The sequence below is a fragment of the Abrus precatorius genome, unplaced genomic scaffold (genome assembly GCF_003935025.1).
Source record: "Abrus precatorius isolate BTA unplaced genomic scaffold, Abrus_2018 Scaffold6, whole genome shotgun sequence".
Taxonomy (NCBI): domain Eukaryota; kingdom Viridiplantae; phylum Streptophyta; class Magnoliopsida; order Fabales; family Fabaceae; genus Abrus; species Abrus precatorius.
In genome coordinates, this window is record NW_020874406.1 from 11,926,634 (window position 1) to 11,995,850 (window position 69,217).

The following is a 69,217-nucleotide window of genomic DNA, read 5'->3' on the forward strand; positions in this document are numbered from 1 at the left end:
TTTTCTTAAACTTGTTAGTATGGGGCAAATTTTATAGCATATGATAATAAAAGTAATATATATAAGTGACATTTACATATTTAATTTTTAAACTTGTAAGTTGCAAGCACTGCTACAAAGTAATAACTTCTCAAAATTTCTTACGTGGGTCTCTTAATTTTTATATTAGACTTTGGGACGAAGCCCGAATTGATTGACATGGTCCTGAACTCAAGAGGATATTTTCAACTATTTCCTTCGTTCGTTAAAAGAGATAAATATTAATTAAATTTTAAGACTACTTTAATAATAAATAAATACAATTTATTATTAATATTTATATAATAATTTTTAATAAAAATTTTATCATTAATTCTTCAATTAATATTTTGAAGACACAAGATTAAAAAATAATATTCAACGCGTATATTTATGTAAGAAGGGGAAATATTTAACCTAAATATAATGTTATTAGCCAAATCATATATTATTGGAATTTAATTTTTTGATATTGTATTAATTATTAGATATTTATTTATCAAACATATTTCATATTTAAAATATTTATAATAAAAATAAAATTTAATCAATATTAAATAGCTCTAATTTTAGAGGATTTTAATATAAAATATTTTTAAAAAATAAAGAAAATATAAATAACATCAATGTTATAAATATAATTAAATTTAGACTCATGCAACAATGTATCTGTATATAATTTGTATTATTATGATACTAATTATTTGAAACTTATCAAATATAGCATTAGTTATGATGACATTATTTAAACTACTATTGCATGTTTTAAGGTTTGTTATTAACGACGTAAAGGTAAAAAAAATAACTTTTGTACATTTCTGATATATTAAGTATTTTTTACCTTAACAGAAAAATTACTTTTACTAAACTCCTTTTTTAACGAAGAAAGAGTTATGTCAGTTTTGCTCTTGTTCGTGCTTCTCTTAGAGCAGACTTTGGTTTGTACCTGGAGGGGAGATTTTCTCTCTTACAGCAGACATTTTTGTTTAGTATAATATTATGATGTTGGCTTAAAAAAATGGAGAACATGGGATGAAACATGCAAGCTATTTAATAATATTATTACAATTTTACCCTTTAGCTTTTTTGAGCTAGAGAAATCTATTTTCTTCTCAAACACAGCACCTGCTGGTAGGCTAGATATGAACTATGGTTTGTGCCTTTGAATAATTTTCGTTGTACTAAGCACGGGTTTTGTGCCACATATCAAACAAATGAATCTTTAACTAAATAGAAAATCTTACAAAAGCAAATAGAAAAGGGTAGGGATTCAGAATTGAAGCACAGGGACATGACATGAGTGAGGCATTGATATGGGACTCACCACCCACATTGGCAGCAGACATGAGAAGGAAAAGCGATTGGATGGATGGACAGGTCAGCCAAAAAGGAAAAAAGCTGTGATTGGACAAATTGAAATGAAATGGCGACAATAACTTGGAATTGCAAATGGCAACAGTCATCAGAATATATAAAGCTATGCATCCCTCCTCCTCCTTTGGTTAGCACTCTTTATTGGGTTTATATTATTATGTTGCAACATGAAAAATAGCAATAACATTACTTTTATTTAGATTGATAATCAATTGTGACTTGATCTGTTGGCACAGCAAGGGAAACACGATTGTATATGATATATATTACAATTAATATGAGTTTACATTTGTAATAAATAATTTTATTTTATTTTTACAAAAATCAAACAAGAACTTAGATGTTGACTGATTAATTCAACTAAAAAGTTAAGACTACCAGCAGTGCATATGGCATACGATTTATCTTAATATTATTTATTTTATTTTATTTTTACATGTAGTTTATATATAATTATCTGTTTTATAAGCGTTTGAGTACCCATTTGGCAAGCTAGCTGAATTAATTTCTCATATTGCGTCTCAAGTGTTAATATAAAATCTGTAGTTAAAATTAAGTTAAATATGCATTTTAATTATATTTAATAGTTTAAAATTAAAGAGCCAGAATTGATCAAATCAGGTTTAAATTAATCCATCTGATTAAGTGGACGGTTCTTTGCAAGAGATGTCGTAAAAAAGACTTGGCTGTGTTTTAAACATGAGAATAATTAAAAAATAAAGTGAAGAAAAAGAAGTCAATTTTCTCTATCATTATCTAGATGAAGATAAAATAAAAAAAGAAAACAATATTTTTTTCCTCCCTTATTCAGTTTGAAACTTGCATAACATTAAAATATTTTTACATTATTATTTTATATTATTTGATCAAAGAATAAAAAATATATAATTATATAAAATGAAACATGTATCTTTTTATTCTCACATTTTTAAATCATAAAAAATAACAAGTTTTATGAAAAAGTGTGAACTACTATAGACTTTTTTTGTCTTTTTCTTTTTCGAAGAGACGTGAAAGTTTTTATGAAATGTGGTATATATATATATATATATATATATATATATATATAACCAATCTGATAATTGAAAAACGATTATTCTCTCTCTCAATTTTCTTATCATTATTTGTGTCTACATTTGAAAAATATGGCAAAGGGGTATATAAGAATTTTTTAAAATGTTGTGTCCACGTTTTTGAGAAAAAATAAAATTAAATTATACATTTAATTCTTTAATGCTCTTATAAAATAATTTTTATATTTAATAAAATTATATTTTAATTCTTATATAAAAATTATATTTGAAGTTAATGATATTATAATTACTGTAACTAAAATATAACAATTCTTAATTCTTAAACATAGAAACTAATTTGTAAATAAATATTAATTATAAAAATTAAATATATAATTTAACAAAAAAAATTAATGAATTTGTTTTAAAAAAATAAAAAATAAGTTATTAAATAAAAGATTTATAAATTTTAAAAATGTTTGAAATTTATATATTTAAGTTAAACATTATTAATAGTTTAAAATTATATATTTACTAAAAAAATTATTGATTTAGTAAATACATAAATTAATAAAAATAATTTGTAAATAGCTAATAAAATACTAAAAATAATTTACATAAGACTCTAAAACTTATGTTCTAGTTTTTATATTTAAAAAAAATTACATATTAATTCCTATGTTTAAAACATATGATAATTTAGTTTTTATACAAATATTTTACTATGATTTAGTTTCTCCTATTATTAATATTATTATAACATCAAAGATAAAAAAGATAAAAATTAAATTATAATTTTTTTAAATATAAAAAATTAATTTATAAATGTGTGTGAAATATATGAATTAAATATATACTTTAATTAAAATAAAAATTTAAATAATATTAATATTATTTAAATATTTATGAACAATGCTTCAAAGAATTTTTTGCCAAGGGCTCACCCTATATAATGTCCCACAAGATTTGAATGTTCCATTTAACTTTTCAATTTTATAGTTAGATGGCAGACATAGAAAGGCTATAATTGGCACTAGGTTTATACCCAGCTAAAGAATTGTCTTTCACTTGGTAAACCCTATATAGATTAGCTTTTACATTGGAATCTCTAGCGTTTCATTTGTCTTGTCATTCATTTTTTAATTAATAAGATGAAAATATATACTCTAGTACATACGGAAGAATGCATAATGCCTTCTAGTTTAAAGCCAAATAAACGATAAATATTCGCAATAGAAAAGTTAGGCAGCAGAAAATAAATGCTTAACTTAAGTATATCTCCACCACCAGCTAAAGCCCACAGCATAACATATTTTATTAATATAATCAACCCAAGTTAAGTTAAAATTTTCTTCTATTTAAAATTAAGAAGCATGGCATGGCATGCATCCGGATCACTGGTTATGTATTCCTTTCTTTTCTGTTTTTGCTGAGCACTTCCCATCTTTTATTTCCTTTTTTTTTTATGCATATTATATGTTAATTTTAAGTGTTAATATAAACATTTACATCATTTAATATTTTTTATAAAATAAAAAATTAATTAATTTAATGATTGTTTGAAAGTTATTGTTAACCGTGTTAATTTTATAAAATTTTATACAAAATTAAAATAATAGTTACATAATCTCATTCTTGCTTTAATATATAACATTTTTTTAAATATAAATAAATAATAAATTTAGATAAAGTAGTCTTGTATTGTATAAAAATTATTAAATAATATAAGGATATAAATTTAACTCTGAATGTCAGATTAATGCTCGGGCAAGGAGAATATGAATAACTTCCTTTCCATTAATAAAGAGGTAAAAAAAAAAAGTTATTTTGATCCCTGATTCATATTCAAAGAAGCAATTTATTTATTTTAATAATTATAAAAAAAAAAAAAAAACATAAAACCGAGTGCTTCTACATGTTCCTCTTATTGTGAGCTTATAAAAGGCCCTTTGTTCCCTCAATGCTTCTGTGAGCAGCTTGGTCGAATAAGATAAAGGTTCTCATGTGATATGGTCTGGTTCATTGTCTTCAAGTGCATTACTATGTAAGAACATTTTTTCAATATATGGATTATGGATTGTGCTTGGTGAATCTGAAACAGATGTATTTGAGTGGCATGCCCACATGATAAAGATGATGAGCATTTCATGCATGTTGATGTTGGATTAATGAGGTAAGAGAGCTTTCTTCGGTCCACTCATGGGTGGTAAAGGATTTAATTAGCTGCCGACTCATTCATCCAAATGCTGAGTGGGAATGGAAGACATATATACTCAGTAAATGAGTGAATGATGCGGGAGACAAATTGAATCTTATGCTTCCTGTACTTGGACTGAAGGGAGCTCCCTTTTTCTCCTTTTATTCATCTTGTTCCTTCTTTTCACATTTGCTTTTACATTCTCCTGCTTGTTATTAGTTATTAATACGTTTAAGTATTTATACTTATCTTAAAATGCTATTAATTATAAATTCTCTACTAGATTTACCTTTATATATTTACTAATGTGTTTTCAAATATACACCACCTGCACCTCATTTTAATCATTTGCTTCTAATCTCTATAACGACAAGGCATATTAACCTAGAACTGTACTTTATACAATAGGTTTGATTCAACTTACCTGTGCTTACAAGTTGAGTCTTTTAAATATTTTATACCACTAGCAATAAATGAAATTTAATGTAACAATATTATTTATTAGTTTTATATTTAAACTGTTATAATTTTCTAAATGAATTTTATTCCTTATAGTCCTGTTAGTTTACATTTACAGGAATTGTGAAACGCATTTGTTGAAGAAGTATTTAGCAGTTCGAAGTTCGAAATAGTAAAGCAAAACGAAAATTAGTAAATTATATTAGATTAAGTTCCTAAAGAAAAGTTCTCATCAACAAGTACCTCATCTGATGGTTAACATGTCAGAAATGATATTTGAACAATAGATATTCATATATTTTACAAATTAGAGAGATATAAGAGAAAAAAAAGTGATAAAATGTGTGATATGATTAAAAAAATTGTTATTAAATTTCATTGTAAAAACAATATAATTTTTCTGCTTTCCAAGTGGAATAAGGTTCAGCTGCTAGTTGCAGCGATATTCCCAGAAATGCATGACAAGGAGAGTTTGGACAAGATAACAGGCAGCGCGTGACCCACGCTCTATTCGACAAGAAGCTCCCATACTTGAGTGCAAGATATAACGATGATCAACGAAACATATACTGCTGCTGTTGTTTTTTTCTTTTCCTTAATGTTTTATTTTGATGTTTGTAGCTTCGATATTATTATGTAAAGCGTTCAACTTGAAAGAAGAATGGAGAAGAAAGAGGCTGCCAGCACTCTCGGAATCGGTTAATTACTGGGAAAAGTTCGTTGCACTCTCCGACTCAAATCAACTGTCGTTGAAGAATGTTCAAGCAAAAGAAAATTGGTCGAAGTGTTACAGAACTCATGCTTCCTTAGTTTCAAATAAAAGAAATGAAAAATAAAAGAAAAAAAATTGGATGATAAATGTATTTCTTTTGGTTAAAAGAAGAATACAAAAATAGAGTTATAAAAACATTTTTTTTTAATTTTCTTACTTTTCATCCGTCCTAAACAGAGAGTTAGAGAGAAGTAATAAATGATGTAACATAATTTAAAATATTGATTATAATTCTTAAAATTATATTAAAATAAAAAAGTTAATTTGTAAATAAAAGTATAAATAATAATTATAAATAATATTTTTATTAAAATTTATAATGTTTAATAGTAAGTTAATACGAATTCAGTCTTATGTAAAGTCACAAAATTTAAATTTAGAGTTCATATATATATATATATATATATATATATATATATTTATATATATTTTAAATTAGATCTTCAGAGTTGCAAAACTTTTCAAAGTAATATCTCATACTTTTTTACATTTAATTTTTTAATTTGGTCTCTCTCATGTTTGTAAAAAAATATATATTATGGACTATTCTAAAAAAGCTATATAATTGAAAATTAGATTAATTTTTTTTATAATATGAACTAAATTGAAAACACATAACACATATAAGGATTCATATATATTTTGATAAATAAAATATATAACTGTTATACTAGTGAAGAAAAAATTGCTCGTATAAGAATTAAATTTTTAAAAATGACTTAAAAATCATATTAAAAATATATAAAATGTAAAAGGATTAAATATATATTTTAACTTAAATATGATTAGTGTATTTACTTTATTATAAATATTTTTTTATTGTGTGCAAAATTATTTCACCATAATATATCATTTTTAAAAATAAAATTCAAAAATTTTTTATCTTCAAAAATAAATTTTACACGTTACTAAATCCTTTAATTCTGAAAGAGAAAATTAAAGTTTTCTCTCAACTTAATTTCCTTACTAAAAGGAGTGAGTTGGGAGTTCGACTCTGATACACAATCTGGAACAAGGCCAATCCCACCATGGAAGGGAAGGTATTGGGTATTGGGTGCCTGTGTCCTCCATTTTCACCTCCATAAATTCACAACACTCAATTGCTAAATTTGGATAAATACAACTACAGTTAGGAGTAGTAGTCTCTCTGCCACTTGTACAGAATCTGACAGCACTTTTTACATGCTATGATTATATTGAGCATTGCTCTATCTTTAACAAACACAAGAATTAAAGTTGTTTGTCATTAATTGCCAATCAGTAATTATTATTAGTAATATACACACAAGCTACATGGTGTTCGAGATTTGACAACGGAATTTTGCATTGCGTTTCTGTGCAAATACACTTAATTTAGGTAAAGTTTGATTTCCCTTTATTCTCCTGGGCCTAGATGTTTCCAACCCATCTGGAATAGTATCAAGAATTAAAGTGGATTTATTTGTTATATCATAGTCCATTATAATCTGAAGATATGGAAATAAATAAATCATCAGAGCCTACATGCGAATCTGTGTGCTCATCCTATATACTATGCAAACAATATGTCAGGAGCTAGTCAATACAAGTGTGGCTCTTGCTGTTTTCCCCTATAGGAATTAAGTTACAAACTGAGGAAGGGAAATTGCATGTTTATATAACGTAATGCTAAAAGGAGTTTATCTGAATTGATGTGACAATAATAATATTATCATTGTTTTCTTCTCTTTACTAGTGGAGAACATATGGAAACGATACATAATATATGATCTCCTTATTTGGTATTTAATTGCTAAACTTTCGCTTTAATTTTAATGAATGGCATTGGTTATCTTGCAAATTGAATCAATCAAGATGCTTCCATCAAGGAATGATCCATATGCAACTACTTATTTTAAAAAAGAAAAATAGCATTCTATTCAATTCGGATTTATCACAAACGTAATATATATCATGTTGTTCGGTCCTTCTTGGTCAAGTTTTTATTTGATAAAGATGGAGAAATAAGAAAAGAACAGACCGTCTGGACCATGTTTCAATGAGGGTATGAAACGTGCTTAAAGCTCGTTTCCACAAGTCACTGTTGGAGTGTTTGCTTGAAAGAAAAGATGGGGAGAAAATGTAAAATTTCCCCAAAGGGAAGACAAAAAAGTTAGAGGAAAATGATTTAGACCCCTTTATTTATTTTCTTTTCTCTCTAAACTTTTGAATTGAACAGTAGAGAATTTTTATTAAGACCTCTTTCCCTTGTCTTCTTCTATTCATTTCTTAGTGGAAGTAAATGTAACTGCAAGATAATATATTTTGTGCAATTATTTCTGATCCACTTCTACCAGGAAGCAGATTTTTGCATTTATTCCGAATGAGGCAGAAAGTTTCAATGCGGATACTGCAGATGACTGCTAAAATGGTGTTACTCTCGACGAATCTATTGCCATTGAAGAGTAGAATGTTGCCCTAGTTCTCCACAGGTTAGTTTATCATTCAATATTCATTCATATCTTGTCATGACTTCATTGTAATCCGAATGCAGTGGCTTTCACTTTACACGTGGACTTAAAATATAATTAGGAAGCTATTTAATTAAAGTAATCGTGGCATGTGGACTGTTTTCTTGGTAGCTTATACATATGCTGTAATAAAAGTTCCTCATTCACAAAAAATCTCATTAGACGACAAGAATTTTAATTCATTCATCCATACATATATGCCAAATTAGTTCTATCAAGAAATAAGATACTTTAGTGAAGGGGCTTGTGTAACAACTTTGACACATTAATATCCTTTAAAAATTTAGCAAGAACGTGATTAAAAGGTGTATCTAAATTAAATAATATCAGTGATTTTGTTGTATCTTATGTAATGGGTTATAATACTCTTTGTATTCTGTTTAATAAAACTTCTTGTTGCTGATAAAAATAATAATAATATTAGTCTCACATTTTACATTGGATCGTATGCGGCAATATGAAAAATTGAATTTGATCCGAAACCAAACGAGCTTTAGTTGTTGTTCAAACCAAGAAGTCGCATGCAAGAATGTCAGCAACATTACATATTGAACTTTTGCTTTCTCGTCTTTACAAGCAAATGGCAAATTAATGTTCTCATTTACAGAATTAGGATTCTCAGTAATGAACAATTAACTGCAAGAGATACCATTATCAACCATAGTAATATATAGGTAAAAACCGGAATTTCAAACGTTATAATACTTGCACAGTAATATTCTTTGCATATCTCCAAAAAAATTACCACCTTGGCATCTTCCTTCCTGCCTTTTCTTTCTCCGTCTTTCTTTTTTCCTTATGCCATGAGTAGCTCAATTTCTGGGATCGAAGACCAAAAAGAATTATTGGTGAGACAATTAAGAACTTAAAGGCTAATAATTTTGTCGATAAATATGATTTATGTTAGAATATTATGGCTCCATTTGATCCATGTAACCGATCTACTCAATGGGAGAATACTTAATTGCGTTTCTTTTTTTCCTTTACCATCAAAGGCTTTCCATGTGTCCTCACAATGTCCGTGATTCTTCCCCCTTTTCCAATCTGGAGCCACATTTAGGACGTGGCTTTATATATACATACTTAGAAATATGTTAAAGAATTTGAAAACAGAATTTTAATATACAAATTATAACTAATAATATTGAAGTAAACGTAAATTTATAATAATTTAATCGTGAATTCAAAGACACTCGCAAATACTGATCCTTCATACACATATATCTTCACCTAAATATTCATGCAATTGATACAAAAATCATGTTTTGCAGCAGTTAAGGCCATACTGCATCTTCATATATCACATGACATGAAATATTTACATATGAATCTATTCGCTTGCAGAGAAATTAGATGACAAATTACAGCAGACGCCAAATCTTGTATTAGCACACGAGAAATATACCCATCGATTTTGGAAATCAAGTACTTCAATTGTTGAGTAATTGCATGGGCGAAGGCTACAATGGTATAATTGAACATGTCAAATTTCAGTGTTTGACCCAAACAAAACAATCCTGGTATAAAAGAGGCACGCGACAAAAATTCAACGGGGAGGAAAGAGAAGCTGTTCTTAAAGGAAACAGAAAATCAAAAGGTGATTTTCTGTCAATACTAGGAGATACGGATGGCGCAAAAAAGCCCATCTACAAGACAGGTAATTTGGTGATATCCAAATAGCTTTTCAACCTTCCAATCATTTTGCTGTTCTCAGGTCTTTTACTGCACACGCTACATACGGCTGTTATAGCACTTAGAAGAAATCAATTATTGCAGGAATCCATAATAAAAAAAAAAAAAGATAAAGAAAAATAGTTGATTAACACCTCTTGTAAATTGAAGGGTGTTAAATACTGTATAGTATCTAAAAACCAAAGCTGTTAAAAAATACAAAAGGCATATCACATGTTTATCCCATCTTGCCCCAAGAACAGAACGGGCTAAAACAGTGAGCATTGATAAGAGAAGATACTGTTGGAACCAAATCTGCAATCTTAGGCAGGTTCATAGAGGCCTAACACATGCCCATCAATACATCGCATAGCTGCAACCTGATCACAAGTAAATCACATCAGACCTTATCTCTTCACTCCTCCTCAGTATAAAGTATCAAAGGTGTGAATGAATCACATTGACACTACCTTTCCATGGACCTCATATTTAATGGGTCCATCTAGTTCAGCTCCTAGTGCCATTAATTTACTCACTGTACTGTTCATGTCAGTCACCGTGAATGACAGAAGCGAGGAGTATCCTTTCTGCATTACTTCCTCACTGTCAAATTGCAATTCAAACTGAATCATATTTTCACAAACGTTTCTTTTAAAATATAAATATTTTGGGAGAAAATTTAAAAAATAAAATAAAATTGAATGTCACATAAGTAAAATCTATTAAAAATCGTCCTAATTCCAGGGAGGCACTAATGAGTACAATATGGAATGGACAAATTATCGAACAGATAGAGGGCGTTAGAATAGAGAAAGGTACTGGGGAGAATGCATGAGAGCGAGCTTGAGAGAACCAGATTGAAGTTCAGCCCAGCGAAGAGTGCAGACATTGATACTGAAATCCAAGCCTTCGGAGTAGAAGCGAGCAGCTTTTGGAACGTCCCTATGTAGTTGCAATATCCACCTCAACGACGCTGCCATCAGTGACGCGCTTTGCGTTTCACACTTCTTCGCCCACACACGTGCGTTGCATTTGATCTCACCCACTTCGGGGGGCCCTATTTGGATTCACCCAAAACTCCTACAAGTTGTCTACAGAGGTTTTCTCATGATATATGAGAAATTCACAATTAGCTTTCAAATTTTCTCTATTATTATTCTTATAGATATTTAATATATTTATCATATTTCCCGTTATGTCTCAAATAATACTATAATGTGTATTTAATTTGAATCTAACTAAGAGTACATTTCTCCGAGATTATTACAGTTCTGAGCCAATCGCTTATTTCGAAATCCCCCACAAAAAAATAGCATAGTTAATTGCTCCTCCAAGATATTTAAATGCTCATTCACATTATCACTCGCTCTTTTGCAAGTTATTCATATTCATGTTGTTATATCAACTCAACCACAATTTTGACTACATGTATAAAAAGATTTTTATATTTGACTTTGAAGTAAGTAGTCTCAAATTGTTAGCACAGAAAAAAAAAACGGAAGAAAAGAAAAACACTCAACTACGGTGATGTCTAAGCCCCATATACAGTTATGGTGGTTATATCCCTCTGAGGATTGTAATTCTCCTTGTTTTGTGTAAATGTTGTTGGACTGTTTATAAATGAATAATCTTTTTATTTTTGACAAAAAAAGAAGTGCTACCAGAAAATAAATTTCGTCTTATGGAAGCCGAAAAAGTAATAAGAATTGGGAGAAAGAACAATGGACAGTGTTTTATGCGCGGAAAAGAGTATAAAATCAATTTGCATTGTCAACCAAACAGACCCTAATCTGTGGCTGTATTTTTTAAGTAACGTATCACAATGTTAGACAGAAACAAGAGATGAACGAACAAATTATCCAAAATTGTATATTTGTTTCACTTCTCAAAAGTTGATCAACATCTACAGTAGTATAGAGAATAAACCCCAAAGGAGAAATATGTTACAGATACAAAGTAAAAATTATGAACAAAGCAAAAATTCCACGTGAAAGGAAGAGACAAGAGAGGCGAGTGCGGGACCGAAATGAACACCCATCAACAAGGTGGAAATTCCCCCCACCCTTATTACCATCAACATCTTCATCCTAAACAACCTCTAAAAGGACCCCTTCAAGGCTTTTAAACGAGATCGCTGCCCCTTGGACCTAGCTTCCAGAAGCTTTGCTTTCAAAGTGTTATTCTCCTTCGATCCTGAAGGCACTTTGGAAGCCTCTGATATGTCATCATCTTGGGATGTAAGTCTTGCCATCCACTGTTTCACAGGGCTTGCCTGATTCCTCCATCCAGCATTGCTGCAGGAGGCCTCGCCATAATTATTATCAGCATGTATTTTTACACCTTCTGATGCCAAAAGTTGACCAATGACGAGATTATCCATAATGTGATTTTTATTGGAGCTGTGCAATTCGGTGGGGTTATTTTTTCTTTCAGAACCATCATTTTCATTAACCTCAAAGTGTTCAGATTTTTCAGATATAGTTCCTTCAACTGGTCTAGTATCTGTGGTCTTCCCCTGCTCTGCATCTATTATTGACTGAGACTTCTTGTTTGAATCAGATGACAAGGCCCAAGCCATCTGTTCCTCAAACTTCACTTGCAGGCTAGATGGGCTACGATGTTTTAACCCTTCACGTGGTGTTGGTTTCTTCTTTGTGTGGTTAGTTTTTAATGGCTCTTCAAAATTTTTTTCCACAGGCTCTTCTTCATGCACTTTAGATCCTTTATTGCTTGGCTTGCTCAGCTCAAAACAATTTGAATCACTGCCCACAGAATCATCATCATCATCACCCACCTCTTGCGGTGCGCTGACAGCATCATTCAATGGTACAGATTCCAGGGAATTCCGGCGTTCCCTTATTGCTATATTTTCTGTACTCCTACTATTTAGTTTAGCTTTAAGGAAAGTCTCTATTTCAAGGCTTAGTTTATCGACTATGGACTTCTTATCCACAAAACCATTTTGAGCAGCTTCCAGCCGCATTTGCATACGTTCATCCAGCCATGATTCAGATATGTGGAGAATCAAACGATCATGATCAGCCCTTTGAATCCAGTCCTTATCAGACTTGTGTTTCAGAGCATGCACTTCTTGCTCGTATTCATTTATTCCCCTAGCAAATTCATCACATAGGTCCTCCAACATTTTTCTTCTTGTTCTCTCTTGCTCCAATTCTTTTAGAGCACTAGTCAGAGAGGATTTCACCTCAGAAAGATCCCGAGCTAATTTCCTGTGTATGCTCTCGGATCGTTTTCTTAATTTCCTCTCATCCTCAAGTTCATCCCTCACAGATTGAACAGCCGCATGGAGTCGATCCTGCTCCTTACTCTTCCTAACCAATTTATCCTCTGCAATTTGTTTCATCAGGTCATCAATCTCATGTCGATCTGCCTGTCGGTCTCGAAGCAACTCTTTGACCCTGATACGTGCATGATCTAGCTCTGATTTTAATGCTTTTATCAGTGAAAGGTTAGAGGCGTGCTGTTCTTCCAAGCTCCATATTCTGTTTAGCACTTTTAGAAGTTCTGTAGATGTTTTGAGACTATAATGTGGTTCACCAATCCTTCCCTTAAATTCCAAGGAACTAGAAGGAGTAGCTGCAGGATTATAAGGTGTCATCTGCAACCCAAGAAAGGACAAGCACAAAATGCAATAAATCGTTGAATATTTGTCAAACAATAAACAAACCACTATAGTAGAGTTGGGATAAATATTATCTATCCTTTGTACATAACAGACAAACTTCATGATTTACTACAAATGTCTATTTTTAGTCATCATTCTGAAAAATGATTTTGGCAGCAAACTACAATGCAACTTAGCCATTATTGGTATGTTGTTTCATTATCTTCAATAAAATTAATTACGGACCAAAAATTTCATAGTATGAGGTAAATTGCTTACTGTACCCATGATAAGTTTTGTTTCTCCCATAATACACTATTAGATCATAATTCAGAGAACTCCGAGACCTGATTGATCTTTTACATTATGATTGCAACTAACAGAGATCCACGTTCTATAAGATGCCAAAATCTTACGCCCAAAAAACAAAAGGATGTTTATTAGAAGGTAGTTGCCATGTGCCTTTTATACTAAAGTTCAGTAGGTGTTAGCCAGTAAAAAAGAAAAAGGTGGTGGGGTACAAGGTTGATGCCTACCTCCATGGAACTACAATAACTTGCAGGAGATAAAGGTTGAAGTGCATGGTTATTTCTCTCAATTGCCCGATGATGCTGCATCAGTGATGCTGCAACATGCCTCCTCAAACTGCTCGCGCTAGCTGGCTGATGAAAGAATAGAGAAATATCAATTAAAATAAACATTAGATTTGCCTCTACGGAAAGATTGAAAATGTCGATTAGAGACAGTGCATGAGTTCACATTACCATCTAAACATGTCTCAATCCTCATAGACCCCATACTAAATAAAAATTTTCATTTATAATCACCAAGGTAATTATTACTATTATATCTTCAAGAAAAATAGCAAAATCATAAAATAAAATAAAAAAGAATTTAATCAAACATCGATACAGATTACACAAGATGGAAAAGGGAAAATTCATGGGGACATTGTCCAACCATAGGCATCCTAAACATAAAAAGGGCAAAAGAATCAAGTATATCAAAATTCACCCAAGCTAGATTCTGTGTCCTTGAAAACAGACAACGAGGAAATTCTGGAATAAAGAATAAATTGCTGATGCTGAAGCAACATTTAATAACTAACAAACAACACAGAAGACAAGTCAACCTATAAAAAAAAAATACTATTTCTTACTTAACCTAGAATACACAAATCTCCAAAGCCCTTCATTCCAGCACACTGTGACATAATAATAAATGGAAAGACGATCTAAGAGGGGACCTGATCAGGAGAAGCATCAGCGAAAAAGGCAGAGATGTCTGGCGCCTTGTCCTTGTGAAGGAAGTTGTAATGGCGGCGATGTCTGGAATCAGAAGCGTTATTAACAGAACGATGCATTTGAAAGAGTGGGAGATAGTGGTTGAATTCCCAGAGAGCCGCGGCGAGCTTTCTAGCAGAGACAGTGTGAGTATGAGTATTGTGAAAACTCAAAAGCCAAGAAGGGAGTGGAGTAGAAGGGCCCCTACTTTTCCCTACCAAAACCCCTCTCTTCAACTTTTCTCCCAAATTTTCCTCCTTTTCCGCTTCCCTTTTCATCTCTCTCTAGACTTTCTAAACGTTTATTTATGGCCTCTGCAACCTTTTCCTTCTCTCTCATCAAACCCCTTTTATCTTTTCTTTTATTATATTTTCTTTCCCTTTATGTTGCCTGTTTATGTTTACACGTGGGCGCGTGCGGTGCTATGTCTGGCGTCCAATTTTGTTCAGTGCAGTGTGCGTATGGCATGCCATGATCAGGTGTTGTTTTGTACCATTTCACTGTTTCCTATTCTCATAACATGTGGTTGGTGAATTCTTTCCCTTCCTTGCCTCACCGCCACTGAATCACCGCTCTCCGCCGCATAACCATTCAACAACAAATAATGTTAACCCAAAGTGGGCATTTCAATAGGAACACCTTTTTTTTTTACTTCTTTTCTTGCTAGTGTGTGTTCCAAGAATATTCTTAAAGAAGATAAATAGATAAATAATAAATTGTTTTTTTTTTCTTTAACTAATGTGTTAACAATATTATCTTGAGAAAAGTACTGAGGGTATTATTAGTTGTTGTTTGTCCTTTTCTTTTCGACCTCGATCGTTCTAAGTTTTTGAGATCAATTAAACTCCTGTTTGTTTTGTTGAAAGAAAAACTCATGTTGTCGTTTATACTCGGCACTGTTTTTATAAAATTTAAATTAAGTTTTTATAATAATTCAGTATGATTTTACTATTAATCTAACACCTCTTATGAAAGGGAACGTGGCATGTGTTTCTGTACAATGCCATTGAAACAAGCTAAGTTTAAGATAAGTATGAAAATTAATAAAATTTATTTTCAAAAGTTAAAAATAGTTTATCTTTTTAAGTTCTAAAGAAGTTCAGAGTAACTTGTAAAAAATAGATAATATAAATTATTTCAATTTTTAATTTTTAATTAATTTTTATACTATTTTTCTTTTATTACAAAGATTTGTCTACGTAAATGACTTTTCATTAAAAAAAGTTTCAGATAATGGTTTTTTAGTTATTTTATTTTTAAAGTATATAAGCAAAACTCGTTTAAAAAAAAGGAAAAAAATTATGTTTGATGATGGCCTGTTTCTTTTTTTCTTAGCAACTTTTATTTTTAACAAAATGATAAAATGATTTAAATAATAAAAAATAAGTAAATAATAATATTTGAAAAAAAATATTAATTTTTAATACTTCAAATCGATATTAATAAAATCGTTAAAAAAATTGCGTCAGAGTGGTTTTGGAATTCGTAAAACCAAGTTTTGGTTCTTAGAACAGTCGTGGTTCACCCTTCCTATTCCTGTCATGTGTGGCTGCACGGGTCATGCATGATGACATCTTGGGCCTTATCAAGGCAACGGCTGAAATCAGCCCAACAACAAAAGCCCAATGACCATAATATGAAGCCGAAACGGAGAGGGTACTATTGACCGAAAAAAAGAAAAGGGAAGGGTACTACTGTAGAGGTTTACTCCAAGGTGTATTTCTTGATACGTATTGATTTGAGATGTAAAAGTTGAAGTAATTTTTTAATTAAACATTTATAAATATAAAGAATTTTAAAATTGATCGCTCTTCCAAACTTCAAATAACAAGTTCCACTTGGTGGATACGTGAAGTTAATTAATATTTAGTTGCTTAATTCATTTTTAAAAAGTTTGAAATTCAAAGAAAGAAAGTTTGAAATAGTAAGCGTTGGTTGAAATATTAAATTGCTTTTAAAATAGTAAGCTCTAATCTCAAGGTAACAGAAGATGACTAGTCAAATTGATCCTTTGTGGATTAAATAAATTAACGATTTTATTAATAATTTATATAATTGAGTTTCAATATTTAAATTTTTTATTTTATAAATCTGTACTAATTTTAATTATTTTTTAAATTTAAATATTAAAATTAATATTTTTGCAAATAAATATATTAATTTATATGAAATAATATTTACTTGTATTGTTATTACATATCTCATAATAAATATAAATATAAAAAATTAACAATTAATATATTTAAAAATAATCTTATTTTTTATAATATTTTTATAAACAAAATTTAGGTGTAATATCACATGTACTTTTTAAGTGATATTTTCTAATTGATATTAAAATTTAACTTTAATAATGTACAACAACTTTTATTATGCAAATTAATAAGATAAAATTTAAACTTTTATTGAAGAATAATATAAAAATATTCGTAGTATTATATTTAAATTTTATTTTTATAATTTGTGTACCATTTTACCTATAAAAATTTATACATAGTAATTTTTTACTACAATTATAAAATTTAATGTAATTAAATATATTAATCATATTAAATATTATATTTTTAATAAAAATATTATTTTTAAATTTTTGTTAGTTAAAGTATTTAAAAAATTAAAATAATTATTCTTGTGATTAAATAAGAATATTAATAATACTTTTATAAAAATAATTTTTTTAATCTCAGATTAAGTAATAAAATCTTATCCAAAATAAAAAATAAGTGCAATAATATCATTAAATTATAGTAAATAAATTTTTAATAAAGATATAATGCTGTGATTTATACTTAAATTTAATATAACCGATAAAAAAAAAAGACAAAAAGAGTAAATTGTCCTCAATATTTATTTATATTGCTTAAGCAGCGGTGGAAGGTCCCCATGCGCTGTTTCTGATCTAGGCATTTAATGCTAGGTGATCATAGAGTCACTACTTTTTTGGTTTTTTGAACAATAATGATCACTTTAATTAACAATGTATCGTTTTTTTTTTTAATAATAATTATTCATATCTAAAGATATATTTAATAAATAATAAAAGTTTATTGGATAATTAATTTTATGATGGTACGTAGTTTAAATACATTTTATTATATATATGTATAAATTACATTTTTATATTTTTTAAAAACTACTAATCTCTAGTATAAGACTTTTGTATATATTTGTTTTATTTATTAAAATATAATAATTTTTAATAAATAATATAGTAATAAAAATTGACTTTAATTAAAAATAAATTAAAATTTAGGTCATCATTCGAGAGAGATTATAAAAGTATGGATTTGGCCCGTGAATGAATATTTAATGAGCTGTAGAAGGTCCACCAGTAAAAAGAACGTCTACAAGAGTAAGTACAGACGATCCCTGTTCTGTTTGGTGGTCAACTACTACCCTCTGTTTCGTAGTTGCAGGTAAGTTCTCCATTTTTAAACTACTTTTCCTTTTCCTTTTCTTTTGTCTCTAACGAGTGTCCTTTCTAGGAACCAAACCTTATCATTATGACTGGGACAGCCGAATCAAATTCCTCTTCTTCACTCACCGACCATTAAATTTAACGTTATACAGGTTTTGTCTCTTTTAGTGTTCTTCTTTTCTTAGCTTCCTCTGCTTAACCATTGCTTTTATTCTTTAAAATATTCCGCCTCGTTTACATGCACGTCCATGGTTGCTGATGCTGTGCTGTGCCTCCTTTTTTGTATTTGCCAGTCTCCAGCGCTTGTTATTGTTTACACAATTTTATTATATGATTAGTCAAAGGCTTCAGGTCATGACCGAATTCTAGAAAGAAGAAAGATGCATTTTCCAATTAGTTCGTGTTTGTGCGCGAGTGACGTGTTTTGAGTGTGCGTGCTTGCGTGGGAGATGATTTGGAGTGTTGCTGAGAAGCATGGACACTTATAAATGGTAGCAGTGTCGTAACCGTGTAGAATACCTATTCATGTTAGGATTGCATGACTTGTTGATATTTTTATTTTTTTTTAATTTGGTTTTTTGGATTTTTATACTAATACTGATTGAAATATCACAATGAATTTTGACATTTTTTTATGTCTATAATGAATCTACTCATTTTTAAAACATGAATTCTGTGTTGTGGTTTAAAATTTTTATTCGATGTTAATTTTTGGCTAAATTAATACAATTGTATTATAGCCGTGATTTTCAATTTTGTCGTATTCCTGTGTCTATGTCGTTTTGTATTTGTGTCTAATGTTGTATCTATGCTGGCTAGGTGTGTTGTTGATGAGTTCTTGCGGGTCTTAATTTGAATTTTTGTTTTTTTTTGTTTTTATATCGGAGCTGCATAAGATACATCTTCTCTCTGCAGATATTTTGGTGGATCTACTGTTAGCTGTGGATTTTGTGATGTTAAAATGGCTTCCAATGCTACATCTGGAAATGCTTGCCCGCTGCCAATGAAAGCCACATCAAATGGTGCATTTCAGGGAGATAACCCTCTTGATTTTGCGCTCCCCCTGGCTATTTTACAGATATGTCTTGTTCTTGTAGTCTCAAGGGGATTGGCATATCTTCTAAGACCTTTAAGGCAACCGAGAGTTATTGCAGAGATTGTTGTAAGTTCATTTCTTTTCTTTAAGTATTTGCTCAATCTAATTAAGTTAGATTATATTTTCTTCTTTATAAATAAATATTGGGGGATCTAGTGAGTGATAGCTTGGAATATGACTCTCTAGGGATTGAACCTGACATCATTTGCTTCTTAAACAAATTTGATGCCACTTGATTATGAGGCAATTGGCATATGACGAGCTTTTAGCATTCCATTTCTATGTAATTCTGTGGTCTTCAGTCTTCACCGTGTTTCACTAGTCTAAAATGAGTCTCATATTTTATGTGAAATTTAAGGTGTAACAATTCACAAATCAGGATAGATGTTAGAGAAGTACACATACCAAAATATGTATAGATATAAGCAAAATTAGAATTGCATTGTTTGGACAACCACTCTCTACGCCTGAAGTAATTTAAAAACACTTCATTCATTCATGAAAGGCATGCTTGGTCTGATGGGACCCAAAACAGCAATGAAGGCCTCTGGAATACGAGCCCTACAACACCCACTGTGTGGCGGGTTTACTCTCGTAGGAAGAAAGCTAATAATCAATAATTAGGAAGTATATTATTATTCTGTTCTATTATTATTATTCTGTTATTAGAATGCTGTTTTGAATTTGAATAAATCAGTTAAGATATTTTGTTATTAGATTAGGTTAGTTTCATTGTTCTTTATTTAAATTGTTAGTTTGAAAAATGGAGGAAGGGGTTCTTCGGCTAGACTTAGGAGAGGAGAACAATGTTTTCTGAGAAGAGCGTTGGCTCTGGGGAATTATTGCAATCCTAATTCCTATCATAATCAATAAAATATCCTTTCCTTTTTCTTCAATTACCTGAGCTTAGATTCTGGACCCCAACATGGTCTTTATAAATTTCCTTTAAAAAAAGCACAAGAATTTTGTAACTTCCATTATATGTGAGCATGCACATGAAAAGGGGTTATACCATTTTTTTGTAACTGTATGGTTTTAATATGTGTGAGGCTGCTTATTGACAGGGTGGAATAATACTTGGGCCATCAGCACTTGGGCGGAACAAAAGCTATCTGCAGGCAGTGTTCCCACCCAGGAGTATTACAGTATTAGATACTCTAGCAAACATTGGCCTTATTTTCTTTCTATTCTTAGCAGGCCTGGAGTTAGATCCTAAATCTCTGCGTCAAACTGGAAATCGAGTCCTTGCTATTGCTATGGCTGGAATAGGCCTACCATTTGCACTAGGAATTGGTTCATCACTTGTTCTGCAACAAACAATTGCCAAAGGTGTAGAGAGTAGTACTGCATTCCTTGTGTTTATGGGTGTTGCTCTGTCCATAACTGCATTTCCCGTATTAGCCCGTATTTTGGCTGAGTTGAAACTTCTAACCACAAATGTTGGCAGAATTGCTATGTCAGCTGCAGCAGTTAATGACATAGCTGCCTGGATTCTGCTTGCTCTGGCTGTTGCTTTATCAGGCAATGACCGGTCCCCTCTTGTGTCATTGTGGGTCTTGTTGGCCGCGTGTGGTTTTATCATTTGTTCAATCCTCATGGTTCCTCCAATTTTCAAATGGATGATCCAACGATGCCACGAAGGTGAACCGGTTGAAGAGGTATACATATGTGCTACCTTAGCTGCTGTTCTGGCTGCTGGGTTTGTTACAGATGCTATTGGAATCCATGCCATGTTTGGTGCTTTTGTTGTTGGAATTTTGGTCCCAAAAGATGGACCATTTGCCAGTGCTCTTGTGGAGAAAGTGGAAGATCTTGTGTCTGGTCTATTTCTCCCACTCTTTTTTGTGTCAAGTGGATTGAAGACTAATGTGGCCACCATTAAGGGGCTGCAATCATGGGGCCTTCTGGCTTTTGTTATATTTACCGCTTCATTTGGGAAGATTGTTGGGACTTTTGTTGTTTCTCTTTTCTGTAAAGTGCCTTTTAACGAGGCATTAGTGTTGGGATTCTTGATGAATAGTAAAGGCTTGGTTGAATTGATTGTCCTCAACATTGGCAGAGATAGGAAGGTATTTGAATTTTCATGCTCTCACTATTCTCTATAATCAGTTTAACAAGGTTCATTTTGTTATCTATTAGCATGATGGATACTTAATATATGCATGTGCAGGTTTTGAATGATCAGACCTTTGCCATTATGGTTCTTATGGCTCTCTTTACTACCTTCATCACCACTCCACTTGTGGTTGCTGTGTATAAGCCTGCAAGAAAGGGAAGAATAGCTGATTACAAATATAGAACAATTGGAAGGAAAAATCCAAATAGCCAACTGAGGATTCTTGCCTGCTTCCATGGTGCAAGAAATATTCCATCATTGATAAATTTGATTGAGGCTTCAAGAGGAATCCAGAAGCGTGATGCACTTTGTGTGTATGCAATGCACCTTAAAGAACTCTCTGAGAGGTCCTCATCCATATTAATGGTACACAAGGCAAGAAAAAATGGTTTGCCATTCTGGAATAAAGGTCATCATGCAGATTCAAATCATGTGATTGTGGCATTTGAGGCTTACAGGCAACTAAGCCAAGTGTCTATCCGGCCAATGATGGCAATCTCATCTATGACTAGCATACATGAAGACATTTGTGCAACTGCTGAGAGGAAGAGGGCTGCACTGGTTATTCTTCCATTTCATAAACATCAAAGATTGGATGGTTCACTAGATATTACTCGAAATGATTATCGATGGGTTAACAAAAGGGTACTTCAGCATGCACCATGCTCAGTTGGACTTTTTGTTGATCGTGGTCTTGGTGGTACGTCCCATGTCTCTGCAAGTAATGTTTCTTATTGTGTTACAGTTCTTTTCTTTGGTGGTGGTGATGATCATGAAGCCCTTGCTTATGGAGCTCGTATGGCAGAGCACCCTGGCATAAAATTAGTGGTTATTCGCTTTGTAGTGGAACCAGTGAATGAAGGAGAGATTGTAAGAGTTGATGTGGGTGACTCCACTAGCACGAAATTAATCCCAGATGATGAGGAGTTCTTTACTGAATTCAAGTTGAAAATAGCCAATGATGACTCCATCACCTATGAAGAGAGAATCGTAAAAAATGCTGCAGAAACAGTTGCTACTATTCGTGAGTTTAATAGCTGCAATCTGTTTCTTGTGGGTTTAAGGCCAGCTGGTGAAGTTGCATGTGCTCTGAAGAGAAGTGAATGCTCTGAACTAGGACCTGTTGGTGGTTTGTTGGCATCACAAGATTGCCCCACAATAGCATCCGTTTTGGTGATGCAACAATATCACAATGGCGCGCCAATAAACTTTACCTCACATGTAGAGGAACACTTATCTGATAGGGACTCTACTTAAACAACTTTCCTCTAATTTTGTTCGGGAAGGCACGCCATGTTTGTGCTTTGCTGAACTCCGTGCTGCTTTACTTTATAGTTTACTGTTCAGTTTCAATTTTATTGGATTTGGAATTGGTATAGAATTATTTTATGTTAGGACTTTTGAGTTGCACAAAGAATTATGGCATAAGATTATAATTCTAAGTTCAATTCCAATTTTATGATTTACATGTAAATCTAGAATTTAAAAATAAATATATCTTTATATGTTAAATATAAGTCATTATTGAACTGAAATATTTTTAAGAGTTATTTTCCTCTTCGTCTTTATTTTGCTACATGAAGTGTGTAGTTAAGGTATACAAGCTTATTTGACCAAAATAGATAGTAGATGAGTTTATCTTACCAAGTTATACAATTTTTTGACCTGCTACTTTGAGTTATAGCTTCTTTTTTTTTTCCTTTTATTCTTATTACTTTAATAAAAATTCTCTTTTATTTTCTATTAATTCAATGAAACCCCTTTTAATTCATTGTGGGATAATATGATAAAATATAATTCAAAGTATATTGAATATTTATTTTAAGTAGTAATTTTTTTTTGTTTATTACACAAGTATTATTAAATTAAAAATAAAAAATATTTTTATATAAATAATTAAAAATAATTTTTAAAAAGTACTCAATGTTAAAAAAATAGAAATTAAAAAAAAACTTCTTAAAAGTGCTTCTATTTGAAGAAGTTCTTAAAAATATTTTTATTGAAGAATTAGTAATCATAAATTATATATAAAAGTTTATTATTATGTTATTATTACTATTTCTTAAATTTCTCCTTGACGCTAAGAAGAAATCTTACTTGTAGTTGGTGATGCATTCAGTTTTAACTTATCATATTGTATAAAAGAAATATTAACTTGCATTTGGTAATGGAGCAGACATGTGACCACGAACATCCGAGTAGTGGTTAAACACCTATATGTCCACTAAATTGATTGCTGTGTTGTCAAGTAGGAGTACACTGTTTTCCTGTTCCTTCTCATAGTAACACCAGCTGCCGAACACTTTCAAACACTACACATTTCTTTACACACTCTTGACTTTTTTTTTTCTCAAAAACTATATTCAATTAACAGTGATATGCGCTTTTTTTATATAATTTTTAATAAATTTTAACTAATAATTTAAAATAAATTGCTACCAATCTTTTTTTTTTTGGTGTGAATGATTTTCTTATATTTCGAATTTGAATTTCTAGAGCATAAAATTAATTAAATATTGGGTAATTCTTAAATGCAGATAAAACTTTCAATGTTTAAATGTAGAAAAATATTATTTTATTCTTTAAAAAATAACTATGGTATTATTTAACATAAAAGTAAACATAATATAAGAATTATTGATTAAATTATTGTGAGATTAAAAAATTTCAATAGAAAATTTAATATTTCTTAAAAGAAAAATAATTATTTTGTAAAAATAGTTTACAAAAAAGCTTATGAACTCGGCCTCTCTTGCCCTACCGTCAGCTGGTTTTTCATCTAGTGGAAATTTCGACTACGAATTTACATTCTTCTCCTTCACGATTGCTGTATAATTTACCAAATCATTGATATTTTTGTCGGATATTGATCACAAAAACATACTGGAGAGGACAAGAGGTGACTGATCTGAACGTAGGAGTTTAGAAGATTGGATTCGGATCCTCTCATTTTTTAACGAAAAAATGTGTCTCATTTGCAATGACTTAAATGAATTATATAGAAAAAAATAAATTATGTAAAAATTGATAAAATGTTATTAAAGAATAAAATTTTATAAAATTTATTATTAAAGTCAATTTTGATCAAAAAATATTTAATTATGACAGCAAAATATGAATAGAAAATTTATTTTATTTCATTTTATTAATGGTACATAATTATTTATAATAAAATTTATCTAAAAAAAATTATTAATACACGAACAAGTAAAAAATAAAAGCTGAGACACTCTATTTCATTCTTGGATGATATTTAGTATGAATGAAATAAAATAAAATACTTCAGCTTCTTTTATTTTTGATTTGTTTATAATTAATGAATTTTTTTGAGTAAATTTTATTATAAACAATTAATGAAATAGAATAAAATAGACCCTTTATTAATGTTTTGCTACTACAGTTAGATATTTTTGGAGGTAAAATTAATTTTGATAATAAATTTTGTAAAATTTTATTCTTTTTGATAATATACTCTCAGTTTTTCTATAATTTATCTTCTTTTTTTTTTTATAATTCGCTTAAAGTCATTTTCAATTAGCTTAAGACGTTTCAAAATTCATCTAAGTAAATGGCAACACGAGGTTCATGTTCGTGAAAGAGGATCCGAATTCGAAGATTAATGCTTCACGCGTCTTGATGTAGCACCAACCGCGACTTTATCCAGTTCTGGTTGCACCAAAACAACCATGGCCACCATGGTGGTCCCTACTATGGCTAGTGCCTCCAATCATTTCGCTAGCCGTAGACATAAAGCTAACCAAAACAAGCTCTTCTTGTCTGATAATAATCGTACCTTCAAAACCAAGCTTATAGCTTCAGCAGTGAACAGCACTAGTATTGAGCTGGAAAGTTTTTCACAAATATATTAATAAATTATTTGCGACTAGCTCCTCATTATAAGTTGCTTTATGCGTATAGTTTGGTGGCTATAAATTTCAACTTGAGAGCTCAATTTGTTGCATTGAAACAATTAACAACTAATGGCAACGATGAGACTCCTTTCATCTGTTTTCCTCTTGTTCTTGGTCTCGGTTGGATCCTCTGCAGCTCCAACAACCCGTTGGAGAAAAAGGGTTCGGGAGCCGTGCAATAAGTTGGTTTTTTACTTTCATGACATTATTTACAATGGTCGCAATTCAAAGAATGCAACTTCGGCCATTGTAGGTGCACCCACATGGGCCAACAGGACCATATTAGCTGGGAAGAATCATTTTGGTGACTTGGTCGTGTTTGATGACCCCATTACCTTGGACAACAATTTGCATTCACCCTCTGTTGGACGTGCTCAAGGATTCTACATCTACGACAAGAAAGACATTTTCACTGCTTGGCTTGGTTTTTCCTTTGTGTTCAATTCTACAATGCACAAGGGTAGCATAAACTTTGCTGGTGCTGATCCTTTGATGAACAAGACCAGAGACATTTCGGTTGTTGGTGGAACTGGTGACTTTTTCATGGCGAGGGGAGTGGCAACTCTCAGGACGGACGCTTTTGAGGGTGAAGTCTATTTCCGGCTTCGAGTGGATATCAACTTATACGAATGTTGGTAGCATAAACTCCACTCTTTTCTTTTCTTGGAGAGCTTTCTATGCATTGTAAAACTTTCGCATCGCTCCCCTGAAAACAATTCCTACGTCACCAAGAATAAAACGCCCACTAAACAACCTAGAATATTTCTTGTCGAGTTTATGTATTTTTCCTCTTATTAATGTGTCTTTCTTGTGTACTGGTTTGCCTTCTTTTCTTTTTTGCCTGTATTGGAGGGGTACAATGTAAGGAGATATGTTATTCCACTTACAGAATTTTTATCCCTGCAATAGAGGAAAATTGTAGACTTTGTAGTGTCATTTTTTTTTACTTCAAATTTAGATGTGTTATGTGTGTCATTTTTTTAATTTAATAAATACTTGTTCGAACAACTTTCTTTTATATAACTCGTCATGCAACATTTGCTAACTCCAACTAAAGTTACTCTTACCATTCAAAATATACTAATTTACTTGATGATGGTTGGTTGTAGACGTTAATATTATAAGTAAGATAAGTCCAATATCACTCTCTCGATATTTATTTTCATTATTTTAATTTATGTTTAAAAGTACATATTAATATATATATATATATATATTTATAATTTTTGAATTTAAAACAATTTTTCACACAATTACAAATATATTATTTATCATTAAACATATAAATTAATTAATAAAGATTGTTTCAACTTAATTTATAGTTTTAAATTCAAACTATATATTAACTATAGTTTTACTTAACTCTATGTTTGTGATAAAAAAAAAATAATAATTTTTTTTTATTTTACAGTATGAGTCAGATAATTATTAAGATATTCATAAATGTAAAAGGATATTATATATATATATATATATATATATATTATCTAATTTAATCTGAATATGATTTGAGTTGTACATCTGAATATAAAATATTTTATATTTTTTTAATTAATTATTATAATTTTATTAATATTTTAAAAATTAAAAAATATTAATTTTTTTAATTAAACTACTACTATTTATTAATATAAAATTAATTGTGACAATTATGCGAATATCAATAGTAAAAGATTGGATAGAATTTACTGGGTCGAATGGAACTAACGTTTAAAACGGGCCTGAACCTCAAAGAACTAAAGCCCAAAAGAAATGTATGAAGCTGAAATTGAGAATGAATAGTTAGGCCCAATAAAGAGTGTATAAAAATATCTGACGGTTACTTTACGAAGGAGTTAGTTGGTTGGTGAATGGTGGCGCGGGGCTTATCCAGGGAAGCGGAGGAGCAGAGAGGAATTAGAAATGCACTCGCACCACTCCCACCCCTTACTACGCCCACAAGTGACCCCTTCTTCTTTTCCCAAACCATTTCCCTCTTCGTTTCTTCTTCTTCTTCCTTCCACTTTCTGCTCCAAGACATTGCGTTCCTCAACTCTCTCTTCTTCCCCAATTCTCCAAAATGAAACCAAATTGCGTATGTTCCTTTCAAAGGACTCTCCTCCTTGCTGCAATCCACCATCGCGTTTTGAAATTGATGAGCTCAGGGGCACAGGGGTAATTTCCTCCACCATTCCTCAACTTGATTTTACTTATTTACCGCCAATATCTCAAATGCATGTGTATTTTCACGTAGAGATTCACTCGTTCTTTCAAGAATTGCAACAATTCGCCTGAATCAGTTGCTTACAACTCCAATCGAGAATGTCACTTAGCTCCACCTCTTGTTTCTTCTGCTCTCAAGTTTATGCTGTTCTTCGGCTTCCTCACACTTCAGGACTCTTCTCCTGCTGTTGCTGCTTCTGACTTTTCCAGTGGTTTGAATTCGTTCCCTTTCTTTGGGGATATTGGTGACATAAGCACAGGTTTTGCTTCAGTTAGGAAAATCTCCCTGTCACTTTTACAATCGGAGTATTATTTTTTTTTAAAAGGAAAAAAAAATGAAGCATAATTTTAAGCACTGCAGTTCATTTACCCTCACTTAACATTTATTGATAGTTAAATTAGTGAGACTTACAGGATTTACGGTGGACTCTGTTGTGCTTTTAATTAAAATCACTTGGATTGGATATAACTTAATGGGCTACTCAAATACTAATATTTGTTCTTCTTTTATTCTCTTTTACAGGCTTTTCTGCTGATATTTTTCTCTGAACTGGGAGACAAGACCTTTTTCATTGCAGTGAGTGCACATACATCAATGGTTCATTAACCATTCATTTTCGACCAATTTAAAATAACGAGGAAATGAGATCGTATCTTTACCAAACCATAACCGCTCTTCTATTTCTGATGTGTTGTGCAACGATAAATATAGTCACCAATATCACCAAGCACATAATCTGACCCCATTGTCTTGGGTGTTTGATGTCTAATGCAGGCACTGTTAGCAGCTAGGAATTCAGCTGGTGTTGTTTTCCTTGGGACATTTGGTGCACTTGCGTATGTTTTATTGTTTCATGGTGATTTAGATGTCCTTGCAGTGTAAACTTCGTTTTGATGGAATTTTTCATGGTAACTCACCATGCATATTTGTTGAGGCAAGCAATTACGGTGAAAATATTTTTACAACCTAGAATGATGAAATTGGCTAATCAAAATCCTCCAAGAGTTAGCTAGTGGACAATACCAGTAGACTTTCAAGGCTTTGTTTGGGAGTTTGGAGAGAGTGGGAAGGAAAGGAGTTGAAAGGTAAGAGAGGAGAGGGGAAGAGAGGAGAAAGGAGAGTTAATACAAAACCCCCAAATTGGGGAACTTAAAAATATTGGATTAGGAAAAGTTTTGAAGGGTTTATAAACCCTCATCCTCTCATCTAAAAACTTTCACATAAGAAAAAACATTATATAAGTCTTCTCCTTCCCCCAAAAACTAACTCTCAGACAAAGTATAATAATGGTTTTCTTCACACATCTTATGGAAACACAAAGTAGTGCATTTGTGCAGAATTCTGCTGGCTTATGTTGTGTCTAAAAGTCAAATAACGACTTCAACATTTCCACTGAGTCCACTTTTTAAATGCCAATTATTTTATAATGTGTATATCTTTTAGTTATTCTCTAATCTTTAAATCATTAATATTTAATAATTTGTCATTGACAGGGCGATGACTCTCATATCTGTCGTACTTGGACGTACTTTTCATTATGTTGATGAAATCTTGCCGTTCAGGTTTTTCCTTTATTTCCTAGATTTATTTATAAAAGTGTCTGATATGACTTGGTTGAACGGGGAAAAGTGAATAGTTCTAATCATTCTTCACCTGTTACAAATCACAATGTTTTGAAACTATGTAACTTGAAAGCTTAATCTGACTATGATTGACTTGTCAAAAGCTTCTTCTAATAGGTTACTTTGCACAGGTTTGGAGAAACTGATTTACCTGTTGATGATATTGCTGCTGTTTGCCTATTGGTAAATATCACTTCGTCTTTAGTTAAATGCTAACGGTGTTTGCTATCGGATACATATTTATCCTTCATATTTTCTATTTTAGATTAGCCCTCTGTTAAGTGATACTGATTGACTTCAGGTGTACTTCGGGGTGTCTACCCTGCTGGATGCATCATCTAGCGATGGCCAAAAATCAGATGATGAGCAGAAGGAGGTAATATTTGGCATTTAGATATCATCTATGGCAGCATAATGTGCTGCATAGTGGATACATGAATACCGTCGAGCCCAGTTTTTTTTTCTTCCTTATGAAATGATTCATGATTTTAGGGTTCACAATATTTTCTAGGATCCGCACAATTTAATGGTTTCTATCTTAACCAGGCAGAGTTAGCAGTTTCAGAATTTTCTGGAAATGGTGCTGGGATACTAGCCGCTGCTAGCACAATTGTCAGCACTTTTCTCTTGGTTTTTGTTGCTGAATGGGGTGATAAATCATTTTTCTCCACAATTGGTGAGTACTAAAGTTAGAGTTGTTGGTTCATATAGCATATTGAACCCATAATTTTTCTCGTAGTTAGTATCAATTTTTTTTTTATGATTTGACAGTTTGGTTTGAAAGAATAGGAGAAAAAAAAATCTTGCTCTGAAATCACTATTAAAAAACTAATGTATAAATAAATAAATAGATATTGAGTTATTTTCGAATCTTAAAGCTGAGTGATAGGCTTGGTCCGGAAAGAGTTGATCATCAATTAATTTGGATAACTGTAATTTTAGTTTCATTTGCTTGTTGGATTTTCTTTCGTTTCAAATTGCAAGCTGTGTTATCTTGCTTCTTGTTGCACTGAACTTGCCTTCAAAGACTCTAAACTATTTTCCTCCTTACCATTCAGCCCTTGCAGCAGCTTCTTCTCCGCTTGGAGTCATAGCTGGAGCACTGGCTGGTCATGGCGTTGCAACTTTGGTAACTCTTTTTCCATTAATAAATTGATGCGACTTCCAAATATGGGGATCTGCTCTTTCAAAATAACAATAAAATAAGTCGTTTAAAATTCAAGCTTCTGGGGCATTATATACAATGTGGATTGGCCAAGTGCGTCCAGAAGGGGAAATGCATCAATAAACAACTAGTAAATGCAGGTCTAGTACAAAATGAGTTACTAGTACCCAAATTTTAAGTGCTTTTCAAACCAAATACTTTCGAGGTGGCTTTTGACAGGTTATCTAAAGCTATATTTTTTATTCCTCGTAAGCTATATTTATTACCCCCAACAAGCTAAAAAAATACTGAAATAAGGCTATTTGAAGAAGACCTTGAAGAGATTAATTCATGTAACTTGTGTTTGTTGAAGAACAGGTCCCACATTGATTGGTTGGGTTAGAAGCAAATAAAATGATATATAAGTAAGGGAGTCACATATCTAAAGTGTCAACGTATTTTTGGATAAGCAGTCATGCATCCTTAACTCAACTCAAGTTAAGGATGAGTTAAGGATGCATGATTGTTTTTGCTTATGTAAACATGTCAACAAGTTAGAAGTTAATAAAATGATATATAAATAAGAATCGTGAATACAAAATTTAAAAATATTTTTAAACTAATAAGTCACTTAAATTTATAGTTCAATAATTCATTCTTTCTTATTTTAAATTAGATTGCTACATAAAATGTTAGATAAAATATTTTTAGTCCTATTAAACATGTTAAATTTGGTTTAAACTTTTATTATTATTGCTATTTTAGTTTTGGTCTTTGTGAAATTTAAATCTTTTTCTATCGTCACTTACATATGCTATCTCTCTCAGAACAATCACTAACGACGGTAAGTTGATATGTTATGTTATTGTTAAGTGGTAATAAAAATCATTTAAAAAAATTAAAATTTATGATAGCTAAAAGTAATAAAAAAAAATAAAGAATCAAAATCAAACTTACCATATCTACAATCCTGAATTGTAATTTGTAATGATATTCCTTGGACCAACTGTCATTTTCTTCATATCACATATTTGTAAATTGCTTTGGGCTTTTATATTCTTAATGTATATTTTATATGCAGCTAGCTGTACTTGGGGGCTCTTTACTGGGGACATTTTTGTCAGAGAAGGTAAAGTTTGCTTGTAGCCTCCATTCTTGATATGCTGTGTTTTGTTAGTTCCAACCACGTGGTTTGTCCGTTGCCCAATTGAACTAGATTTTATATTTTATTTAACTCTCTGGACATATGCTATCATCCCAAGTAATGATTAACTTATTAAACCGAAAGAGCATAATTTCTTGAATTATTGCTACGTATAGAATCTGGCTCATGCAGGATTTCTGCCCTGGAATTCCAGCATAAAATATATATGGCTGCTATGAACAGCAGCAACATGTTAGGCGTTCCTCTAGAGGAACCTTATTGGGAACGAACATGTTCTATCATCCAGATAATATATGACCGAGTGAATTCTCCCCGCTGGTTGGGGTGATTAGGAGCACCTTAAGCGTCCGAAAATGCTTATGCTCTTACCACCGCACGCTTTATATTCTGTGTGTAACGCACTACGGTTGAAGTATCAGCTTACATTTATGTGTGTTTTGTAATATATTACCTTCGTGTAGCTATAAACTAAAACAGTTTTTATTCATTTTGAAGGTTATTGCCTACATCGGAGGTGTTCTATTTCTCGTCTTTGCTGCGGTAACCGTATTTGAAATTGTGCAATAAGGGTTAAGAGAAATGCAATATAAGCTCAATACAAAGGCAGAGAGAACGCTTTGACCTCTAGAGTAATACAATTCTGCGCTCCCTTTATTAAATTTTATTAATGGCGGCTCCAGAGGGAAAAGAAAAATATTTATTACCAGTATCTGTTTTAGGAATAGTTGATCTACCTTTCATTGCAATCCTAGTCAATTATGACAATTTTTTTGCAAAAGGTAAAAAATCATGTCATGTTAGCCATTGAAAAGTTGTTATTTTTTAAAACGAAAATTTTGATGCATAATTTATGTGACACGTGATTTAATTATTAGCAAATAGCTTGCATATTGTACGGAAATTTATAAGCACGCATGAAATGTAAAAAAAAAAACAAGTATATATATATATATTAAAAAAATTCAAGATTATTTGTTATAAAAAATTCATTAAATAAGTTTTTTTTAAATAAAAATATTCTTCGGAAAAAGTAATTCTACTTGAGCTGTATAACATCGTATAAAATCATTATGTGCAATAAAATTCTTTCAAATTATTGGTCCAGTTAAAGTAACCGATTTAATTGTGGATTTATACATATTAGCTTGTATATTTGGCAAATAAAATAAGTTGAACTCATAAATTCGTGGGCTAACCTATTAACATTCAAATAATTAAAGAACTTGATTTTTAATATTTTAAAGTAGAAAAGGGAGAATATAAGTAATTTTTTTTAACAAACCAAAAGGTCAAATAAAAAAACCATGGAGGCTAATATGCAAACTGGGTTGTTTAATTCATAATTGTGTCCATAATTATTTAAATACGAGCCTACTTGAAGTATATTTTTATTTTAAAGAGGGAAATTTCACCCAAAAATATACATAACCTTTTTATATAAATAAATATACTTATATTTTTTAACTTGTATGAAGTATTTTAAAATGAATAGGTGATAAATAATATAATTATTAGTATCAACTTTTAAGACTTGAACTTCAAAATTTTAAAAATAAATTTTTCTTAAAATAACTTATTTATTATATTTTTATATAATAAATATTTTTCTTAAGAAGAAAAGGAGGTAGTAGAATTATTCCTCAAATAAAATTGGTGGCTTAATGATTTTTTTAATATTTTTTAATAATTATTTACCAAAATAAAATTAAAAACAAACATATTTTTTGTTTGGAGCAAATTTTTGTCATACCAGATTATGTTTTGTATTTAAAAGAGACGAATATATTTATTTTTTTATTTTTTTCTCTCTTTCCATTGACACAATTCATTTATTTTTCTTTCTCTTCCCACTAACATAATTCATTTATTTTTTTCTTTCTCCACAACCAATCTCATTTAATATTTTCTCTAAACTCAACATCATTTACACAACACAACTTATTTATTTTTCTCTCTCTTTCCATTAATACACTTTATTTATTTTTCTATTCCTTCTCTTTTCTTCTCTTATTAGTTCAAGTGTGTTTACAAAACTGTATTTTTAAATTCAAATTTTTATTTTACTTTTTCGTCTCTATTATATACGAAACACGTAACACATGTCATATTCTGGTTAATTTCATCTTTATATTAAACAAAATAAACAGATTAAAAATAAAAAAAATAATTTTTTCTCTCTTAGATACTAAAGGAAACACAATCTAACGTAGCAAAAATTTACCTCAACTAAAAAATATGTTTGTTTTTAATTTTATTTTGGTAAATAATTATTAAAAAATCATTAAGCCTTGTATTTGGTTGTAGGTGCAGCTATTCTCTGAACTGGACAGTGATGGCTTAATGCTTTCTCGCTTGGTTGTCAATGTTGTGTCTCGCTCCTCCCTTCCACTTTCCAATTGAAAAATTCATAATCCCAATCTTTGAAAACCCTATACCGTTCCCCCATCTCCGCGGTCTTCATCGAAACAGCTTGATTAAATCAAACCAAATCGAGAAATTGCCTAGAAAATTATCGCGAGGATCGCCGGTATTAAATCTTAATTCCAATCGAATTTGTCGTTGACTTATTCATCTTCAACGCTACGCTGTTATGTTTTTCAAGTCAATAATCATTATTCGTACTTTTCGTCTCAATTTTATTCATATTTAATAGCTGAAACTATCTAAAAGATTTTGGAGCCGTTAATTGAGATTGATAGTATTTTTCGTCTCAGCTATGCACAAAGTAAGTTACTTGTGTTGACTGAAAGATTCTGTATTTTAAAGAGTGTAGCCGATAGAATGGCCAAAATCGACAAGGGATGGATTGGATCCCTGCTATTCATTTTCCCTCTAATTTTTTGGAAGACAAACAATATTTCGGGTTAATTCAAATTATCTGTTTCTATCTTATTCGTTCTTTTTAACACTGCTCTCTTGTTTCATGTTGGTTGGGTCACGCATTATGTCTTATGCATAGTTTGTTTGTTCTATTCATCACGGAGTATGCTTTAAATTTTAATACTTGGATTTATTGTTTTTCACGTGTCCATCGTATGTATAAAGAAGATAAGAGTCAGTGTGTGTTTTGTTTCTATAATGAAGCAACTAGTTATTGCGTTTCCGTTTGCTTGGAACTTTGTGCTAATAGAACACTAAATAGAACACTGAACACATTCTCTGATGTCCTAGCTTGTTTTCTCCAGTTGGTTGGTTTCAACATCCCTGATTTAATTTGGTGGTTCAAAAGCACAAAAAATGGAAGAATATAACTAATATATTTTTCCAGTGCATTGGTCAAGTAAGTAACTCAATGATGGTTATTTGTGGTGGATGTGGTTTGTGACCCAACAAATTTTACTTGCAGTTGCAGTTTGATAAAATCTTAGAGTTGCCATTTTGGGGAGAACTTTACAAACTGCCACTCTGGCAGTCCCTAGTCAAAAACCCAAAAAAAAAAAAAAAAACAGTTACAATGCTGTGTTATACCCTTTCAGTAGTATCTTTGAGACTGTCAAAGTTCAAAGATGCTCTGATCATGTTTTGGATTGTTAGAGCCTTAGTGGAAGATATTACAATCAAATTTTCAGAGTAATTAATAAGGTGTTAATGTTCAAAAGTCAACTTCGGTTTCGGTTCCCTAAAATAATGGTCCCTGGCCTCGCTACTCAAACTTAAAATGTGGAAACATGCACAAAAAATTAATTTACTGATTTTGTCTTGGTTTTCTTTCTTACTTTATTGAGACTTGGATATCTATTTCAATCAATTTTAGTGATGAACTGCTAAGCATTATTGATAAAAGTTTTATTTTGAATTATTGTTTCATATTGGATAAATCAGTCTACTTTTATATATTTATTGTGTTCTTTTGGCTTTTGATACCATCAATGCAAATGTGTGCTTGTTACTGATGAAGTTGATATAAACATGAAAAGATTGCTCCTTTTGTTTTCTTTTTTGAAAAAATTGATGCTCAAATATGTGAAAATGTGGGTGCAGGTCTGGAATCATTTTTATTCTGGAAAGTGTTCCAGTGCTGACCATGTGGTATGTCACGAACAGGAATGATTGACTTCCATGCTGGGTTTGGAAGGATTCAAATCTTGGTGAATTAATGTGCACTTACAACTGATAATCTCAATATCGGTTTAATCTTCTGTTATATTAGATGGATCGACGCGATACTTCAGGATTTGTTAGTAGGGGATGCATTTTACTCTCATAGGTGTATCTAACCCTAATTTTGTAGATATGCAACTCTTTTTCATGTGGAAGTCAGGCATCTGTTCTGTTGAAATTTATCAGTAGGTGTAGGTTTATTTGTTTCATGTATGCAAGGTTCCAGAACTTGAGTTTCACAGTTAATCCTCCTGCAAATGCATTCAAGATTTTGGGCAACCCAATGCAGATTGAAGAAAATGGAGCTGATTATAGCACAGATACCATCTTACGGCTTGATTCCCTTGGTTCTTCAATCTCAAAGGGAATAAAGAGAAAATGGGAATTGATTGATGAATGTATGGGTCAGAGAGTTGGCACTTCTTTGTCACTTGGGCTTGGACTTTCAACAAGTTCCTCAGACAGCAAGGGCAGTTCAGCTACTGCTTGCACTGCTATATCTTCTGCCAAAGAGATTGATGAGGAATCGTCTATGGATATTGAACTGGACTTTACACTTCATCTTGGCTGTGATAAGGTACAGAGCCTGAAAAAACCTGCTAGCTCAAATTTGAAGATATTTGAGTTGCAGCCCAAGGTTGATTTGGGGTTGAGCCTTTCCTCGGAGCCCTCTGAATCTGATATTACTAGTGTTTGTCTAGGTCCCTCAAAGGCCTCACCTCTTCAATTTAACATGGAGATCCCATTAGTTTTCAGTGAAAAACCAAACATAGAAGAGGGATCAACTTCGTGTAGTTGGAGACCAGGGCTTGTTTCACTTAATAAAAGTTCTAGTGTAATGTTAAACCAGGATGCAAATAAGTTTCACCGTTATCCCATTACTATGGATCTCTCATTGACTAGACCAAAAAGTTCAGTCACCTTTACTTCCAGGGTAACACCGCAAAAACAACCACTACTTCACAACTGTAATTCAAAGACATGTCAGGTTGAGGGATGTGGAAAGGGAGCTAGAGGTGCTTCTGGACATTGTATATCTCATGGTGGTGGTAGGAGGTGTCAAAAACCCAGCTGCAATAAAGGAGCTGAAGGTCAGACTGTGTACTGCAAGTCTCATGGAGGTGGCAGGCGATGCGAATATCTTGGTTGCACTAAGAGTGCAGAACATGGTGGCAGTCAGAGATGCAGTCATGAGGGTTGTATCCGAGCAGCCAGAGGGAAGTCTGGATTGTGTATTCGGCATGGTGGTGGCAAGAGATGTCAGAGAGAAAGTTGTACCAAGAGTGCAGAAGGGCTGTCAGGTTTTTGTATCTCACATGGTGGAGGGCGTCGATGTCAAGCTCCTGGATGCACAAAAGGGGCACAAGGGAGCACTATGTTCTGCAAAGCACATGGTGGGGGAAAACGTTGTACAGCACCAGGGTGCACCAAGGGTGCTGAGGGGACTACACCATTTTGCAAAGGCCATGGTGGAGGAAAACGCTGTACATACCAAGGTGGTTGTACTAAAAGTGTTCACGGAGGTACCAATTTCTGTGTGGCACATGGGGGTGGAAAGAGGTGCGCCTTACCTGACTGCACAAAGAGTGCTAGGGGACAGACTGATTATTGTGTACGTCATGGAGGAGGCAAGAGATGCAAGTTTGAAGGATGTGTAAAGAGTGCACAAGGTAGCACTGACTTTTGCAAGGCACATGGGGGAGGGAAGAGATGCTCTTGGGGCCATCCTGGGTCAGAATATAGGAATCAACAGGGTGCTCCTTGTAATTCATTTGCAAGGGGGAAGACAGCTCTTTGTTCCCTTCACAGTGGGCTAGTGCTGGATAAGAGAGTTCATGGAGGTGTATCCTTGGGACCAGTTACTCAGGAAACTTATGTTAGTAAACCGGATGAACTGAAGCAGTCAGTCATTGACAAAGACATGGACGTGGATATGATGAACATGAGTAGTAGCCCTCAGACAGCTGGTGCAATAACCTATTGTGATGTTAAAATAAATGAAGTTGCAATTCATCGCCCAGCTGGGCCAGATGGTCACATGCCAATGTCAGTAGCAGTTCCCGAAGGCAGGGTGCATGGTGGAAGTCTGATAGCAATGCTGGTGGGGAGTTCTAGCCTTGGTTCAGGCAGTGAGAGAAGTCCTGTGAGTGATCCGTCAGAGCCAATTAAAGCTTGCACTGTGCCCCAGAGTTGGGTTTGAGGGTAGTTATTGCTTTTGTAGTCATGATCTCCCTTGTCAGAAATTTTTTTCTGCAGGTTTTCTTCAACGTTTGGTTGTTGATGATTAATGTCATTGTCTAATATCTATGAATTGTTAAAACGGAGAGAATATGAAGTTGTTTGACATTCTTATGGAAGAGGTGTCATGGTAGGACAACTTCGATTAGGTAGTTGGTGTTTTTCTCTCTTTCCTCATTTCTCTCGTAAATATCATCTGATAAATCGTCCAACAGCTTGTGACATCAGTTTGTTACTTGTAGAGTCTGTTAGTGGAACCTTGTATTCTGTTTGTAATAAATCCTTTTTACTGAGTGCGATCGAATCTGTTGTTATAGCGCTTGTTTTAGTCCATGATCATTGGTTACTCTTTGATAACTGCTTGACAGGCTACCTGGGCTGTGCTTGCTCCCGTTTGACAATTACAACTGTTTTCATTAATGTAATAAAATTGTGTTGTTTATATCCTTCTAAAGAAGGATTGTGTTAATTCTGTCAAACATCATCGGTTACTTCTTGTAACTTGGAAACACTGTCCAACCCTTAATCTTACTAACAGAGTATATTTGGACACAATTGCATTGCACCTTCATTTACTTTCGTTCTACAACCCGTTAGGCTTGAACTTGGCCATCTTGGAAAGCTTATCAACTGCCTCTACCAAGTGATCAACTCTGGCCACAAACTCCACGAGTGAGGAAGTGAAGTTGACCAGTGACAATGCTGCGGTACTCTCTAACGCTCTCATCCTATTTCTAGGTAACAACTCTGTGCCTGTCCCACTATGATCTTCTTCAAACACATCCACCTTTATAGATGGCCAAGAATATAGCCTTCTCAACTGCTTCCTCATGCTCTCATGGTAACATTCTGTTTGTTCTGCCATCACCCTCTGATCTGGGAAGGGATAAAGGGTAGTTGACAGGGTATGTAGGAGCTTTGCGAGGGACCTGGAAGGGTAATCGGGGGATTCAACAGTGGTTGTGAATAGATAAGAATGGAGGTGCATAGAACGTTGCAGCCTCTCGGTAGAGCTATGAAGCCTTTTAATGTGGGAGTTTTTCATACTCCATTTCATGCTGCTAATATCTCTTCCCATGATCCTTACTAGCTCCGCAGCCTGATTCGATGCCTCTAGGATTTCTGATCCGAACGCGACTCGCAGTTTGTAGGGAGCCTGAAAACCAATCATTATAATTAGACGAATTTCACTACGTCCACATAATGGCTAGTAGTTACTAGTTTCTGGATTAATTATATTAGTGATTCAGCACTTTTATACACACTGTTAGCTCATTCTTGTTTGTCTTCTCTGAACGTCTAAAACCGGCCCGGAACACACTAGCATTCCAAGCCTGACCCCGTTATGCACGAGAATGTATGTCAATTTCAAGTTGTTTTTTGCATTTTCTTTTTGTTATTCATATTATATATATATATATATAAAAGAAATGATACTTTTACACTAACAAAAATCTAAAATTTCTTACACTCAATCTGAACCTTTTATTTAACTTAAATCTAATGAGTTATTTATATATAAATTAACTGAATAATTAAAATTGAGTGTAATATATATATATATATATATATATATATATATATATATATCACTCTAGTGCTTCCGGTGGTAAATATATCTTTGATAAAAGATTAATTGAGAAAAAAATGTATTTTTTTTCCTAAAAATAAATAATAATTATTTTTTTAAAAAATTGAACTAAACATTTTTATTGAAGAACTGATGATCCATGCAATAGGCAACATACACTATTTAGTATTTAAATAATCAATAATTTGATAAAATTTCAACGGAATATACCTTATAAATAACTTTTGTAAAAAAATTATATGTAAATACCAACAAAAAAAATAGTTAGCAGTAAATTTTCATTGAAAAAATGTTGATATATATAACCGCACGCAAATTTAAAATATTCAATGATAGTAAAAGGCTGTCAACTACGAATGTGTAATATGAGAGCTTATCAGTTAAATCTTTAAATATTTCAACTCAATTCTGAGTTTTCTGCACTTCATACAGCTTCCGTATATATACTTTATATATGAGCAATAAGTGCAAATTACGATGAATTATAGGGAGCTTTATCAAAATTCGCCACAGTTAGCATCTTTTACTAAACAACCCTATCCTAGTAACATGTTTTATACGTACTAAATAAAATTACATAAGGAAAAATGTGTATCTTTAATTTTGTGGATTAAACTGTAGTTTTTAGTCCTTCAAATTTTTAAAAGATGGCTCAATGATTATATTTCCAAACACTTGATTAAACATTCCCAAACTTCAAACATCAACATGCGTTGCGCGGAGCATAGAAGGATATGAGGCACTTACGAATATTCTTATTGATTAATAGAGCATAATTTATTCATCACACACCAAGAGGCAAGAGCACAGGCTAAATGAGACAAGAATGCGACCTGAATTTCTGCGTGTACAATACTATGGAGTGTCATAACTTCATAAGCACAGTGTCGCAAGACTGCCCCAACTTGAACATATTGTGACCATGGAAATGAAAAGTGAAGGAATCTACCATGTGGTGGCTCCCATTTTGCTGAATTAGCCTTGCAATCAAAGCAACAGGATAACACATTATTTTCGATACATTATAGCACTTGAAAACTGAAGCATAAAACAAGTGATGCTATTTCAATGAACACATACCAGAGTCTCAAGCTTTGGCCCTGAGTTCAAGGTGCTTTCACATCTCTTATAAGCTGGTTCGTCTTGAAATGCATCTATACTAGCCGTGGTGAATTTAGACTTCTCTGATCCGTCTTCTAAATATTTCTTGACACATTCTAATATTATACAAATAAAAAGAAAACAAAGTTGGTAAATGTGTTGAAAATTAAAATATGTATAGCTTATAAGCACATAAATTAAATTAAAGACTTCAGTTTAAACTGAATAAATCAATTCATCAGATTTTTTTTTATAATTAATATTCATTTATAAATTATTTCTTATATTAAAATAATCATATTTTAATTCTTATGAGTGTTTTATTATATGTTGATCTTTATTATTTTAATATTGATAAAAAATTATTATTAATTAAATTATTGCTAACATCACAAAAATATTTTTTTAACAGTATTAAATCGATAAATGCTAAATTAAGTATGATAAAATGTTTATACAAAGAAAAAAAAACAAATTGTTTAGATACAGAAATTAATACATAAATTATTTTAAATAAGAAAAACTAAATATGAATTTTAGTGTAATGTTAATTTCCATTTTTATTGAAGCTGAGGTACCTTACCCTCAAGTGAATCTGCCACGGAATAGAAGTTGTTAACCAGCTGTGTATGTAGTAACTCCCCAGCCCATATAGGAAAAATTAAGACATTCACCAAGACTGACATTGTTCCTCCAATGGCGATTGAACACAACCGATCGATCATTGTTCTAATTGGGTTTCCCATTCTATAACCAGAGATTATGATCAAGCAGTAACTTAGCAGTATGACCCTAAACCCGTACTCGTACTCCACAAGGGATGGCCACATTTTCATGAATGACGTTATGACCGCTGCATATGTATCAAAATATCATATAATTAACATCATTCATTCATATTCGTTACTTTTGGAAAATGCTGAACGATGGCATGCATATTGGTAATTAACCCGCGTACATCTTATATTCATATTATAGGACAAAATTGGAGAACATGTAATTATAATTACGTACCGATGATGAAGATACTAAGACCAATAATAATAGGCTCAGCGACGTGGCCACTGAACATCGCTGTCTGAGCAACAGCAATGGCCAAGATTCCCGCCATCAAGCTTCCAAGTGCTCGATTAAATCCTCGATTAAATGTAGCTCCTTTAAAATTTACCCATCAAAATTAAATATACATAATACATTTACACGTTGATATATATAATGCATGCTTGCTTGTGCAGTATATATACATATATGTATAGCAACAAATTTTGCACTTGACGAAATAAAAAGTTTCGATATATTTTTTCTATGTTTTCATGAAATGGCATGTGTTATGTATATCAATTAGTAGCAACATACCAACAGTGTATTCGAAGACAAGGATAGCAGTGAGAATGGCCCATACGATATTGGGTCCAAAGAGTTGGTATGGGGCTCCAAATAATATAAGCAAAGACACAAGAAGAACAGCTAGTCCAACTTTGAGCGCAAATATTACTCTGCCAGTGTCTTCCTTGCAAAATTCCCATACATTCTGAATCTGAAGCCAAGCTTTACACGAGGTAGTGGTGGTTGCAGATTTTGTGTCAGTCTCAGGCAGCTCAGGTTTTGTACTTGTAGGAATGATAACTTCAATGCTCTCCATTTTTCTATTCATTCATCACAGTAAGTACAAGAACTTCTGGTTCTGTCAGGGACTCTTTGATAAGGAGCCCCTTTACACGTGCTGTATTAATGTTTATCTAAATGACTAACCCTGCAAAACAAATAACAAGGATGAAGTTATGGACGAATGAGCACAAGTGTGATTGTGTGTGTATTTATGGATGAGTGGCAGGAAAGAGAATGATAATTTTACCAGCATATGCCTACAGTATATCGAGCAAAAGATTTGATACGACAATAATTTTAGAGATGAAAAATATTGGAGGCAAAAACTATCTCTAGATAAGAAGATGCTTAGCCTCAATAATACTATTTGGATGGAGAATTAGAATCGGAAATTTCCATATAATGCAATTTTCTGTGAAACAGCTTTTCTGTCAAACCAAGCTGTTTCAAAGATAGATGTGCCCAAATTGACACAGATGGGAAAAGTGAGAATTAATAAGAATACATTATTCATTTCACAATAATTTTTACGTACTCATTTTTTTCTTAACCTCTTATTATCATTTTATTTATGTTATCTTCACTTCTATCTTTTTTTTTTCTTTATTTCTCTCTTATCTAATAGCATGCACACGAAACAAATTAAAATATCATATATGTGTACACATGCTTACGTGAGGACATACATATTCACGCGATTTAGGGTCCATGAACGTACAGAGTGAAAACTGATTATCGTTCATAAGTTAGGAATCAATTTTAAAACAAAATCAACAGTATCAGTGTTTCATGCACACTTTAAAAAAATACTTTCAATCGTAATAATTAATTTTCAATTCTATAGAAGAATCGATTTTTCATTAATTCCAAACGGAGCCTACAAGCTCTATATAAGCCATCACTGACCATAAAGACTAGAGGTATGATCAGTGGATCATCAAATTATATGCTAAACAGAAGTGCAGTGAGTTTACCAATAATTCAACATTAATAAAACAGGTCATTTATGTATTTCTTTGAAATAGTGTTTATTCATGAAGAAATCTTTAACTAGGAATATATCTCCTAGATAAATAGTACAATGCCTCAAATTTCTTTTCTGTCCTGAGGGAATGGAGATACCCAAAGTTGTTACCATAATCATGCTGCGAGAATTTTCTTACCCACCTTATGTTCGGTTATTTGCTGGGTTCTCTGCTCTATTCGATCGTCTCCGACAGCAACAATGGTTCAAGTTGCCCCGCAATTCATGTATATATGATGTCATATATTCCTTAACTTCTGTTAGATATTATTCTTGATTGCAAACTTAATATCGTGTCCTCCTATATGCATGCATGTACATTATATGGCGCAATGCACAAGTTAATTTAAGAAATTTAAATGGTCTGCAGCTTTTATTTTTGAGATAATTATTCTTGTATAGACATATTTTCCACAATACATTTTTATAATTTACTTTTTTCTTCTATTTTTTTTTCATCTTAACTTTTTTTTTTCTCTCTTAATTAAAAAAAAAGGTTGTAGAAGTAGAATTTCTCTTTAATTTATGAACGTCTAAGACAGCTGGTATACCCCTTGACAGAAGTGATTGCTAAACTTTATTCATCCCACACTTTGTTGGGCAGCATTAATTACATAATATTTTGGGCAAGATAAAACTTCACTAGTTTTATTTCTAGCTATTTGAGGTGACCCTAAGAGACAGCGCAGCATTGTTTAATTACAGATTCATGTGCGTGCTGTGCTACAATGACTTATTCCCATTTATTTGGGCAATCAGTATAATAATGGATGGATAAGAAAGCATATGTTATAAGATTCGGAATATGTTCTGGAGAAAAAGATTGGCTTTGATTTCAGAGTAATTGCTGTTCAAGTGACAACTTGTTAGTTAACCTCTGGCACTCACTCATGATAATACCACCTTTATTGATGTGAACTGTGAAACACCTTAGAGAATCTTTCGTCCCAACTTCTCTAATATGCACCAAGATCATGACCCACACACATCATATATATTTATATAAACAATTATATAGTTGTTTTTTTAAAATGATATAAACCTTTAATTGGAGGTGAGATTCATTTTTATTTCAAGGAACTGAGCTCGTAACAAATTAATGTATTTTTGTATGGTGAAACACGATATATGTTGTACAAGTCCCTTACCTCTTCAATCAAGGTAAAACTAAATCGCATCATTTTCCGAGGGGCTTTAACTATACGTAAATAAAACTATAAAGATAAATAAAATAGAAAAAGAAAAAAAAAATATGCTGATAAAAGAGACGATAAGAAATTTTCTTCCAGCTTTTAATCGTTAAGGAAATGAAAATGCATTAAGATAATAATAAAGCCTCAAATATAAAATGCAAAATAAGACTACAAAAAAACTCGTTCGGAGGTTGATTTCTCTCAATCTTTTGCGTCATGATCTCTTTCTTTTTGGATATCTGATATTTATAACTATTAGCAGAGACCAATAATACACTCTTAATTATTAAATAAAATTTATTAAAAACTATAAAAATATAAAAAATAAATATTAAATTAAGAATAAGAAAGAAATAATATAATTTTTTAATTTAAAAATATGTTAAAAAATTATTAAAAAGTGTGATGTTACCTTTCAGTTAGGACGCTTTGGTGCCAAGTAGACAGAGTTTGTGCATCCGGCATTACAACATTTTGATCTTATCGCCTTGATAATGGGTATCCGAAGATTAATTCATGTTTAGTTCTAATTAATGCATTGATATTAAGTAATAATTGTAACAACATTTGGTCAAGTTTTCTTTCTTTCTTTTGATATCTAACTCAGTTAAATAACTAAAACCATACAATGAAATATATAATATTGATAATTTACCAAACAAAAAACTAGAAAATTAAAATTAAAAAGACACATAAACAAACTTATAACTAAAAACAACTACATAAAAGTAATTTTAGGTAACTTTTAAAGTAATTATCAAACATGGTATGATTAAAAATTCTAACTTATCAATTTAAATTGGATTTTTTTTAAAAGAATTTATTTAAAGCAATAAATACTTAACCTAGAATGTAAAAATTCACGATGACGAAACTCTTTAAATCAACCTTGACTGTCATTTCTCCATAGCAAAAGGTGACTGTTGAGCGGAGGTTCAATTCCTCCTCCATGATATTTTTCATTTTCCTGTACATACTTTTTATCCCTGAAAAACGGAGCGAAGAGTGAATAATAATAATAATAATAATAATAATAATAATAATAATAATAATAATAATAAGCTAGGTAAAATGAATATTTCTACTTGGTGATTATTTTTAGTATCAGGAGAATTTGTAGCAAAGAGAAAAAAAAACTAAAATTTTGTGTTTATATTAATTAAGTTATTTTCAATTGTTGTAATGGTAGAATAAAATTATAATTATAAATTATTATAATTTTTCTCTATTCTTCTTATAAACGTAATAAAAATGGGACAATATAAAATATTTTTTTCTCCTTTCTCTTATAATTTAGTCAAATCAAATATTTTATTTTCTCTTATTTTCTCTTCATTGCACTTGACTCGTTTAAAATAGTATGCAAGTTTCAATTGGAATCTTCTTGCCTCTAAACGAAATAATACATTGAGCTAATGATAACATGATTTGCACCACAAATTGAAATTATATTTAATTAATTTTAAAATAAAAAATCAATTTAAGATATATTGTTTGTAAGAATATATGGTCATTTGACTCTTAAATAAGTTTGAATTTTTATTTTTAAATATGAATATTTTTTATTATATCCGTTTCACTTTTCTAACACATGACTTTACCATTATTCAACACTTATTTTTATATATTTTTAAAAAATATTAAATTTTCACTTGATTTCAATTTTTTTTATGTTAACTGTTTTGAAACCTAACTTTCTCAAATTAATAGTTTTAAAACTTTATATTATTTTTTCATCCATTTACTTTTGTTCATAAACATTTAAATCTTATAATTTTTCTTCTTAAATAATAATTATCTATATTTTCACTATTTATTGGATGTAATTGCACTTATTTTTTTGTATTATCTACTCTAGTTTTAAAAATCACGAAACACTTGTCGATTCCATACATGCATGCATCACGTGTGCCATATTGACATGGTAGATCTACATGCACCAGCAGGAGCATATTCCATTTCTGTTGAAAATTGTATGTGTTTGTGCCATTGATGTGGTGTGCATTTACATCAATAATTTAACTAAATATTTTAATAAGTTATTATTGTTTAAAAATTTATATAGTAAATTTAATTATAAAATTTGTGAAAATAAACGACAAAATCAATTTTCTCACTGTACCAAGTGAGAAAATATTTAAATTTATATTGTTTATATTTAAATTTTCTCACCCGTGATTAATTTATATTGTTTCTGCTTTGACATCAAATTAAATTACTCGTAAAAATATCTTTAGTGCTATATATGTTTTAGTGAAATCTACTCATATAATAAGTGAATTTAAGTAAGTTGAAAATAAAATACATAAATTCAAACCGTGTAAGCATGAGAAAAGGTTGGAACAGTGGTTTAAAATAACATTTTTAAAAGAAAATCAACTCACCACTCAAAATATATTTATTAATTTTTTATTGTATAGTATTATGCGTAAGAAAAAAAATATTTTGCAATTAGTATTTTGCATTGAAAGGTAAGTGATGCTCTTACTTCAACTTATGCGATCCCAATATAACTTTTTTTTTTTTTGCTGAAATTTGACGAAAGATGTTGCAATGAAATAGAATAAAATATAATAAAGTAAATATTATGTTCAATTATTTGGATATATTATGACACAATGAAATAAAATTTTGTTACATCATTTATATAATGAATAAAGCAAAATTCATTATAATATTTTTAGAGCAACGCTACTTGGTACAAAAAAATTAGTAAAAATTTAGATGAATACAAAGGTGGTTATATTTTATTAGTTAAATAACAAATAAAAATAATAAAATTAAAAAATTGACAAAAATTATCAGAAACTGCTTTCGTCAAAAAAATTTGGGTACAATTTAGTATTATCCATATTTTTATTCTTATATTATCTTGTAAAATAAACAAATAAAAAAGTATATAAGAATTTCACAAATACGAGTTAAAGATACATTAGCAATTTAATAATTAGAAAATTAAAATTAATTAAAATTCCATTCCATGTCTTTTAAGTTAAGAAGAAACAAAAATAAAAATTTTGAATGAAAAAAGATAGAATTTATTTCAATTAAACCATTTCATTCTCCTGCACATCGACTCCATCTTTGGCTCCTACCGACTCAAATGATCAATATTCATTTCAAATGCATTTTTTATAAAGTGCTATGCTTAATTGCATTATAGAATCTGTGAGAAATTAAATATACTAAAGAACATTGATATAAACAAGCCAAGAAAGGAAAGTAGGAATTAGAACTGTCAAATTAAACCAACGAATAAACCATTAAAACAGGGATGCAAGAGAAAATGCATATTTGAATCTCTTTCAAAAACTGGATTCAAAGTTGGAAGGGCCACTCCTAAAATAGAGGGAAGTGGGTGTTTGTCATCCTTCGTCAACAATTTTCCAGATCCGTTCATTTCGCTCTCTCCTTAATACGACAACTTTCCCTCTTGTCTTTCACATTTTCTTCAAATGTACTTTTTTTCCTTCCCATGTTGGGGATTGACAAATTAAAAAAACAAAAAACTCGAAAGCGATTTCGATAATTCCTCTGTAGTAGAATTAGAAGATATTGAAGGTAATTGGGTACCAATAATTTGTAGTGATGGAACAAAAGAGCATTTTGTTATCGGCGCTGAGTGTTGGGGTGGGAGTGGGAGTGGGGATTGGCTTGGCTTCTACACAAAACGTTAACAAATGTGGAGTTAACAATAATTCATCATCAAACGCTATTTCTCCAGAGAAGATGGAGCACGAAATGCTACGACTAGTTGTCGATGGCAGAGAAAGCAATGTCACTTTTGATCAATTCCCTTATTATCTTAGGTATTCCCACAGCAAACCTTTCTTCTTCCTTTTATTTCTTTTCTCCTTCTTAATTAGCAATATATTTTTATTCAAAATATATTTAAACCTTTAGTTTAATTTTAATACACTATCAGAAAAATATTATTCTAAAAATCAATTAGAATATATCGTGTATACTTTTTATATTAATTAGTACAAAAATTAATAATTCATGATTAGATAATAGTGTAAATTTTTTACATGTCAATATATTAAAATTAAATTCTTTGTCTTTTCTTTTATTTTTCAACGTGTGATTTCTAATATTATATATATATATATATACACACTATTGGGGTAATCTATACTAATTACTGATACTCTCCAACATTCTGTTGTTCTGATTCCTGATTCTAGTATAATTATGTTATTGCAATTTTTTCTATTTCTTGAAATCATGAATTTAGTTGCTATGACTACTGTACGCTTCTCTCTGTCATGTTTTGTTGTTTTTAGATTCTTTTTTGCTTCACGAAGGAGTGTATTGTGTAACAAAGATGAGCTTAGATGATATTCCAAAATAACGTAGTATAATCAATCTTGTAGAGTGATAAAATGTGTCATACATGTTTTCTAAATGAATTGAGAACAGCCATCTATCTAATTAACATGCACTATGGAAAATTATTGAAAGAGGAAGATATTGCTCAATTCTACTACTATTACGAAGTCATGCCCTCAATGACAAACTTAATGAAAGCTTAAATATTGACATTGAATGCAGCTACTTCTTTGAATGAGTTCAATTTTCATGAACATTTATCTGACACAACCCTTCCCATTCTTTACGTAATGATAGCGAGCAGACACGGGAGTTGTTGACAAGTGCTGCCTACGTGCATTTAAAGCATGCAGAGATTTCAAGATATACACGGAATCTTGCTCCTGCAAGCCGAACTATTCTACTCTCGGGACCTGCAGGTTAGGAACAAACACACTTTTTATTTCTTTTTTAAACACATTTTTAATGATTGATTAAAATTTATTAAAATGAGAAAAAAATAAGAGTACGTAATTTTTGTAGTTTTCAACGAGGAATTGATTAGCTTAATGCTTTTACTATCACCTTCTCGCTAATTAAAATTTTATTCCCTTCATGTTGTATAGAACTTTACCAGCAAGTGCTTGCCAAGGCTTTAGCTCACTACTTTGAGGCGAAGTTACTTCTGTTAGATTTAACTGACTTTTCGTTGAAGGTGAGTGTGAAAATTGTCATTGAATACTTTATCCTGTTACGTCTCCATAATGGTTAGTCTGTCATTTGTGCAGATTCAAAGTAAATATGGTTCTCCGAACAAAGAATCTGTAAGCTCTTCCTAGTTTAAATTTTTGTTGTATATTTAGCTTCCAAGGACCGTGGATGAAAATGTCGTTCTTTCTCACCCAACTTTTGAGTTTTCCGACGTTCTTTTTTCTTTGTTTCTAATTGCAGTCTTTCAAAAGGTCTACTTCAGAGTTAACTTTGAATCGGATAACTGACATGTTTGGGTCATTTTCGATCTTTCCACAGAGAGAAAGGCCCAAAGGTACGAATACTTTACTAATAAGGAGAAAATTAAATTTTGGTACTTTTTAGTTTCCACTTGATGAAGTCAATGTATAAAAAAAAAATTAGGCTCAAGAAGGGATAGGCGGCTATAATACAAATAGCTTTACTTGTGTTTTGTGTTTTGGAAAGAATAAACCATCAATTTTGTTTCATATGATTTTTAAAATTAATTAAAATAGTCTCTAATTTAAGTAAAACACAGTTTTAATCTTCAATGTATAAAATATCAATCATTTTAGTTTATATATTTTTGAGAATTCATTAAAATAATCTATAATTTAAACAAAATATTATTTTAGTTTTTCATGTCATTACTTGAATCATCAATGTGTATCATTGTCGATCATTTATCTTTATCATTACTTATAAGATAATTTGATATATTAAGTGTCATTTAGACATAATAATGACTTAAAAAATTCTAATTCTAGAGATTGTTTAGAAACTAAATTAATAAATTATGAAAAATAAATAAATTTTAAGACTATCATATTATCATTAAATGTCATGTAACATGATTAATTAATATTTAATTTATTAACTTAGTTTGTTTATTAAAACAATAAATATTTAAGTAATGACAAATACTAACATAATTGACTATTATATATGTTAAAAACTACAAGAATTGACAATTAATATTTAATGTCATGTATTAAGGACTAAAATGATATTTTATTTAAATTTTGGACTATTTTAATAAATTCTCAGAATTATCATGATTGAAATAATTGACAATTATATATATTTAAAATGACATTTTAATTAATTTAAGGCTATTTTGATGGATTTTAAAAATAATAGGGAGCAAATTGATAGTTTACTTTCTTTTTTTTCAGGGAAAATTCGCAGGCAAAGCTATGGAGAGGACCTCCAATTAATGTAAGAAGAATTTATGTTTATCAATTACTATATGAAGAACTATAATTTCCCTTCTGTTTTATTTATACGATATCTAAACTTTTTCGTTTCCTTTTGTAGGGAGGCTGAAGGATCTTGCAATCCTCCAAAGTTTCGGAGGAATGCATCTGCCTCTGCAAATATCAGTAGTCTTGCTTTGCAAAGCAATCCTGCAAATTTAGGTAACTTCAAGAAAACATTTATAAAGATCAAGCAAAACTATTGATTTTACTGGATTACTTGTTGCCATTTGTTAGGGATTTAATTTTGTGTAGAGATTTTGATTTAGAATGCTATTAATACCAGCAACATTAATTAATTTAGGAAGAATAGAAGGATACAAGGTCAACACGTTTTCATGAATACATTTCAAAATTGAACCCATATTTGTAGTACATTTACACAAAAGTCAAAGTGGTGTTTTTTAACGTGGCCTTGTGGTTTTTTTTTTTTTATTAGATTGGTTTAGTACATTTGTTAGATTAACAATCCTTTAGTCATGTTATCTTTTCTCATTCCATGTATCGTTCAATCTACCTTCAGCTTCTCATAAACATGCAACCAGTTGGCCTTTTGACGAAAAGCTTCTGATACAGACTCTTTACAAGGTAATGTTATTTTTTATTAAGAAATTCTGTTTATGCTCAGGTATTTTACAGCTTTTCCTACAGCTAGGAGAGTGATAGGAAGAGAAGAGAGAGAAAGTGTGAAATAAGATAAATAATGTCATGGAAAGAGATAGAAAAAAAAAAAATTGTAAGAAACTGAGGAAAAATATGGGTAATATAACTGTTGTATTCTAGACTTCAACTTTAATAACGTCTTTTGAGATTGAACGGGGTTTTACATCATATCCTCCGTGTAAACATTGATTTGATGCATGGAATTTCATCTGCAGGTTCTAGTTTTTGTGTCAAAAACTTATCCCATTGTGCTATATCTGCGAGATGTTGACAAATTGTTGCATAGATCACAAAGAATATATAAACTATTTCAGAATATGTTGAATAAATTATCTGGACCAATTTTAATTCTTGGTTCACGAGTTTTGGATACCGATAGTGACTACAAAGATGTTGATGAGAGACTTATTTCCTTCTTCCCCTACAAAATAGAAATCAGGCCCCCAGAAGACGAATCTCAACTTATCAGTTGGAAGTCTCAATTTGAAGCGGAGATGAAGATGATACAGATTCAGGATAATAGGAACCATATCATGGAAGTGCTTGCAGCCAATGATCTTGATTGTGATGAATTAGATTCCATTTGTGTAGCAGATACAATGGTTCTCAGTAACTATATAGAAGAGATTATCGTGTCAGCGATTTCTTATCATTTAATGAATAACAAAGATCCTGAATACAGAAATGGGAAGCTAGTTATTCCATGCAATGGGTGAGACTGGCAGCATTAATTATATTAACTATTTAAATTTGATGTACTTACTTATTGTCTGTGAAACAGTTTGTCCCATGCATTGGGTATATTTCAGGAGGGGAAATTCAATGGAAGAGATACATTAAAATTAGAAGCTCAAGCAATAACATCTGAGGTTTGCACTGCTTGACATGACTGGACATTAAATTAAGCATAATACCAACAAGATGCTCATATGATATGGTATGTTATTTTTCTCTCTTTTTGTTTCAACCTATGTAAAGTAGAGAGAAGAAGGAGCTGTTGTGAACCCAGAAGGAAAGTCAGACAATTTTGCTCCTGATAAAAAGGCTGAAGCAGATTCATCAACTTCAGTGGGAAAATCTGACGGTGAAAATTCAGTTCCTGCATCCAAAGTTGTAAGCTTTCTCCATTGTTTTTAATCAGAACGATTTTTTTAGTAGTATTAAAACCATGTTTGCAAGTGGCTTACACAAATATAGCAACCACTCCATCTAAGGCTTATCTCAAATATTAATGGTGTGCTAAATAGCCAAAATTGTTATTACAGTTAGCTACATATCTTATGAGTGCCCTTTTTCTATTATGTTGCACTGACTCTCCCTTTTTGTTGTTTCTATAAATTTTACAACTTCAAACATTTACTATCAAATATTTACTTGCAGGAAGTTCCCCCTGATAATGAGTTTGAGAAGCGTATAAGGCCTGAGGTAATACCAGCAAACGAGCTAAGTGTAACGTTCTCCGATATTGGTGCCTTAGATGAGACCAAAGAATCACTTCAAGAACTTGTAATGCTTCCTCTTCGAAGGCCAGACCTTTTTATTGGAGGCCTTCTAAAGCCTTGTAGAGGAATATTGCTATTTGGGCCTCCTGGCACTGGGAAGACAATGCTGGCAAAGGCCATTGCAAAAGAGGCTGGAGCAAGTTTCATCAATGTATCCATGTCTACCATTACTTCTAAATGGTTTGGTGAAGATGAAAAGAATATTCGTGCTTTATTCACACTGGCAGCTAAGGTATCCCCAACTATTATATTTGTTGATGAGGTTGATAGTATGTTGGGACAACGAACTAGAGTTGGGGAGCATGAAGCCATGAGAAAAATGAAGAATGAATTTATGACCCATTGGGATGGCCTAGTGACAAATCCAGAGGAGAGAATACTTGTTCTTGCTGCAACCAATAGGCCATTTGACCTGGATGAGGCTATTATTAGGAGATTTGAAAGGAGGTATCTCTACTAGTACTTGACTCACTCCTTGCTCTTGCCATAATATTTCTACTTTCTCCACCTTTTGTTTGTGTTTACTCTTCCTAGTCTTTGTAAATTTAAAACAAGGGAATGGAAAAGGATATAAGATAGCAACAATACATGACACTGATGGCATAATATGTTTTAGACATGTGTGAAAATCTGAATACCTTGAAATTTAATAATATTTGATCATTTACTAACTCTATATATGCTCATCTTTAATTAACAGATTTATGGTAGGGTTGCCATCTGCGCAAAATAGGGAAAAGATTTTGATGACTCTTTTGGCGAAAGAGAAGGTGGATGAGAAACTTGATTTTAAGGAACTCGCAATAATGACAGACGGATATAGTGGAAGTGATCTCAAGGTTTATATAAATTTCTAACTATTTTACCATGGATGCAACTATCGCATTACAATAAATGATTTAATTACTTTGAGCTTCTAGTGCCCAATGCATTTTTTTTACTATTAAAATTTGTAAAATGCAGAACTTGTGCACAACTGCTGCTTACAGGCCGGTTAGAGAGTTAATTAAGCAAGAGAGAGTAAAGAATCTGGTAACTAAGCAATATTTTTAAAGGTCTACTATAATTGTTCGATTACATGATTATCATGTCGATTACTTCATTTGTTTTTGACAGGAGAAAAAGCGAAAAAACATTGAAGGACAGAGTAACAATGTTGAAGACATGCAAGGAAAACAATCTACAATAGGAAATACCCAAGCTGCTGTGGATGCAGAAGAAGTTCAACAAGAAAGAGTTATTACCCTTAGACCTTTGAACATGCGGGACTTCAAAGAAGCAAAGAAACTGGTAAGACTGCTCCATCATAACCAGCGAAGGATGATTTGATTGTAGAAATTTAGTAAGAGTCCTCTTTTTTAATCCACTATCAGCATCATATATATACCTTTGAATTTCATCATTATGCCTGGTTTCATTACTTACATGAATCAATTGAGTGACATGATAAGATTGCTTCGTGTGTATTTAGGAGGCCTAATTATCTAGGATTTTTTTTATAGTTTATATCTTGAGTAATGAGTGTATATTGCTTCATTTTACAATCTACTTGGAATGCAGGTTGCCACAAGCTACGCAGCTGAAGGGTATGGAATGAGTGAGCTGAAGCAATGGAATGATTTGTACGGCGAAGGCGGTTCAAGAAAGCAAGAACAATTACCTCACTTCTTGTGAAAAGTACTAAGGGAAAAAGATAATTCATAGATGCATCCTTCTTGGTATGCTTGTAAGTCTCTCGTTCTAAGAAATGAAGAGTGAGAAAAACAAATCTTTTGCTAGGAGACGGCCAAAACTCTACTCTAAGTAGTAAACAGTAACGAGTAATTTTCTCGGCTAGGCTGCATTGAACTTTTTCCTTGTTATGGATTCTGAATTTAATTTATATTTTACACTCATCTAATCATGAATGTCTATATCTGCAAACATTATTAATTTTTATGGCAGTTAATAAAAAGTCATGTTGACAATTTAGTACATTAGAATTAAACTCTTATGTTTCTGGGATCCCGTTCCCTTCATGTTAATATCATAACATGCCAAGTTAGATAAAGAAAAGGGTAATGGTAAAGTGAAAATATGGTGTAGATGGTCCATAGATCAAACGGTAGTTAGTTGGTAGCGAATCAAACCGAAATTCACATGAAACCATCTTGGCGACCCCATCCCATGATTACCATTAAGCGTTTTCAAGATTAGATGGCTTTGGTTCCCTCATCAGTTCCCCAAAACCAAAAGCATCCAATCAATACTTTTCTTCTTGTGGGGCATCATATGTATGTTGGACTAGTTTGGACACTTCCTTGTTTTGCTCAAAACTAAACCAACGGTTTAGATTGCCCTGGTTTGCGTTGAAATAGGAATCAAATGTCAAAAGCATGATTTAATTATGATGTTGCTATGGCAGCTACTTTTTTTTCGTGGAATTTTTTTATCTATATTTTTAATAAGTTGTGAAATATGGAAAAGCATTTGGTTTTACAAACTTTTTGACTAAAATGAGGCCCTTTTGAAAATAATCTCTCCAGTTGAGGTAATTTTTAAATCTCTTTTACTTTGAGCTTCTCTTTAACGTTCTACCAAGGTAATTTTTATCATATCACTTTATACACGTCTCCACTTACATAATCAATATAAAATGTTACGTGGAATTCTGCCTTTACTCTATAGCAAAACTGTACTTGATGGAACATTAAAAAAAAAAAAAACTATACTATAATAAACTCATCCATTGTCAAAAGGAAGAAGAAGAAAACAGTAGATGTCGACGAGTCTTCCTCACATAAAAGTGTTTAGTGAAAGGTACAATTATACAAGGTGTATTGGCAGAAGTCTTTATTTTATTTTATTTTTTCTGTATGCTGGAAAGTATTGGTTACGGTAAAAGATTTGTGTTACAGGTGAAACCAAAGGCAATTATACACAGAGAGTGAGAGTAACTCCACATAACATTTGACATGGTTACATGTGAAATTAAGCCTCAAGTAAAATGATAAAAATAAAGGGGGAAAAAAGGTTAAAGATTCCTTTCCAATATAAACTTTTTTTGTGGATCAATATAAACCTGAAAACTATCTTAATTTGATCAAATTTAAAAAGATGTTCCTGAATCCTGCTTGGTTAAAAATGGGGATTGGGCCTGGGCCCCCGCACCCATGAGTTAGTGCATCACGTGAGTTATCCATTTATATTTTTATAATATAGGAGGCCCACCTTTTGTCCAATTCTCAAATTCACTTTCTTGGGTCAACAGCTACGTAGCATCTTTCGTATATCATAACCATAAATAAAATTTACAGGCCATTAGGAATGGAGATCTCAATTTGAGTTGTTCTCACGTTCTTTTGAAATCATTTTTTATCAACCATCTTATATTTTAAAAATATATTACTTATATTAATATTTATGAAAATTAATAAATAGATTAGTTAAGAAATTTTTTTAAAATATAATAATATATTTAAACTATAAATTTCTTTCATCGAAGAAAATTTTGCGTTATCTTAAGACTGGCTTAAATATTTAATCTGATGTTTCTATTAAAAATATCTAATACTATCTCTTTTTCTTACATAAGTTATGAATGACTGTAATTATTTTTCAAGTCAAACACTCAAACCAACAGTTTTGGGATTGCAGAAATGAATTTGTGTCATTTTGATTAAAAAATTAAATAAAAAATAAAAGGGAAAAAACACAGAAAGGTAAGTTTTGGGAAACAGGCGGCAATCGTATAGTAGTACAATCTGGGTCGAAGCCGGACCCCCCCATGTTGCATGCAGCATGTACAAAGGTGTGCATTTGTTTAGTACACTGTTCAATATTTTTAAAAAATATTAAGATTTATTATCAATATATTTTTAGTATAGCCTATTCACGTGTTTTAACATAGTTTTTAATAATAAAAAATATTATTTATCTAAAAATTGATAATAATTATATAAATTATGAAAAAATTAAATGATTAAAATACACATTTATTTTTTATAATTAATAATTATTTATAATTTAATTTTTATGCTTAAACTTTTACTTTTACTTTTGTATAAATATTTTATTGACAATTTAGTTCCTATTCTTATAATAATGTTAACTAAAGATATTATTTATTAAATTACACTTTTAACAATATTAAAATATATAAATAAAAATAAAAATATTAAAATTTATATTTTATAAATAATCTCTTGTTCTTGTTACTCTTTCATATTAAAAAAGCAATAAAAAATCGTCTTATTCAAAATTTTAATTATAAATTTTTTTTTCTTTCGCTTCATACTTTAAAAACTTAAAGGGAGAGAGGTGCTTTTATATTTTTTCAGCCGAAATAGCTGAAAGAAATAAATGTTTCCGTTTTTTAGAGTACCCTAAAAAACAAATATCTATAAATAAATATTAAATATAAAAGATTAAATGTCTATTTTATCTTACTTAAACAATAAATAAAGAGTGAGTTTGGGGGTAGGAAAGAGGAATAGAGACTTAAATAATGAATTATACTATTAGTGGATTGCTTGGAATACACCCACCCATTCGAAATTTACTCTCTCCCTTTCCTTCCGTATTTATCTGACTCTCCCCACATGACTTCCCTGCAACCTGACAAAATTCAACATTCAATATGAAATAATTTAATAAATAAAACCAAAGAAAACCTCTCTCTCTCTGTCTCTCTCTCTCACTTCCTCTGTCATCTTTGCAAACTCCATTAACAAAAAATTAACACCCTTTTTTCTCTTCCCCTTTTCCTCACATCACACCTCCAACTCTTTGGCTACTATACTGGCTCTCCCAAACATGGAAGCTTTCACTTTGCTCAAATACTGGAGAGGGGGTGGTGCTACTCCACTCCCACCCTCCGACACTCCCACTTCCCGCACCACCACCATCCTCACCGCCGTTCCCCAAAATGCAACACAATCCGACGACGACGAAGACGAAAACAACGACGACGATGGCCCCTTCTTCGACTTAGAGTTTGCAGTACCCGACGATTCCGAAGATGCACCCCAAAATCCCAACCAAGATGAAGAAGAAGAAGATATTAATACGGAAGAAGAATCTGACGGCGAGAAAGAGTTTAAGTTTACACTCTCTCCTTCGAGCAACGATCGCAGCGATCCCAACCTTTCGCTCTCTCCTTCGGACGATGTGTTCTTCAAGGGAAAGCTGGTGCAGCTCGACCACCCTTCTTCCGAACCTAACTCCAAGCCTCAGTTCACTGCCTCCCTCTTGAAATCCGCCACCAAATTTCGCGTCTTCATGTTGGGCCTCAAGAAGCCCAAATCCTCTGACAACGCCTCCGATTCCAAAAAACACCAAACAGACAAAAAATTCTTCACCGTCAAATTCAAAGTGGAAGAAGTCCCCATCATGTCTCTCTTCACCAGAGATAACAGCTCCAGAGCCAACAAACCCCACAACCAGAAGCCCAACTCAGAGCCCGAGGACTCACCCTCTTCTTCCGAGGAAAAACGTTTCTCCAAGGATACCATGCAAAAGTATTTCAAAATGGTGAAGCCTCTCTACATTAGAGTGTCCCGCAGGTACGGTGACAAGCTTGGACACCTAAGCCCAAACTCCGGGCCTAAAGGGGAAGGTGAAGCTTCTACTGCTACTGCAACTGAAACCAACGCCAAGACTCAAAAACAGGGGAATCTACCAGCAGGCCTTAAAGTAGTGTGCAAGCATTTGGGGAAGAGTCGTTCAGCTTCTTCAGCGGTTGCAGCTTCTCCTCCGGCGTCCGTGTCTTCAAAACGCCGTGATGATTCACTGTTGCAGCAACAGGATGGGATTCAAGGCGCCATTTTACACTGCAAGAGATCCTTCAATGCCTCCAGAGGTAATTATAGTAAAATAAATTTTTTATTTTTTATTTTGTTTGTCATTTAATGGTTGTACTTAATTAGTTTTGGTGGTGGTTGTTGAAGAGTTTTAGTTTGTTCATCTCATGTTCTTGTTGAAACAGAGTGCGAGTCTTCTCAGCTGCCACGTTCTGTGAGCGATCCATCTCACGAGATATCCTCGGAATTATCGAGGAAATCGATCAATGAAGCCAAAGACAAGCGCCTTTAGGCGTTTTCCTTTACTATCTGTAAACTCTTCGCAGCTTGAACAATGAAGATAATATTAGTTCCTTTCCAATGTCACCGCCTGCAGTGTCTGTTGTAAAAAGGAAAATGCTATTACTTTGTTACTTAGATTAGATTTTACACTACAAGGAAGGCTAAAAAAGAAAAAAGAAAAAGAGAAATAGTAAAAGGTAGAGTGGTGGTCTGCATGATTTGTTGAGTTGAAAGTGAAAAGCTCGTTAGCCATTAGCTTAGTGACTCTTTTTTTCTTCCTTGGTAGTGTAAACTGTAAAGCTCTTCTTTCCGTTAAAGTGAAAGAAGAATCAGAGCTTTTCTGTGTATCCGTGTTTCTTTTGGACATATCTGTATGTATTATGTAGCTAGTAGAGAGAAGCCAGTTCTCCTCCCCTGGTGATCAAATAGCTCCCCCAATCTTTATGTGGAAATTGCTTTGGTTTGGTAGCATTGACTTCATTCATTTTCATGTTCTTTATTTTATTTTTATTCTAAACAATCGACATTTTAAAACCCGGTTCATTAATTGTACAATGTTTTTGATGACATGATCGGTTTTAAAAAACCCGGGTTATCGGTCAAGGTGCCGATGCAAATGAGAACAATGAAAAGAAATGGTTCAATTAATAATTATTGCTGTTGATTTCATAAAGTATGAAACTTTTAATAATATGGAGTATCATAGTTACTCGAGAGGAGGGAAAATGCGGTCAGAGAAGGGGGAAAGATAGGGACATGAGCAGTGAAAGTAAGATTTTCTTTTGGGGGAAGAGAGGAAAAGGGTATTTGACTGAAGAAAGGAGGGTTGAAAAGGAATTTCCCATGGAAGTGAATGCAAGAGGCGAGCCATTGTCTCAGTTGTGTGCATGCCGGTTTGGGTCTTTGGCTCTGCCATCACGTGTCTGATGGCTAGCAGGTATCGGAATTGGCGAAATTGTGTCTGTTTTATTAATTTTGGTGCACCGATTCGTGTGTCGGAACACAGCCTCGGATATTCAATTTGTCTCTTTGTGCCATAGTTGGACCCTAAGATACCCCTACTAAGCCCTCTCGGCCCAATGGCCCTACAAAAGTTTCATTTGAGTTGATCATCATGTTGGTTTCTATGGCCCACTAGAGAACCCAGTTCGTGAAATCTTTCCCACCGCTTGCATATGTCACGATATTCAACTTTGTCGTCATTTTTGTTTTAGAAGGGGACAACTTAATAATATAACAAATCCACCATTGGTTACTTAGTAGGATTTCCAAACGGAGCGAATGGCCAAGTCCAACGTGAGGACAAATGTAAGTATAATTTAGCATTGACAGTTAAATTGCTTATGTCTCCCGTTTCTAGGGCCGATAACTTCTCCTGATTTAACATATCCTTGTATTTTCCTTCATGTTTGTTTGCTTAAGGTTGCAATTTACTATAATATGAGCAAGAACGTTTTCGACTTTACATGCACACTGTACCAAGAATGCGACTGATCGTAGTCGTCCAATAATTCTTGATGAAAATATGGATAATGAAAGAATAAAATTGAGCTATTTTCGTAATGATTTTTTCCTCAGAAAAAAAAGCTTTTCTTTATTACAATAACCAAGTAAATTTTCTCATTAGGTGAAATCTGTTATTTGAATCTAAGAAAGCCATAATGTTAGATCGTGAATAATGTACATGAATAAATTATTGACATTTTTTTTACTACTTCTGATCTTCTTTTAACCCTAACGCTAGAAAAGGATGGTAATTTTCTTTCTTTAGAGTCAAAATAAAATATTTAGAAGTTGTATTAAAAGTATTAAACATATTTTAAATAAGATTAAAAAATGTATTTAAATACAACTTTTTGTTCTTACTAATTAAATCTATCACTGTGTAGAAATTGGATTTTTTAACAAATTTTCTCAATATATATAACTCAAATATTATCAAACAAGTCGTCGTCTATTTTGTACGAAGCTTATTCTTAACCACTTTGATTGGGGACCGTTGCAATCGCTGCCAAGCTACGACCGTGCGCACAAATGAACAAAATCTAAGGATGGGAACAAAAGAAAAGAAATTATTGTTATTCAAATGTCAAAAGTGTATAAAGTTTTTTGTTGTAAATGTTGGACGAAGTTATACACCAAGTTCACTTAAACTAACTAGCTGGATTCGCTCAATGGAATATAACTGGAAATTCTCTATTTAAGAAATTTAAATTCATTTAAACAAATTAAAATTGGAAAGTCATGTTTTCACATAAATGAAGACAAAGCATCACAATGAATTAATTTGTAAATATGAGTGTCAACACAAGATATTAATATTATAATATGAGATAATACTTATACAAATGGTTAAAGTTTATACATATATTATCTTTAATTTGTTATAATAAAAATTTGGTTTATCTTTAGTCTCTTGTATATAAGAAAGAATTATTTTTTTCTCTTTATTTAAATATGTTATTACTACAATTAACTAAGATAGATCATGAAGAATATATTTGATTATGCTTCAAGCCTTCAACTTCTATATTTTGTAATTGTAAAAAGTTTCAAAAATTTTGTTATGATGCATTAAAAGTGTTTAAAATAAATAATGTCAAGGTTTATTCTTGAAAAATACATCCTTAAAAAATAAATAAGAGAAGATTATTTTGACATTATACAATATGCATAATATAAGGGGAGTGAAGGTTAAGAAGAATTATAAACTTTCTAGCATAAGACGATGTTGACAATTAGCTTTTAAAAATACTAGACTCGCATATGAGGTATTTATTTTTGATAAATATTATAATCTAATAGATAAAAGTCTAAATGTTGTATGTTACCAAATCACATACCTTCGCTTGCAAGCACAAAGTATCGACAAATACTACATTAATACTCTTACATTGAAAATCAATGATGATATACAATCTACAAATTTGAAGTAATGACTAAATATAAAAAGAAACAAATGTACATAATTCAAAAGTTGGGTTGAGTTATTAAAAAAAAGGAAAAAGAAAACTTCAATTAAAAGTCAATCACAAAGTCAAGCATTTTAGGTACATATATTTATACATATTTTTTACTTTTTTGTGAATAATTTAAGATTATAACCCACTCATCTTAAACTAGATGTGATTTGTTAAAGTAAAATCTTTTAGACAAAGTATGAGTGGGTTCATGATCTTAAATTATTCACAAAAAAAAAATCTTCTCTTATTTGTTAAAGTAAAATCTTTTAGACACCTCTATCCGATTAATTCTCTTAAACTAGATGTGATTTGTTAAAGTAAAATCTTTTGTCCTAAAACCTTTGTTCTATGTTAATAATTCAGTTAAATTATTTCAAATTTACTTAAATGAATTATGGTTCGCTTAAACAAATTACTCATTTAGACAAAGTATGCTCTTTGTTTTATTTTTACTTAAAATAATTGGTATTTGTTTAAGTTATTCATTACTCATGTAAACAATAAATTCACTCTCTTACATAATTATGGTTAAATTTGCTTAAGCAAAAAAAAATAAAATTAATTACTGTGTAAACTAAAAAAAAAATCTAAATTTCTTTATATATTGACTAACAAAGATGAAATATAATATAAAAATTAATCAAATATAATTAATTGTGAAAAGATAAAGCAACAAACTATCCTATTCTAATTATAGATAAAAATAGATATAATGAAATCTAACTAAATCTCAGATGATAGAAGCAAGCTAACTACTTGTCCAATTTAGGATAAAATCCCTATTCATTGGCTAACAGGATATAATCCAATCTATATCAACAGTAGTTGAAGTCACAAAGGCACTAAGGAACGAAGACAAACAACATAAAAATCAAAATTTCAATTTTTTTTTATAAAATAAATATTTAATATTATCAATAAGTATGTTTTTTAATTCAATCTTTAATTTAAAAAATTAATTTTTAATTTAATCTTATTAATATAATAAAATATTTAATATTAACAATAAAAAACATTCTTTTTTAATTTATTAAATTTAAAAATAATCATATACTTTTAATATTTTATTTAAAATTTATTTTGATTTAATAAATCCAAAAAATCGAAAGATTACAATTTTTTTATACAATAAACACTATCCAAAATTTTTCTCTAATGAATATCTTCGATTTTTTTTATTATTCTGCGACGGTCGAAATATCACATATTGATATCTAATGAGGGAATAAATGAATAATGCTTTCTATTAGGCCCATTGGGCTTTGTCAACTATTCGTTCCATTACGTACTCGGCATTATGTTGTCAATTGAAAAAAAAGGCATTATGCTGTCCCTCCCAAATGTTTGTTTTAAATTACTTCGTTCAGATTATAAAAAAGTTTAATTTTTATAAATTATCGGTGTAAAAATATTTATTTTATAAACTGATTAAAAAATATTATAGATACAATTTTAAAGTAATTATTATAGAAATTATTTTTTATTTATATTACAATCTATATTAGATGATAGTATAAAAACAAATTATAATATCAATGTCTGTTAATTAAATTTTTCTTAAAAAAAATATTTTTCAATCTGCTAGAAAAATAAAATTTGGAGTAATTTACTGAACAAAATACTAATAAAAATTCCCTTTTATACGTGCTTTGGTGAAAAATAACTTCTTTTGAACTTGCATAGAGACTAGGAATCACTCATCCTTTTTCCTCTACTTGTACTTGTTTTAAGCAAAAACAAGTACAAGTATGCCAACCTTAACTTGTTCCCTGGTCATTTATTGGACAGAACCCACAAACTTTCTTGTGGACTAAGAAATAATGAATGCTTTTTAGTATTTGGACGTGTTTGGCTTATATTTTAGTGAAATTATTTGTAAAATAATTGATGCCGAAAAATGGAACAAACAAGAACTTAATGAATTGTGAGAGAAAGTGAATATTGAATTCTGAATTCTTAATATTACACACTATAACAGCAAAATAGCAAACAAACTTAACTTGCTTAATAACCCTTTACAAGGTACCTTAATTAATTAGCATAGCAGATGTTGAACCGAATACGAGGTGAAGTTGAGCTTCATAATGCATCCCATTTCTATGGTCTTCCTCTTCTTTACAATCTTCAACACTCGCACTTCACCACTTAATTTTACGTAGCATCTTAGTTTGAGCATTCCTGAATGGATATCATTAGTATGATTGAACTTCATGTTTACCAAGCAATTGATTTCTTGGGTTTCTATAGCCTTCACTCTCGCGCCATGCAATTGGCAAGCACCAACACTCGAAATCCCATACAACATACTCACAGAAGTGTTTCCGTAATAGAAGGGACCAAAGTTTGGGTTGGTGATGGTGACTTGAGCAATGATGGTGACATTAAAGGAAGGTAATGGTGAAACGCTATGATTAAATTTGTGCATCAACCTTACTGATCTCAATTCAATATTGGGATCTCTCACGCGCAACACGATGGATGCAAAAATTACCCAAATGGCGAAGAGGGTAACAAAGGAAGCCAAAGCGTACACAAAACATTTGCTGCTTTGTTTTGTTTCATGGCGTGTTAAGTACATGGCGAAAACTTCCTCTGATGTTGTGTATGTATATATACCTGCTTGTAATGGGGACTTGGACGCGTTTTGAGACATTTCCTTTCTCTTGTCAGAAACTCAAACTTGAAAGTTCAGAGTGTTCTGCCCTTGGCTGTGGGAAACAGGGGTGATTGAAGAAAGCAGAGATAAAGTAGCTTTGTTATATATATATATAGTTAAATTGAATGAGATAAAAATAATAGCAACACTCTTTTTAATATATCGTTAGTTATTAATTAATATTTATTAAGAATTAAAAAAACTTGAACTTTACTATTAATTTAATCTTATCTTAATTATTCTTATATTTTTACAATTTTTAATAAATTTTAGTAATAATTAAAAGTGTATTTTAAAAAAAATATTAGTTAATATTTGAATATGTTTTTCCTTAGTTGTAACTTTAAAATAATAATTTTGGTAGAAGTTGTTGGGAATAAAAATGATTTACAAATTTCCAAATAACAAGTTACAGACAAATACGAAGTAGCTAGATTTTATGGCTTTGAAATACTGGTAGGGATGGCAATGGGTAAATTACCCGATGGGCACCCGCAAAATTTACCCACAATGAGTAGGGTATTTACCCGCTATACGGGTACGAGTATGGGTGTGGGTAAAAACCCGCAAATTTTAATGGGGATGGGTGCGAGTATGAGTATCTAAGTACCCACCCCGCCTCATACCTGCATATATATATATATATATATATATATATATATATATATATACTTGAACTTTATTCTACAATTATGAATTAATTTTTTGTATTATTATATTACTTATGTGAAGTTATATAAGATTACTATAAAAATATATTTAATAATAAAGTAAACCAAAAAATTTATTTTGGTTTATATTTTTAATAGAAAAATTTATTTACTATTTTATATCATTTAATTCGGCTAACACAATTTAATTATTACATAGTTAATATGAGATTGACTTTTTTTAAAATATTATTTATATATGACACACATAAAATATTTTTTACACAAATATTTTTGTTAATAAAATCATATTGATGTTTCAATCATAAAGTGAATGATAAATAATAAATATATTATAAATTTTACAATCACCTACTATTACCGTAAACTTATTATTTATTAATAATATTTAAATTTTATTTTTATATTTTAATTTAAAATAATATTTTTCTATGCAACATATGTATTACAAGCACAACTATAATTTATTGAATCTAAATAATATTATTCTTACTATTTATTCACATTCAAAGAAGTTTTTGAAAAGATATAAATATAAAAAATTATTGTTAATTTTTATTTGTTAATTTTTTTAAGATAAAAAATATAATTTTTTAATATACACATATATTTCTTTATTATAAAATTTTATTGTAACTATTTATCTTTTATTCAAATTCTTTTTTTTTAAAATTTATATACATTAGAAATATTTAATTCACTAAAATAATTTTTCAAAAATTTATATTTTTGATAAAATACTTTCGTATAGTATATGAGTTAAAAAATACTAGTATTAATATATATATATATATATATATATATATTATTTTAATTAAATCTATTATTTTTCTTACAATTTCAAATTCAAAAGTTAAAAAAAATATTTTATGTATCAACTTTCTGTTGTTAGTATTGAACTTCTCTACTTTAACTCTATTCTCATTCTCAATGTCTGTCTCACTAAAACTTAATAACTATGAAATGTTATTCATTAGAGTTAGTTGTTAATGCCGTCACAAGAGGTTACTAAGTGATCCCACACGAAAGGACAACCATTGTACAGATCTATTTCGTTGTCGTTCTGACATTACCAATCAATCAAATCTCACACAAGATAGGATTATCACTGACAAATAACTTGTGTGTTTAGTTTTGCTTATTGTTTTTAAGAATTTTAGTTTAGAAAATTATTATATTAAAATACATTTAACATTTATGATCTTTGAATATTTGTTTTTTTATCTATATTTGTACCTTATTCGACAACTACATATTGAATTTTTTTATTATTATGCTACTTATGTGAAATTATATAAACATATTTTTCTTTATAAATATTTTTTTCTCAAACAAGCGCGGGTAATGGGTACAAGACTGGTATGCGGGTACCCAGAGGGTACGGGTACGGGGATTAATATTCATACCCACGCAGGTATGGGGCCGAGTACGGGTATTTTTTTAAAACGCGGGTATGGGGATGAGTACTGTAGTACCCTACCCATACCCTACCCATTGCCATCCCTAAATACTGGTGTGATTTATGGTTAAATAATTTGCCACAAGATTTGATTGAATAAACTAAATTTTCAAATTTATGAAAATTTTATATAAGAGTAAATGCATAATTAAGAGTAAAATTTTGAAAAAGTGTTTTTCTTTTCGATTTTGATATCAGACAGGGTAAAGACTGATACAATTGGCATATAATTGAGTCTTATAAGTATGTTAATTAGGATTCTAAAAGATTAATTTCTAATTTGTATTTTTTTAAATTGTTAATTAAGAGAGATAAAGTGATATTTTTGGTTTTAAAAAATTATAGAGAATTAAGGAATAATGATTATTAATATAAAGTAGAGATAAAATAACGTAATTTTAATATAAAGACAATTTTGTAAAACTATCTTATTTTTTTACTACTACGAAGGTTATTTTCTCTATCTATCTACGCATAAATCTAAAATGACTGCCATAAGGATGGGATAGAATAAATAAATATCATGGTAAAGATGATTTAGCCATTACGCTTTCTTATTTACATATTTACTGAAGTGAGATAACAGAAGAAAATTGAGATGCATTGAATAACTCACATTTTTGGTTTACGGAACACATTTTTTTTTCTTTTTGGAAAATTTAGGGACGAACACGCTTGAATTTCTTATCACCGAAGAAATCAAGCTTTCACAATATATAACTAACTCCTTTATCTTTTCCATTTTCCTCTTTCTAGTGGGTAGATTGGCTATCAAGTTCTAAAAAAAGAACACGATAATCCACCAAGCCGAAGAGTACGCATTGTTGCAAGCCTTTATGTAATAGGTGACACATAAAGCACAATATCCATCTTTGCTCCTTCTAGCTTCTTGTCATTTACACGGAGGAGAGTGGACATCTACTCTATTCATATGACCCACCCACTTTCTTTTTTTTTCAGTTTTTTCTATTACTAAATCAGCATTCCATTAGTTTTACCGATTTATTTATTGTTTTAAAAGTATATGTTTTTCGGTCGACACAAAACGTAATTTGATTGACCTAGTAAGTTAATTCTTTAATTTACCAAATAAAGGAATAAAAAATAAAAATAAAAATAGGTGAAAAATTTACAATTAAATAAAAACTTTTTAAAAATAAACGGTCGATCTCATAATTAGCCGGTCCTATTCCCATGAAAGAAAAACCTTGTATCATGGTAAAGCTGGACTGCATTTGACGTTATATATAAATTTGTATCTCAATATTTGGAGGATCAAAATATGTCTGAAAAATTTATGCATGCACGTAGAGTGAAAAAAAAGGTAGAAAAAACACGAAGAAAATAACAAGCATCAGTATTATAAACGAAAAAGTAGTTATTAGCATTGGATAGCCTGAATTGCGAGGGAGGTCAAGTTGAGATTCATAGTGCAAGCCATTTCTATGGTCTTTTTCTTGTTGATAATTCTCAGCAGATGAACAATACCACTAAATTTGACATAACTCGTGAGATTCAACGTTCCTGAATTAATGTCACTAGAAAGATTCCCTGTAACGGGTACCGTAGCGGACCTCACAATCACAATAACATTCAATTCATTCGTTTCTCTTTCATTCACTCTGCCACTGCGGATACCCTTGTCACCATACTTTGCACCCGCATACAGCACACTCATCATGCTATTCTCGTAACTGAAGGGACCGTAATTTTGGTTCCTGATAATGAGGAAGGTGATCAAGGTCGCGTTGAAGGATGGTGAAGACGGTGAAGCGCTATAATTGATTTGACTCAATGTAGCTGATATTAGTTCGACATATGGACCCCTCACGCGCAAAAAGGATGCAATACCCAATACAACTGCACATAAGATGACGAAGGTAGCCAAAACGAAAACGAAACATTTGCTGCTTCGTTCTTCGTGTGTGGGCTTGGACATGCTTTGTTTGATGTCTTAATCAATAATGTTTTGTTTTAATATTGTGGGCTATTTCCATGAACTGAGAGACAAGACACTTGTGGGAAATTGGTGTTTTCAGTTATGGATGTTGAAGAATTTATTTTGGAGGTGAATGAAGGGTCTGTTATAAGTTGTAGAGTTTATATAAGGTGGCAGAATCATAATGGTAACAACTAACAAGGTTAGATTTTTCTAATTTCTTTTATTTCTCTCTCTTTTCTTCATTGGGTGTATAATATTAGCTATACTTGGATGGCGTTTTCAGCTTCCAAATTTTTTTACGTAATTTGTCCTACTTAAATATGATTAGAGGCAAGTTGATTATCTTATTGGATCGTTCACCATTGATGTTTTTATTGAAAACTATAGTCGCAGCGCAATTGACTCAGGATCTAAATAGCACCGGTTCATGATGCACGTTCCCCATGTATTACGAAGAAGTGAAACAAGGAATTGAATTTATGATCGATCAATTATAAAGTGAGATTAAAACTGCTCAAGTAAACTTCAATATAGAATAGGAAATAGAAATAATGTTAACCCACTTTTT

At 31.3% G+C, this 69,217-nt stretch overlaps 11 protein-coding genes across 16 annotated transcripts; 6 read left to right on the plus strand and 5 right to left on the minus strand.

The window, feature by feature from the left end:
• Positions 1-9,766: 9,766 nt before the first annotated feature.
• LOC113869789 lies at positions 9,767-11,122 on the minus strand. The gene is made up of 3 exons (XM_027506261.1): positions 10,813-11,122; positions 10,464-10,596; positions 9,767-10,373 (listed from the first exon to the last, which is right to left on the minus strand). Exons 1-3 carry the CDS (start codon positions 10,971-10,973, stop codon positions 10,317-10,319), a joined length of 351 nt encoding a protein of 116 aa, XP_027362062.1. The 5' UTR covers positions 10,974-11,122; the 3' UTR covers positions 9,767-10,316.
• A 717-nt stretch (positions 11,123-11,839) lies between these two features.
• Positions 11,840-15,516, minus strand: LOC113869387 (uncharacterized protein At5g41620-like). Its single transcript, XM_027505688.1, has 3 exons — positions 14,865-15,516; positions 14,155-14,280; positions 11,840-13,612 (listed from the first exon to the last, which is right to left on the minus strand). Exons 1-3 carry the CDS (start codon positions 15,177-15,179, stop codon positions 12,092-12,094), a joined length of 1,962 nt encoding a protein of 653 aa, XP_027361489.1. The 5' UTR covers positions 15,180-15,516; the 3' UTR covers positions 11,840-12,091.
• Positions 15,517-18,209: 2,693 nt separating this feature from the next.
• LOC113868952 (cation/H(+) antiporter 18-like) lies at positions 18,210-23,071 on the plus strand. 3 transcript variants are annotated; one of them, XM_027504976.1, is made up of 6 exons: positions 18,210-18,317; positions 18,387-18,471; positions 18,658-18,810; positions 19,235-19,481; positions 20,480-21,484; positions 21,586-23,071. In XM_027504976.1, the coding sequence occupies exons 4-6, from the start codon at positions 19,281-19,283 to the stop codon at positions 22,786-22,788; spliced, it is 2,409 nt and encodes an 802-aa protein (XP_027360777.1). In that variant the 5' UTR covers positions 18,210-18,317; positions 18,387-18,471; positions 18,658-18,810; positions 19,235-19,280; the 3' UTR covers positions 22,789-23,071. The 3 variants fall into 3 exon arrangements, with proteins under 3 accessions (XP_027360777.1, XP_027360776.1, XP_027360778.1); XM_027504975.1 differs by lacking the exon at positions 18,658-18,810 and having other exon boundaries at positions 18,247-18,317; XM_027504977.1 differs by lacking the exons at positions 18,387-18,471; positions 18,658-18,810 and having other exon boundaries at positions 18,267-18,317.
• A 2,440-nt stretch (positions 23,072-25,511) lies between these two features.
• On the plus strand, positions 25,512-26,194 carry LOC113869721 (disease resistance response protein 206-like). The gene has a single exon (XM_027506178.1). It carries the CDS (start codon positions 25,512-25,514, stop codon positions 26,079-26,081), a length of 570 nt encoding a protein of 189 aa, XP_027361979.1. The 3' UTR covers positions 26,082-26,194.
• A 1,080-nt stretch (positions 26,195-27,274) lies between these two features.
• Positions 27,275-32,451, plus strand: LOC113868464 (protein PAM71, chloroplastic). Of its 2 annotated transcripts, none has more exons than XM_027504065.1 (11): positions 27,275-27,596; positions 27,676-27,915; positions 28,168-28,221; positions 28,420-28,481; positions 29,139-29,207; positions 29,399-29,450; positions 29,569-29,643; positions 29,814-29,943; positions 30,326-30,396; positions 31,493-31,540; positions 32,072-32,451. In XM_027504065.1, the coding sequence occupies exons 1-11, from the start codon at positions 27,345-27,347 to the stop codon at positions 32,141-32,143; spliced, it is 1,125 nt and encodes a 374-aa protein (XP_027359866.1). In that variant the 5' UTR covers positions 27,275-27,344; the 3' UTR covers positions 32,144-32,451. The 2 variants fall into 2 exon arrangements, with proteins under 2 accessions (XP_027359866.1, XP_027359867.1); XM_027504066.1 differs by having other exon boundaries at positions 27,290-27,514; positions 27,678-27,915; positions 32,072-32,398.
• Positions 32,452-33,653: 1,202 nt separating this feature from the next.
• Positions 33,654-39,172, plus strand: LOC113868811. Of its 3 annotated transcripts, none has more exons than XM_027504719.1 (2): positions 33,654-34,103; positions 35,558-39,172. In XM_027504719.1, the coding sequence occupies exon 2, from the start codon at positions 35,886-35,888 to the stop codon at positions 37,875-37,877; it is 1,992 nt and encodes a 663-aa protein (XP_027360520.1). In that variant the 5' UTR covers positions 33,654-34,103; positions 35,558-35,885; the 3' UTR covers positions 37,878-39,172. The 3 variants fall into 3 exon arrangements, with proteins under 3 accessions (XP_027360520.1, XP_027360523.1, XP_027360522.1); XM_027504722.1 differs by having other exon boundaries at positions 33,905-34,301; positions 35,558-38,228; XM_027504721.1 differs by having other exon boundaries at positions 33,952-34,103; positions 35,621-38,203.
• Positions 38,499-42,249, minus strand: LOC113870173 (aluminum-activated malate transporter 9-like). Its single transcript, XM_027506771.1, has 7 exons — positions 41,964-42,249; positions 41,622-41,762; positions 41,191-41,460; positions 40,587-40,723; positions 40,340-40,486; positions 39,181-39,249; positions 38,499-39,071 (listed from the first exon to the last, which is right to left on the minus strand). The coding sequence occupies exons 1-7, from the start codon at positions 42,247-42,249 to the stop codon at positions 38,499-38,501; spliced, it is 1,623 nt and encodes a 540-aa protein (XP_027362572.1).
• A 5,771-nt stretch (positions 42,250-48,020) lies between these two features.
• Positions 48,021-54,570, plus strand: LOC113870174. Its single transcript, XM_027506772.1, has 17 exons — positions 48,021-48,241; positions 49,062-49,183; positions 49,370-49,458; positions 49,532-49,567; positions 49,695-49,788; positions 50,651-50,693; positions 50,793-50,893; positions 51,255-51,319; positions 51,610-52,106; positions 52,176-52,263; positions 52,376-52,507; positions 52,775-53,343; positions 53,597-53,735; positions 53,860-53,928; positions 54,013-54,043; positions 54,086-54,186; positions 54,457-54,570. Exons 1-17 carry the CDS (start codon positions 48,021-48,023, stop codon positions 54,568-54,570), a joined length of 2,511 nt encoding a protein of 836 aa, XP_027362573.1.
• Positions 54,571-57,593: 3,023 nt separating this feature from the next.
• LOC113870175 (probable membrane-associated kinase regulator 2) lies at positions 57,594-59,304 on the plus strand. Its single transcript, XM_027506773.1, has 2 exons — positions 57,594-58,735; positions 58,862-59,304. The coding sequence occupies exons 1-2, from the start codon at positions 57,691-57,693 to the stop codon at positions 58,966-58,968; spliced, it is 1,152 nt and encodes a 383-aa protein (XP_027362574.1). The 5' UTR covers positions 57,594-57,690; the 3' UTR covers positions 58,969-59,304.
• Positions 59,305-63,956: 4,652 nt separating this feature from the next.
• On the minus strand, positions 63,957-64,499 carry LOC113870176 (late embryogenesis abundant protein At1g64065-like). Its single transcript, XM_027506775.1, has one exon. It carries the CDS (start codon positions 64,497-64,499, stop codon positions 63,957-63,959), a length of 543 nt encoding a protein of 180 aa, XP_027362576.1.
• A 3,589-nt stretch (positions 64,500-68,088) lies between these two features.
• LOC113870177 (late embryogenesis abundant protein At1g64065-like) lies at positions 68,089-68,646 on the minus strand. The gene has a single exon (XM_027506776.1). It carries the CDS (start codon positions 68,644-68,646, stop codon positions 68,089-68,091), a length of 558 nt encoding a protein of 185 aa, XP_027362577.1.
• Between the last annotated feature and the right edge of the window lie 571 nt (positions 68,647-69,217).

What these genes read in the sequence shown, in the direction of transcription:
- LOC113869789 (XM_027506261.1), bottom strand. Translation starts at nt 10,973, where the DNA reads ATGGCAGCGTCGTTGAGGTGGATATTGCAACTACATAGGGACGTTCCA. An exon ending in GCTCTCATGCATTCTCCCCA is followed by an intron (nt 10,597 to 10,812) that starts GTACCTTTCTCT and finishes GCAATTTGACAG; the next exon opens with TGAGGAAGTAATGCAGAAAG. An exon ending in AATATGAGGTCCATGGAAAG is followed by an intron (nt 10,374 to 10,463) that starts GTAGTGTCAATG and finishes ACTTGTGATCAG; the next exon opens with GTTGCAGCTATGCGATGTAT.
- LOC113869387 (XM_027505688.1), bottom strand. Translation starts at nt 15,179, where the DNA reads ATGAAAAGGGAAGCGGAAAAGGAGGAAAATTTGGGAGAAAAGTTGAAG. An exon ending in CTGATGCTTCTCCTGATCAG is followed by an intron (nt 14,281 to 14,864) that starts GTCCCCTCTTAG and finishes TTCTTTCATCAG; the next exon opens with CCAGCTAGCGCGAGCAGTTT. An exon ending in GTTATTGTAGTTCCATGGAG is followed by an intron (nt 13,613 to 14,154) that starts GTAGGCATCAAC and finishes CTTGGGTTGCAG; the next exon opens with ATGACACCTTATAATCCTGC.
- LOC113868952 (XM_027504976.1), top strand. Translation starts at nt 19,281, where the DNA reads ATGGCTTCCAATGCTACATCTGGAAATGCTTGCCCGCTGCCAATGAAA. An exon ending in GAGTTATTGCAGAGATTGTT is followed by an intron (nt 19,482 to 20,479) that starts GTAAGTTCATTT and finishes GCTTATTGACAG; the next exon opens with GGTGGAATAATACTTGGGCC. An exon ending in ACATTGGCAGAGATAGGAAG is followed by an intron (nt 21,485 to 21,585) that starts GTATTTGAATTT and finishes ATGCATGTGCAG; the next exon opens with GTTTTGAATGATCAGACCTT.
- LOC113869721 (XM_027506178.1), top strand. Translation starts at nt 25,512, where the DNA reads ATGGCAACGATGAGACTCCTTTCATCTGTTTTCCTCTTGTTCTTGGTC.
- LOC113868464 (XM_027504065.1), top strand. Translation starts at nt 27,345, where the DNA reads ATGCACTCGCACCACTCCCACCCCTTACTACGCCCACAAGTGACCCCT. An exon ending in GGGACATTTGGTGCACTTGC is followed by an intron (nt 28,482 to 29,138) that starts GTATGTTTTATT and finishes TGTCATTGACAG; the next exon opens with GGCGATGACTCTCATATCTG. An exon ending in GGACATTTTTGTCAGAGAAG is followed by an intron (nt 31,541 to 32,071) that starts GTAAAGTTTGCT and finishes TTCATTTTGAAG; the next exon opens with GTTATTGCCTACATCGGAGG.
- LOC113868811 (XM_027504719.1), top strand. Translation starts at nt 35,886, where the DNA reads ATGTATGCAAGGTTCCAGAACTTGAGTTTCACAGTTAATCCTCCTGCA.
- LOC113870173 (XM_027506771.1), bottom strand. Translation starts at nt 42,249, where the DNA reads ATGGAGAGCATTGAAGTTATCATTCCTACAAGTACAAAACCTGAGCTG. An exon ending in CGTGGCAGATTCACTTGAGG is followed by an intron (nt 40,724 to 41,190) that starts GTAAGGTACCTC and finishes GTATAATATTAG; the next exon opens with AATGTGTCAAGAAATATTTA. An exon ending in CAAACAAGAATGAGCTAACA is followed by an intron (nt 39,072 to 39,180) that starts GTGTGTATAAAA and finishes ATTGGTTTTCAG; the next exon opens with GCTCCCTACAAACTGCGAGT.
- LOC113870174 (XM_027506772.1), top strand. Translation starts at nt 48,021, where the DNA reads ATGGAACAAAAGAGCATTTTGTTATCGGCGCTGAGTGTTGGGGTGGGA. An exon ending in GTTCTCCGAACAAAGAATCT is followed by an intron (nt 49,568 to 49,694) that starts GTAAGCTCTTCC and finishes TTCTAATTGCAG; the next exon opens with TCTTTCAAAAGGTCTACTTC. An exon ending in AAGCAATCCTGCAAATTTAG is followed by an intron (nt 50,894 to 51,254) that starts GTAACTTCAAGA and finishes ATCTACCTTCAG; the next exon opens with CTTCTCATAAACATGCAACC.
- LOC113870175 (XM_027506773.1), top strand. Translation starts at nt 57,691, where the DNA reads ATGGAAGCTTTCACTTTGCTCAAATACTGGAGAGGGGGTGGTGCTACT. An exon ending in ATCCTTCAATGCCTCCAGAG is followed by an intron (nt 58,736 to 58,861) that starts GTAATTATAGTA and finishes TTGTTGAAACAG; the next exon opens with AGTGCGAGTCTTCTCAGCTG.
- LOC113870176 (XM_027506775.1), bottom strand. Translation starts at nt 64,499, where the DNA reads ATGTACTTAACACGCCATGAAACAAAACAAAGCAGCAAATGTTTTGTG.
- LOC113870177 (XM_027506776.1), bottom strand. Translation starts at nt 68,646, where the DNA reads ATGTCCAAGCCCACACACGAAGAACGAAGCAGCAAATGTTTCGTTTTC.